Source organism: Vicia villosa, linkage group LG2 (genome assembly GCF_029867415.1).
Source record: "Vicia villosa cultivar HV-30 ecotype Madison, WI linkage group LG2, Vvil1.0, whole genome shotgun sequence".
NCBI lineage: Eukaryota > Viridiplantae > Streptophyta > Magnoliopsida > Fabales > Fabaceae > Vicia > Vicia villosa.
Genome location: NC_081181.1, coordinates 45,203,990 through 45,276,078, shown reverse-complemented (window position 1 = coordinate 45,276,078; position 72,089 = coordinate 45,203,990). Strand labels below are relative to the sequence as shown.

The 72,089-nt window shown below is 34.9% G+C and overlaps 6 protein-coding genes across 8 annotated transcripts; 2 read left to right on the top strand and 4 right to left on the bottom strand.

The window, feature by feature from the left end:
* Positions 1-8,274: 8,274 nt before the first annotated feature.
* LOC131648971 (uncharacterized) lies at positions 8,275-9,099 on the top strand. The gene has a single exon (XM_058918710.1). It carries the CDS (start codon positions 8,275-8,277, stop codon positions 9,097-9,099), a length of 825 nt encoding a protein of 274 aa, XP_058774693.1.
* An 11,959-nt stretch (positions 9,100-21,058) lies between these two features.
* Positions 21,059-28,443, top strand: LOC131650349 (ubiquitin carboxyl-terminal hydrolase 17). The gene is made up of 12 exons (XM_058920065.1): positions 21,059-21,697; positions 22,243-22,382; positions 22,470-23,164; positions 23,263-23,351; positions 23,939-24,024; positions 24,114-24,276; positions 24,390-24,504; positions 24,611-24,768; positions 26,935-27,019; positions 27,136-27,348; positions 27,556-27,617; positions 27,698-28,443. Exons 1-12 carry the CDS (start codon positions 21,372-21,374, stop codon positions 28,341-28,343), a joined length of 2,778 nt encoding a protein of 925 aa, XP_058776048.1. The 5' UTR covers positions 21,059-21,371; the 3' UTR covers positions 28,344-28,443.
* A 223-nt stretch (positions 28,444-28,666) lies between these two features.
* Positions 28,667-29,674, bottom strand: LOC131650350 (transcription factor bHLH131). The gene is made up of 2 exons (XM_058920066.1): positions 29,431-29,674; positions 28,667-29,291 (listed from the first exon to the last, which is right to left on the bottom strand). The coding sequence occupies exons 1-2, from the start codon at positions 29,645-29,647 to the stop codon at positions 28,897-28,899; spliced, it is 612 nt and encodes a 203-aa protein (XP_058776049.1). The 5' UTR covers positions 29,648-29,674; the 3' UTR covers positions 28,667-28,896.
* Positions 29,675-31,406: 1,732 nt separating this feature from the next.
* On the bottom strand, positions 31,407-32,339 carry LOC131648966 (uncharacterized). Its single transcript, XM_058918706.1, has one exon. It carries the CDS (start codon positions 32,337-32,339, stop codon positions 31,407-31,409), a length of 933 nt encoding a protein of 310 aa, XP_058774689.1.
* Positions 32,340-41,588: 9,249 nt separating this feature from the next.
* LOC131650348 (GPI ethanolamine phosphate transferase 2) lies at positions 41,589-51,783 on the bottom strand. 2 transcript variants are annotated; one of them, XM_058920062.1, is made up of 17 exons: positions 51,532-51,783; positions 51,336-51,435; positions 49,751-49,795; positions 49,463-49,630; positions 49,270-49,354; positions 48,995-49,101; positions 48,438-48,518; positions 47,430-47,482; positions 47,247-47,349; positions 46,579-46,722; positions 45,924-46,020; positions 45,016-45,241; positions 44,835-44,928; positions 43,743-44,747; positions 42,650-42,742; positions 42,239-42,522; positions 41,589-42,120 (listed from the first exon to the last, which is right to left on the bottom strand). In XM_058920062.1, the coding sequence occupies exons 1-17, from the start codon at positions 51,654-51,656 to the stop codon at positions 41,982-41,984; spliced, it is 2,949 nt and encodes a 982-aa protein (XP_058776045.1). In that variant the 5' UTR covers positions 51,657-51,783; the 3' UTR covers positions 41,589-41,981. The 2 variants fall into 2 exon arrangements, with proteins under 2 accessions (XP_058776045.1, XP_058776046.1); XM_058920063.1 differs by lacking the exons at positions 49,751-49,795; positions 51,336-51,435; positions 51,532-51,783 and having other exon boundaries at positions 48,995-49,096; positions 49,463-49,601.
* A 4,201-nt stretch (positions 51,784-55,984) lies between these two features.
* LOC131646130 (uncharacterized) lies at positions 55,985-64,061 on the bottom strand. 2 transcript variants are annotated; one of them, XR_009297303.1, is made up of 2 exons: positions 59,127-59,270; positions 55,985-57,187 (listed from the first exon to the last, which is right to left on the bottom strand). XR_009297303.1 is itself a non-coding variant. In XM_058916269.1 (2 exons), the coding sequence occupies exons 1-2, from the start codon at positions 64,054-64,056 to the stop codon at positions 57,171-57,173; spliced, it is 975 nt and encodes a 324-aa protein (XP_058772252.1). In that variant the 5' UTR covers positions 64,057-64,061; the 3' UTR covers positions 55,985-57,170. The 2 variants fall into 2 exon arrangements, 1 of the variants encoding a protein (XP_058772252.1); XM_058916269.1 differs by lacking the exon at positions 59,127-59,270 and adding an exon at positions 63,099-64,061.
* Between the last annotated feature and the right edge of the window lie 8,028 nt (positions 64,062-72,089).

The window sequence follows — 72,089 nt, the reverse complement described above, 5'->3', positions numbered from 1 at the left end:
TATAAAAATAAAAGTCAGTTCACCGAGTTACAGTATTCAAGAAAGCTCAATTATGAAAATATTGTCTATAGGTGTGGGGAGTATCATAATGTTCCTCTAATTGAGACAAATGGTTGTATTGATTATAACCATATGCTAGCTCTACGACAATTGGGGCACCCCATGAATGATAAGCCCTCTGACGAACAAATCATAGAATTAATTTTGCATGATATGGGGAAAGGAGAGCCAAGAGAGTTGAAAAAGGTAATCCATGCTTGGAATCATGTGCTAAGAAAGGACTTTGGGCCAAAGAATATCAATGCAAGAGAGCCTTATGTTAGGTGGGTTCTAGAAAGAGTTGAGAAAAATCCTCTCCCGTTTGTGGTAGATCCTACTTACAAGCCTGATATTCCTGATCAAGGTCTCCAATTCGTAAAAGAGATAGAGGGACTTAAGGTGGCTCTAGAGGCCTCCCAAAGAGAGAATGAGAGGTTAGAGCTTCAAGTACACCAACTAACTAATGAAAGGAGTCAACTACGCCTCGACCTCAAAGATAAGAACAAAGAGCTACGAATCACTAAGGAAGAAGGGGAACAAGAGAGAAACAAGAGACAACATACGATGGGTGGCATGCTAAGCGCCAATTTCAATTTGGTTTCAAAGAATGAAGACTTGGAAGAAGACAATAAGGAAATTGCAAGGTTGAGGGGGTGTTATGTTCAGGTTGTTAAGGATAAGAGGGAATCTGAGGAGTTCTTAGAATCTGTGGCCCTAGAACTTGAGGACAAAACTCGAGAACAAGAGGGTGAGATAAGGAGTCTTACTTATGACCTTCTAGAAAGTCGCAATTTAGAACAAGAGGAACGTCAAAGAAGATTAGACACTGAAAAGCTACTCTTAAGTCGTACCACTAAATGCGAAAGGGCTCACCAAGCAATAAGTTCCCTTAGGGAAACTTTCATGCGCCAAAGGGATCTCTTCGAGGATGTATGGGTTGAAAGGGAGCATTGGAAAAAGCAATACACAATCATCTCCACTGCACATGAACATGTGAGCATGGTTCCTGAACTCCTTAAGGACTATTTAAAGTATCAAGAAAAGTATGACCAATTGGTGTTCCTATGCAACAACCTTATCCAAGACATTCCCAAGAGCTTAGAGTATGCTGAGTCTTCACCCATCCTTCTTCCTGAGGCCGTGGAGAGCTTCTTCAAGCTTTGTAGGAAGATGGTAGACAACTTTAGGGCGGATATCCATAAGCGTCGCTAGGATCTTTCTAGTTTTAATTCAGATTTTGTTGTTTTGATTTTGTTATTTGGTTATTTCAAGTTTCTTTCCATTCCGACTATGAACAATTGCAATTGTATTTCCCTTTGAGTGTTTCCTTTTATTAATAAAGAGTGTTTGTTTCCGTAATGCTTGTCTTTTATGATACTTGCCAATTATTATGTGCAAACATTTGTTAAAATAATAAATTTTCCGTGGATAAGACATAAATACAAACATGACATACATTCATCACATACATACAATAAGCATATCATTAAAAATCCTTTTTGCAAAATTTATCCAGTAATACCATTAGGAATAATAAGCTGACATCCCGACCACCTTACCAAACGAGATCGCAACGAAGAAAGACAACGGAACAACTTGAACAGAATCAAGCTTCTCTCCGTGAGGAAGTAAACTAAATAAAGGGTAACGTAGAAGAAATCAAAGAAGGGATGACTCAAATGCTAAGCTTCATGAAAGACCTCATGGAGAAGCAAGAGAAAGCTAAGGAGACTTCAAATAGAGAAACCTATGAGCAAGATGATGACTTGCTAGATTATGGCAACCCACTGTTAGGTTATATCCCAGGATTTGGTCCCTCTAAGAATGGACATTCCCAGCTAGGAACATATGCGCGTTCTTATAAGAAAGTCATCCAATCCCATGAGGAAGTAGAGAATTCTCATGAAGGCTTCGTCCCCCCTCCAAAGAAGGAAGGGACATCACGTACAATACGCATTCCTGCTAACAATCCTCCTAAGGAGGATGACTATCTGGATCTACAATACGGATACCAAGAGGAAGACAATACAATCCGAGTACCTCAACCTAAGCAGTCATCCCATAACGTTATGGATGATTCAAAGGATAGTAACCAAATTAAGGCATTAGAAGAAAGGTTAAAGGCTGTAGAAGGTAATGTTGCTTTTGATGTGGACACCTTCGAGATGAGCTTAGTCCCAGACTTGGTTATACCTCATAAATTTAAGGTGCCCAATTTTGAGAAATACAAGGGACTCACTTGTCCAAAAAACCATCTACGCATGTACGTCAGAAAGATGGCAGCCTATGCTCATGACCAAAAGCTCATGATGCACTTCTTTTAAGATAGTTTGAGTGGGGCATCCGTTGATTGGTATATGCAGTTGGAGAAGACTAACATCAGAAGTTGGAATGACCTTGCCAACACTTTCCTCAAACAATGCAAGTACAATTTAGATATGGCTCCTAACCGTCTGCAATTGCAAAATCTGTCCCAAAAGAAGGACGAAGCCTTTAAAGAATACGCTCAAAGATGGAGGGAAATAGCTGCGCGTGTCCAACCTCCACTGTTGGAAAAAGAACTAGTGGATATGTTCATGAGCACCTTACAAGGACCATATTACGAGAGAATGGTAGGTAGCGTATCCTCAGGATTCTCCGACTTGGTGGTTATAGGGGAAAGGATAGAAAATGGCATAAAAAATGGGAAGATTCAAGGAACCTCGTCTAGTCCCTATTCAAAGAAACCATCTTCAAGTATCTATAAAAATAAGGAGGGAGAAACAAATGCTATGATACATTGAGATGTTAGAACACCCATGACAATTCCCCAACAACAAAACAGGTTCCTAGGGCCTCAAAGAAGGTTTGATCCTCTCCCTACCTCAAGGAGTGAAATACTGCGATATCTAGTGAATGAATCGCTGGTTGAACTCAAACTCTTGGCTCCTCCTCCTCCCGGAAAGCTACCACTTCGATACAATGCAAACGAGAGGTGTGAATATCACGCCAATTCACCTGGACATACACTAGATAAATGTTGGGCCTTCAAACACAAGGTACAAGATTTATTGGAATCTGAAGCTATTGCTTTTGACAAATCAAACGTCAAGACAAATCCTATGCCTCCCCACGACGGAGTAGTTAATGCAATAGAAATCGTCACTGAGCAAGAGATAGTTCAACAACGAAGAACTCCTATAGATGCACTTAAGATGCATCTACTTGAATTAGGGTTCCTCTTAGAACATAACGAAGCTTTTGAGGATACTTTGCAACTACTCATGGATCAAGGATTAATTCAGATCAAAGAATATCCCAAGGAGGAATACATAGAAATGGCGGAGAGGAAAGAGCCTTCAATGACACCTCACCAAGAAACTAGGAAACCTTGAATCATCCCCAATCCAAAGCAACCATTAATAATTCCTCGACAAGATTCATATACGGCGTCTCCAACATCTCAAACCAACACAGGCAAGACGTCATATCCTTATGAGAATATGAAAGCAATGCCCTGGGAATATGGTCCCACAACTGATCAAAAGAAAAGTAATCAACCCATATTTAGAGGAGAATCTTCTGTGGCTAATATAGTAGGGCCTAAAGGTATGACACATAAACCAACAAGAACCTGATAAAGATTTGGCACATTCCAAAGGCAAGGGGATATTTGAATTAGATCTTGAGTCAACTTTATCAGACAAGGATACTATCAATAAGGATGCTGAAGAGTTCTTGGCATTAATAAAGAAAAGTGACTATAGGGTAGTGGATCAGTTACATCAAACACCGTCCAAGATATCACTTATGTCACTACTGGTAAATTCAAAAAAGCATCGAGATGCCCTAATGACAATCCTAAATGCTGCTCATGTAACAAAGGACATTACGGTAAACCAATTCGATGGGATGGTTGTTAGACGCTGGCCTTAGGATCTAGAGGGGGGTGAATAGATCGTACACAGTTTTACGGATTTAAACGACTTTTCAGCGGAAGTGATTCTGAATCGACTCGCGTCTATTCCGAACCACTATCGAAACGATTATATATGTGTTTAAAAACCAGTCAAAGACTTGAGGTAAATGATAAGAGTATATGTTGCAGAATCAAAGCGTTTCTCTTATTGAAAAACAGATTAACTTTTTGTATGATGGACAATGTTTGCAATGCAGTAAGAGTGATAGAAACAAATATACAAACACTTGGTGATAATGATCAAATTGAAGGTAATTCAATGTGTGGTGGATTGTGATGTTTATGTAAGTTCTTAATTCACAATCTTAACACTTGAATCGTTGATCAATTTGCTATTATAACCAAATATGAACAGAATGTAAATGAAAAAGTAAAAGCGACAAGAACACGATATTTGTTTAGGCAGTTCGTCGATCGTCCTCGCTACGACTACGTCTGCCCCCAATTCCAAATTGAAATTGGGTAATCTTTCATTAATGTTGAAAGTAGTATATACAAAGAAGATAACAAAGCGATAAACGATAAACCAATTATGTCGATCCTTTGAATCTTCTTCCCCCTTAATCTTAAGCAAGATCAAGGTTATCCAAGAGCTTCACTTTGATTCCCTTATGCAGTGTCTTGATTCCTTGAACTCCCCGTTCCTCAATCGTTACACTCAGCCGAATCCTCAATGAACGCCTCTTGATAAAAACCCCCAAGAACCACCCGTCGTGGAGGACAAAACCCGCAGATTTTATTCACCAACAAACCCCACAAACCTTCACCCACTAGGAATCTTCAATTCCGTTCCATGGACGTTATCGAACTCATCACTAACCCGCAACGCAAGAATGATTATGTGTAATTGTGTTGGAGATGATGAAGAACGAAGATGAGAAGCGTTTGTGTATCTTTCAGTCGTTGGTGTTGCCTTGAATAATGAACCTTTGATAATATATAAGATAACTTAGCAGTTGGAGATGAGAGAAACAGAATTTTTGGCATTCTTGATCAGTTAGGTCGACCTCTTGTAGAGCTTAGGTCGACCTAGCAGTGCTTGCAGAATTTTGCAGAATTTTGCTCCCAGTTAGGTCGACCTGTTTAAGGAGTAGGTCGACCAGAATCCTCTTCAAATGCATTCTGGGGACATTTTCTCAGATTAGGTCGACCTAGTTGTTGTGTAGGTCGACCTAGCAGACTGGTATGTAAATTTCATCAATTTAGGTCGACCTAGATGATGTGTGAGTCGACCTAGCAGAGGTATATGGATTTTTCTCCATTTTAGGTCGACCTAGGTTGACAGTAGGTCGACCTAACTGCTGCTTTTCTGCATTCTTCTTGTTTTGCTTGTGTTGAGTCAACCTATAAGCATAATAGGACGACCTGTTCTGACATGAGTGATCAATGCTTGCTTTTCTTTGAGTTTTCTGCTTTCACCTTGTTGCTTGTGTGCTTATTGAGTTTGCCATTAATCAAAAACATCTTTGTGATTGTAATCTTGTATTCACAATGGTGGCCAACCTTACTGCTGGGGCATGCCTAGGTTTCAGTGATCATGAACTCCCACCACAAAGAAAGTCACACAACAAGGCCCTACACATATCTATACAGTGTGGAAAAGCTCACTTATCTAGGGTTCTCATAGACACGGGTTCTTCACTAAATATGATGCCAAAGGCTACACTCATGAAGATTGCTATGGAAGGTCTCGTTGTAAGACCTAGCCACTTGGTAGTCAAAGCCTTTGATGGATCACAAAGCCCTGTCTTTGGAGAAGTGGACCTCCCTGTTGTTATTGGACCACATACCTTATGCATAAATTTCCAAGTTATGGAAATAGAACCATCCTATACTTTCTTGCATGGACGTCCTTGGATTCATGCGGCAGGAGCAGTTACGTCAATCCTTCATCAAAAGATGAAATTTGTGGGCGGAAACTCCATCGTGACTGTCAATGGGGAAGAAGATATATCTGTCAGTAATTTGGAATTATTACAAATATATTGGTGCTGAAGAAGGAGTAATGGAAACCGCATTCCAAGCCTTGGAGATTGCCATTGCTATTACGCTACCCGTGGAAAAGATAAAGAAGTCAATAACGTCTTGGAGAGACTTGCAGGATGTTAATCCAGAAGACTGGGGCAAGGTGATTGAAGTCCCCGAAAAGAAGGATCGCTTGGGTTTGGGATACCAACCGTCTATGACCTATAGGCCTGTAAAGGAGGAACGACAGATTCCTCCACTGAGACAGACCTTCGTGGCTGGCGGATACGAACACGACCAACATATAGCTATGATATCCAACCAGAATGCTAAAGGGAGCATATCCAACTTCATCTGTGAATGCGTTCCCGGAGAACAACTTCATAATTGGACGGCTATGGAGATACCGGAGATTGTTTTCTTTTCAAAGTAATCTTTTTGTTTCTTTATTTTTAAAATAAACACTCATGCTCAGCCCGAAGCATAGAGTTAGTTTGTAAGGGCCCCATTGTGTTTTCAAAACTAGTTTATTAAATGAATAAAACTATCTTTCGTATTTGGTTTAAATTTCGTGTCTTGCTGTTTTCTTCTTTTGCTTTTAAAAATGATAAATATTTCCTTCATAAACACGTACATATTTGCATACTAAAATAAAAATAAACCATGCAGATCACCACCTATATCCACCCATAATGATACTGCTGAATCTCAATATAAACTTGAGGCTCGCATTAACCAAGATGAAGAAAAAGATGAGGAAGATGATGAACTTCCTGAAGAGTTAACAAGGTTGATAGAACGAGAGTAAAAAAGTATGCTTCCTCCTCAGGAGGAAATTGACATTATAAACCTGGGAACAGACAAAGAACCGAGGGAAATCAAGATTGGGGCGACTTTAAACGAAGATGTAAAAACGGCGTTAATTAAACTCCTTCATGAATATGCAGAAGTGTTTGCTTGGTCCTATCGTGACATGCCAGGGTTAGATACAGATATCACCGTGCATAAATTACCGCTTAAAGAGGGAAGTACACCTGCCAGAAAAAAGCGTAGAAGGGTTCGTCCTGACAGGGATAATAAAATCCGAGAAGAAGTACTCAAACAATTTGATGCAGGATTTCTTGCTGTAGTTGACTATCCACCTTGGATTGCCAACATAGTACCCGTTCATAAGAAAGACGGGAAAGTACGCATGTGTGTGGATTATAGGGACCTAAATAAAGCAAGTCCTAAAGATGACTCCCCCTACCAGATATCGATGTCTTAGTAGACAATACAGCACAAGCTTCAGTTTTTCCTTCATGGATGGGTTCTCTAGGTACAATCAGATTAAAATGGCTCCCGAAGACATGGAGGAAACAACCTTTATGACATCCCGAGGTACCTTTTGCTATAAGGTAATGCCTTTTGGTTTGAGAAACACTGGGGCAACTTATCAGCGAGCCATGGTCACATTGTTCCATGACATGATCCACAAAGAGGTTGAAGTATACGTGGATGATATGATTGCCAAGTCCTATACAGAGGAAGAACATATCACACATCTGCAAAAATTATTTGAACCTTTGTAGAAGTTCAAGCTAAGGTTAAATCCAAACAAATGCACATTTGGCATACAATCGGGAAAGTTGTTAGGGTTCATTATGAGCCAACGTGACATAGAAGTAGATCCTGAGAAAGTGAAAGCCATACAAGAAATGCCCACTCTGAAGTCAGAATAAGAGGTTTGTGGTTTCTTGGGGCGATTAAACTATATCTCGAGGTTCATATCACATCTAACTGCCACATGTGAACTTATATTCAAGTTACTCAGGAAAGATCAACCTGTCAAATGGAACAAAGATTGTCAAACAACTTTTGAAACTATAAAGCACTACTTGCAAGAGCCACCTATCCTAGTACCTCCTGTTCCTAGGAGACCATTGATCATGTATCTCACTATTCTTGAGAGATCTATGGGATGTGTATTAGGCCAACAAGATGAAACTGGCAGAAAGGAGCATGCAATCTATTATCTAATTAAAAAATTCATTGATTGCGAGTCTCGGTATTCACCATTAGAGAAGACATGTTGCGCCCTAGCATGGGCCACAAAACGTCTACGACAATATATGTTGACTCATACTACATGGTTAATATCGAGAATGGATCCTTTGAAGTATGTGTTTGAAAAGTAGGCCCTCACAGGCAGAATTGCTAGATGGCAAATGCTATTATCTGAATATGACATCCAATACGTCACACAAAAGGCAATCAAAGGGAGTGTGTTGGCAGAACATCTCGCTCATTAACCCCTCGAGGAATATCAGTCAATGAAGTTTGACTTCCCTGATGAAGATGTCATGTGGGTAAGAGATTATGAAATACCAGGACCCGACGAAGGACCTGAATCTGGGGCAATATGGACACTTACGTTCGATGGTGCATCAAATGTACTGGGGCATGGAATAGGGGCAGTTTTGACATCTCTGGATAATTATCATATACATTTCACAGTAAGATTATGTTTTGACTGCACTAATAACATCGCTGAATACGAGGCTAGTAAACTAGGTCTAAAGGCTGCAATTGATATAAGAATCAAGATCCTTGAAGTTTATGGTGACTCAGCACTAATAATTCATCAGGTTAATAAGGAGTGGGATACACGAGATTTTAAGCTAATCCCGTATAGGGATCACATACTGAAGTTAGCAACTGAGTTTGAAAGAATCACTTTCAATCACATTCCTAGAGAAGAGAATCAAATGGCCGATGCATTAGCAACACTTTCATCTATGTTTAAAGTAACTTGGCCGAATCATGAACCACGAATAACAGTTAGGCACTTTGAAGAGCCTGCCTATTGTCTTACTATCGAAGAACGGCCTGACGACAAACCGTGGTTTCATAATATCAAAAGGTACTTGGAAAGACAAGAATACCCAGAAAATGCATCCACGATTGACAAAAAGACATTGAGAAGGCTGGCAGCAAAATTCTTCCTGAGTGGAGATATACTATACAAAAGAAACTATGACTCAGTGCTACTAAGGTGTGTGGATGAAAGGGAAGCAAAGGAAATCATCAAAGAGGTTCATGATGGAACATTTGGAACTCATGCAAATGGTCACGCTATGGCAAGGAAAATACTATGAGCAGGTTATTACTGGATAACCATGGAAGCTGATTGCTTTCAATATACAAGGACATGCCACAAAGGCCATATCTATGCTGACAAAATACATGTGCCACCAAATCCTCTAAATGTTTTGAGCTCACCTTGTCCATTTGCAATGTGGGGTATTGATATTATAGGAATGATCGAACCCAAGGCCTCTAACGGGCACATGTTCATATTGGTTGCTATAGACTACTTTACTAAATGGGTTGAAGCTGCTTCCTACACGAATGTAACGAGACAAGTAGTCACTCGCTTTATCAAGCATAATATCATATACCGCTATGGGGTTCCCAACAGAATTATCACTGACAATGGATCCAATTTAAATAATAACATGATGAAGAAGTTATGCAAAGCGTTCAAAATCGAACATCACAATTCTTCTCCATATCGACCCAAGATAAATGGGGCGGTTGAAGCTGCCAATAAAAATATTAAAAAGATAGTGCAAAAGATGGTGAAGACGTATAAAGATTGGCACGAAATGTTACCCTTCGCCCTACATGGTTATAGAACATCTGTGCAAACTTCCACAGGAGCAACGCCGTTCTCCCTGGTCTATGATATGGAAGCAGTTCTCCTAATCGTAGTGGAAATTCCCTTACTACGAGTCCTTGCAGACATAAAACTCGAAGAGTCGGAATGGGTAAAAACCCGTTTTGATCAGCTTAATCTCCTTGAAGAGAAGCGTCTGACAGCTCTGTGTCACAGACAATTGTATCAAAAGCGAATGAAGAAAGCATTCGATAAAAAAGTTCATCCTAGAACTTTTCAGGAAGGAGATATAGTTCTCAAGAAGATCTTGTTACCCCGCCTCGACTCATGAGGGAAATGGACTCCTAATTATGAAGATCCATACATAGTAAAGACGATCTTCTCAGGTGGAGCACTCGTCCTCACAACAATGGATGGAGATGAGTTACCGCATCCTATCAATGCTGATGCGGTCAAGAAATACTATGCTTAACCAAAAGCATAAATCATGAGGCAAGTAATATACTTTGATAACTACAAATGATAGGAATTCATGCAATCATCTATCTTCGGAGGCAAGGTTACCAGAACGTTCAAGGAAAAGAGCAACAGCAGTATCAGTATCATTTCTATTCCGTCATTTCCTTTCAAATTTCATGCAGTTTCTTTCTTTATAAGAAATTGCATTTTGTACATTCGCCGATTTAAGACATTCATTATTAATAATATACAAAGTTACTCTTTATCATACCGACTTTATAAATACCCACCTCTTTCTTTCGACACCATTTGCGAAAATAAAACGTTTATTCTTTCATAAACTTAATACTGAAATTATTTTGGGGCGCCAATAAAAATAAGTTTTTTCAAAAGAAAGCTTTAAAAAATAAACAATCAAAGGTAATTCTAAGAAATACTTTGACACAGCAACACATCGTAGCAGTCAAACAAGGGCACTGGATATCAAAAAGTTGGGTCAGTTCAGAACCTAATGGCAAACAGTTTGAGATTTTTGCTCATAAACGTTTTTACGCATATAAGCATCATCTATGCACGTCAAGCATTAGCAATATACACGAACACTATCAATATATACGAGCATTTACCAACTAACATGAGCATAATCATTACACGCTGTCATACCCCAAAATTTACCTGATCACTTTCACGTCTATTAATTTATTAAGGGTATAAAAAAGAGCTGTGGGGTTTAACATATCTATTGTCAAACCAAATCTCTTATAAAAACCTTTTATTTAAATAATGAGTGTGGGATTAGTAGGTATTTGGGCCCAATTATTTGGCCCATCTACTTTATTTTTAACACTTCCAATTCTATGTATTTTGCAATTTAATTTATTTTCCATTAATTATTTGTGTTTTTATTTTCATCTATTGCAATTTTATTAACTAATATTTTGTTAATTAATATTATGGTTAACTATTATTAGGATTAATAATATTATTAGCTATTATTATTAATTATTATAATTAGGATTATTAGTAACTTTAATAATAGTGTTATCAGGATTATTATTATTAATTTCATTATTATTATTATTTTAGTTATTATTATTAGGTTATTGGGATTAAAGAAAGTGGGCCGGTTATGAGGTATTGGGTCAATGGGGATGGGTAATATGGGCCATCAAGGTACGGACCGGGTCAAACCCAACCCAAATCCTGTTCATCATCTTGTCCAACCAAACCATAGCAGCGGAGGCCATCCTCTTCACCAACCACCAACCCTAGTCCAAGCAGGCCCAAATCCATGAAATTAAACAAGAATCAAATCTCAGGAAAAATGAAATCAAAGAAAATGAAATAAAATATTTCATTAATCAGATCGGATTACAACAATGAATCAAATATTACAATTAATCAAAATTTGGAACGAATCAAATCAAAACCTAACTAATCTAATATTTCATAAATCAATCTAATCCTAAGTCACTATAAATCAAAAGCTAAAACCTAACAGAAAGGGGACGAAATTTTGAGGGCTTGGACTTCTGGAAATTAGGAGAAGACGAACACAAACCCTAAGAGCTTCGAGTCTTCTTCTTCAAGCTTCGATTAAACCTGCAAAAAAAAAGAAGGCAGAGAGATTAGCGAGGAAATCAGAGCTTACACGTTCCAGAATACAAGAACAAAAGATAAAACACTAATATGACTTAGCTTAGGGTTATACTGATGCTTGCATGTGTGTTGGATAATCGATTTTTGGACAAATTAAAGGGTTAGGGTTCTTGGATTGATAAACCTAGGGTTAAGGTTCTAAGGGTTTGTATTAAGATAGGGTTAAGGTTTGTGTTGAGAGGTTAGGGTTCATGGTTCTTCTAGGTTTTGATGAAGGATGGGGTCGGGAAGATGAAGATCACATGGATCTTCATCGGCTTCTGGGTTTGTATGGTGGTTTTTATGGTGGGCTAGGACGGTTCACGGTGATGGAATTTGGTTTCTGGGTTGGTGTTTGGGTGGTTGTTGTTGCGTTGCGGGGTTTGGTTGGGAGGAGAGAGTTAGAGAAGAGAGAGCGCTGAAGAGAGAGACTGAAGAGAGAGAGAGAGAAAGGAGAAGAAAAAATGAGAGGGAGAGTAGAGAAGGTGAGAGGATAACTTTCCGTGGACCGCCGGATTTCCGCCATGTGGCTTCACGGTAGCCACATGGTCTGCACGTGGACTTTGATCCGGTGCATATCCTTAACCATGTTCCCTCGTACATAAACACATGCAGACCATTAGATCACCCATCGTCTTGATCTGAAGCCATCAGATCTGGATCAGGTGATCACGCTCATGGAACGTCCACCAAATCACGCGCCCTCATCACACTGAATCATAACGAACTGAAAACCTTAATGGGCCTATCTCATTACTATTCACACACCCTAGTTTTACCAGCCTTCAACATTTTACACCCCCTGGAAAATTCATTAAGATTATTTAATTTTAGTGACATAATTGTTATTTGTTTTGATTATACCCAATAAGCATGACGATTAACAAATTTTTTTTTTTTGGTTTAAGAAATATTAACATTAATGTTTACTAAACTGGTAATTATTAATTGATTTGATTATATCAAATAATCACGTTAATTAGTAATAACTTTGTTTGGGTTAATAATATGGAAGCTAATATTTTAATATGACATAATTTTCTATGTATTAACCATTGGTCTAATTTATTATTCGTTTCGATCGAATTAATCGATTGCGATGATTAATAGCACAATTAATTTATTAATTTACAATTAAGTAACCTATACAAATCAAAATTTAATTTGCTAAGGGTTGTAATCGAATCAATCGATTATGATAATTAGTGATAAAAATCGATACCAGTTAGTTTGTCAATTATGTTGATCAAAGCTATTGATCAACGTGACTGACAATACTAAGGTTTAAAATACTAATCAGGGTTGTACGCCACGTCAAAATACATCTCTTTCACAAACTGCGAATTTCAAAACTGCGACAATTACCAAACTACGTACGGTAATTCAAAATACCTTCAACACATTCATACTAAATCTAAGGCGTACAACCCTGCCCCGAACTACGTAGACTCTGATCCTCCATAAGGAGGTACGTAGGCACTTGGTAACAAGGCGAGTCCCCTTCCGCAAAAATCCAATTAGGTCCGAATCTTACCTTTCACCCTTGAAAGCATAAACCTTGCCTTAATATTTTAAGCCACAAACATTACCTTAGACAAAACCTTAGGAAAGGGTTAGGGGGGCCTAACACCTTCCCTTGACCCGATTATAATAACTTATCCAGATCTCTAAACTTCGTAGGGTTTCCTATTCGCCCTGGTAGAATAAGTGGCGACTCTAAAATCTAAATTTTTAGGGCAGGTTGCTACACACGCCTATTCACAGGCTAAGCTCCTATCCACATGCCAAAGATACCTATTCACAGGTAAAAGCACCTATTCATAGGTCAAGAACGCCTATTCATAGGCTAAGCGCCTATCCACAGGCCGAAGATACCTATTCACAGGTAAAAGCACCTATTCACAGGCTAAGCGCCTATCCACAGGCCAAAGATACCTATCCACAGGTAAAAGCACCTATTCACAGGTCAAGGACGCCTATTCATAGGCTAAGCGCCTATCCACAGGTAAAAGCCCCTATTCACAGGTCAAGAACGCCTATTCATAGGCTAAGCGCCTATCCACATGCCGAAGATACCTATTCACAGGTAAAAGCACCTATTCACCGGTTAAGAACGCCTATTCACAGGCTAAGCGCCTATCCACAGGCTGAAGATACCTATTCACAGGTAAAAGCACCTATTCACAGGTTAAGAACGCCTATTCACAGGCTAAGCGCCTATCCACAGGCCAAAGGTACCTATTCACAGGTCAAGAACGCCTATTCACAAGCTAAGCGCCTATTCACAGGCCGAAGATACCTATTCACAAGTAAAAACACCTATTCACAGGTCAAGAACGCCTATTCACAGGCTAAGCGCCTATCCACAGGCCGAAAACACCTATTCATAGGTCAAAACAAAACATACACAGGCATACATACGCATCATTGACAAATTTAGGGGTCTTCTATTATTTAATAACCCTCCGATCCGAAACACGTGAGGCGTGCGTATCCTCACGCTATTCGATCCGAGGATAATTAAATAGGGGCAGCTGTCATACCCCAAAATTTACCCTATATTTTGTTAACATTTTGTTCTTTTATCTAGTATTATTATCATTTACTTTTCTTTTCTAATTTAAGAGAGGTATAAAAATAGGGGTGTTATTGGGCTTAACATTTAGATTGTTAAGCCCATTCCCTTTATAAGCCTTAGAAAAGGGAAGGGGTGTGATTAGAAATCTATTAGAAGCCCCATGTGAAATAGTGGCCCATTAGTAGTTTTATGTATTTGTCTAAAAAATATATATAATGAAGAAAACTTTTATATATATATTTCGAAATTTATTAAGAGATAAGTTTTATTATTTACTTTTTTTATTTTAGTAAACTAGTTAAGTTATTAGTTATGTATTAGTTTCTGTTAATTAACATAAATTAATTTGAATTATTTATAACTATTATGGTTAACTGATATTATTTAATTTGAATAATTTTTAATATTATTATTGTTTTAATTTATTAAGAATAGTTGACTTGGTCAACTAGGGTTAAAGAACCCTGTTCACTATCTTCCTCAAGCTAGCGGCGCCGCAGCCTCCATCCAAACAACAAACCCTAAATCAGCCCAAAACCCATGAATCAAACAAATATGCAGAAAAATGGAAAAGGAAAGGATTAATTTCATCAAACAAGAATATTATACACCATCAAGTCCGAAATAATTACAACAAATCTGATCGAATCAAGACAGTAAAACAAATCAAATCCTAAAATTAGACCCTAATCAAACCGGATCAAAAGATTACAACAATAACAAAGACCTAAGATCTAATTCTTCCTAAATCAGAAACCAAAACCTAACTATAAGAAGGAGATGATAACAAGAGAAAATGGAGATTGGAAAACCCTAGCCGCGAATCCCCGACCTTCACTCAGAGCTCTCATTCATAAAAGACTCAAGGTTTATCATTAGAACCCTAAAATCTTTTGAGCTTGGCCACCAGATTGTACCTGCGAAGAAAGAAAGGGAAGGAGGAATCAGAAAACGAGATCGAGAAATCAAAGGAGATTAAACGCAAAAGAGGTACGATTTGAGGCACTTAGCTTAAGTTTTGTTCCAATTTTGCTTGCATAAGATGTTTAAATGTTAATTTCTGGAAACTTTCTAGGTTAGGGTTCTTGAAATTGTTAGGGTTGGGTTAGGGTTCATACGAATTAGGGTTAGGGTTCTTGAGTTTCAGGGTTGGCCGGAGGTTGAAGATGAAGATTCATCTTCATTAGGGTTTTCTGGGTCGGGAAGGGGTTGAAGGTTTGAGTTGCACGGTTGAAACTCAACCGGAAACTGGAAATGACGGCGGGGTTAGGGCGGTTCGCGGTGGTGGAGTTGGTTTTTTGGGTTTTTGCGTTGTTGTTTGTTTGTTTGTAGAGAGAGATAGGGAGCGAAGAGAGAGAAAGAGATGAGAAGAATGAAATGAATTTAATCAAAGATTAGAAATAAGAGCAATTCTTGCATGGACACGAACCTAAATCCATATATTTAGGCACAACCAATAAGAAGTGAGAGAATTTAAATTTATTTAAAATTTAATTTTGTTTTTAATTGCCAACATGGAGGGTGGTTGTGATAATGGAGGACAGAGATAATTTTAGTTTTATTATTTAATTAATAAAAAAATGTGATTGGTTGTGTGTAAATCCAGGTGGTATAGCTGTGTCCATCTAAGTATTTTTCTAGAAATAATTCCCCCCACCGCCCGTTGGATGAATGCCATGTGGCCTCATGATGGCCACATGGTCTGCATATTGGATCCGATCCCATGCAATGTTCTTACAATATTCCCTCGTACAACTCACATGCAAGCCGTCCGATCATCCAATTCTATATCTAAGTCTCAGATTGTAATTCTGAAGGCCATTGGATCTGGATCAACGATCTGAACCTCGTGTTCCCACCGTAGCATGCCACGCGCACCCACACGATGCCCAGTGGATCTAGAATCCTGATTGGGCCAAGCCCATCGCTATTCACATACCCCAAATTAATAATCAACGCAAAATACACCCCGTGGCCCATGTTCTTTTATTTTATTTTATTTAAATTGTTTTAATACTAAAATTATTTTAGAATTATTAATAAGAAACTTATTATTAATTTTAATAATTGATTAAATAATCTTATAAATAATTTAAATAATTTATTTAATAAATTTTAAATTATTTTTCGTTCTAGGTTTTGTTTAGCTAATAATATTATCTTATTTGTTTAAATTAATTAGATGTATAAGTTAAATAATAATAATTTTCTTGCTAAATATATATAATTCCAATCATAATTTTATACAAATTAAAATACTCTTTGAAGTATTTTAGTATACAAAATTCTTTTCACTAGTCATAATTCTTTTAGTTTAACCTTTCAGAGATTTAAGATAAAACATATAAGTATATATTCTCTAAAATATAATAATTATAAATCTTTTAAAATACTTGTCTTACTTTTTTTAATTAATTACAAAAAATACAAAAATAGGAATTGTACACAATATTGTTTTTACCTATAACTACGAACTACGTTAACTGCGAAACTACGTCTAAAACACATTCAACATACAAATAATGGTGTACAATCCCATAAAAAACACCAACAAATAACTACGAACTACGTTGACTCTGATCCTCCAATAAGGAGGTACGTAGGCATCTGGGCAACCAGAACGAGTCCCCTTTCCCCAAAACCAAATTAGGTTTACACATTTTTTATTCGCTATAACTGTATTATATAAATCATAAACCTTGCCAAAATACTCTAATCCTAGGGACACTATAAACCTTAAGGAAGAGTTAAGGGTGCCTATCACCTTCCCTTGACCCTAATTTCTCGACTTACCTAGAAACTCTTATTTAGGTTTTTATCCCATGTTTACCCTTATCTTAGGATAGAATAAAAACATAGATGGCGACTCTGTATATTTTAGGTTAATAACTTAAAATAAAAAAGCCGGTCGTAACACATCAATAATCCAGAGTATAGGAACAATGAAATAAAAATGAAATGCATAGATAAATAAAGCATCAAAGCAATAAAGTAATAATAAATAAACACCCAAATAAAAGAAGAAAAACATAAGCTAGGGTTGACTCGCTAAGTGTTCCCAACAAAGTCGTCAGTTGTCGCATCTTGAATTTTCATTTGAAGGCACAAAAGGGTAGGCAAAAAGAAGAGTCACCATTATGTTATTTATCTCTAGAGGGGGAAAGGGAACATTGAGTAAACCTAAGAGAGGGAAATAATATGGTCATTGCAACCAAGAGAGAGGATAAGGAAGTCAATTATGCTAGGGGAATGTATTAGCACCCTTCACGTCGGTGGTACTCAACATGATCCACTTAAATTTGTTCTAATCTAAGGGTGTAAAACTAAAATTCTAAGGCCTAGTGCTAAAAGGGAATGCATGCAAAATAAAAATAAAAGGTTTTTTTATTGTGCCCACCGCAGTTGTGAACCTTTGTGCCTACGAACCCCCTTCGTGCAATGGGAGATCAGGGCACTTGTAGTTCACCTAACTAGGTGTCTTTTTGTTGGTTTGGATATTTTAGCGGACAACCGTCCTTAAAAGCATATGGTATCAACAAGGGAACCCAAGCTTGAATTGGTTGGTGTTTTGGTTAGGAGAGTACATCAGATGGTCCCTCATAAGGTTGGTGTTTTGGTTTGAATACAAGCATAAGATCTTTATTTTCGCTTTAAGACTTCTGCACATTATGAAAAACCTCTAAGATTTTATTTTTGGAAAATCAATCAAATTTTTAATTAGGGTCCATTCACTCCTTCTAGATCCCTTCTCTACTCTATATTCTCACCCAAAAACTCCATCTTTGCACTTTCAGTACCTAGATACATAATTTTTTTCATCTAGAAGTTTCAACAGTTGCATTTCAATTCTACCCTGTTCAATGCCTTCATATTAATGAACCGAATATTATAGACTTTCCTGGTATTTGAGATATTTATGGGTCTTTTAGTTTTTAAAGTTGCAAGTATAATTTTTGACTGTACCATTGATCCGCTGTCGCGCGCGGATCAAAACGAGTTATTTTTCAAAAACCGTAGTACAGCGACAGGTTAACTCGAATATCGTCTCTCACGGATTCTTAGTTATTGCTAACTGAAATCGAATTAGGGGGGGTTTAAGTTTCGATTAAACAAAATAAGTGATTATGAAAAAGTGATTAATAAATAAGCTAAAACGAGCCAACCTACTATATCGACTTCCGACTTATCATCGACCCCTACAAAATTTCACTCCCAAAACGGTTTGTTCCTATTCAACTATAATAACCACTAACAAGCGTAATAGCTATTATATGATGTATGCTCTTGAATTCCGGATTAAGCCAACGGATTAATACTATTACGAATAAAGCAAACGCAATTTTGATCGAACGCGATAATGCAAAAGCTACGTTACCGCGATTATGATTCAAGACCATACAAACAATCGAATTTAAGAAATCTATCCTATAGCAACAATCAAATTAAGCAATCAATCGAAATTATAGGAAGAATTCAAAGGGAAATAAATTAAAATGAAATTTATAAAGAGAACTCAAAGCCGAATTCGAATACAGTAGATTGGTTCTTGGAAAATTAGTTCCTCATGATCTCCAAAGCCAAACGTGTTTTTTTTTTCTAATTGTGAATAGTGTTTTTCGTGAATAGTGTTTCGGCGGCCTAACCTAGGTGCCAAACTCGTTTCACAACTTAACCAGGTCAAATGTGCGATCCAGGCCCAATACAACTAACCCAAACAAAATACAAAAATAATGCAGCAGCTTCAACGAGTTTTCTGGCCTTGTTAGAGTCCGAATTTGCTTCTGACTTCTTAACAAAAGTCGTAGATCTTTTTCTTAACTTTCCAACGACTGGTAGCACGCTTCAATCCGATACTCCAAGCTCCAGTTATGAATTTATTCGTGCAGGCTATTAATGCTGAAAATAGAGTACGAAAATCAAATAACGATAAAAATAAACTGAATTACAAAAACATTATAAAATAGAAAAATAAGACAAGCAAACTATGGAAATGTATAAGTACAAACATAGAGGAATGTGCATCAAAATGCATTGATCAACCATATTCAAAGTCATATTTGAAACGATTTCCTTCTCTTCCAGCATGAGCCAACATGCAATTGGACACCTAGCTAACTTTTCACACATTTCATGGTTATGTAAATAACATATCACATTAAATCTCCATTTGTTATTTGACATAAGATAACCACATGATTTAAATGGACACTCGCATTTTCTTTAATCGGTGTCATCTCATTTGAATTTTCGAAGAAGACTTCTATACTTCCCACTTCTCTCGCACGTCATTGTCATAAATGCAACTCTTCTATCAGAACCATTATCCGACATTCCAATTACAACACTAAACCCCAATTTGGATGCCTCCATACAAATCTATTGAAGAATGTGATCATAAAATTCAAATTCTTGTCCATTTCTAAATTAGTTGTCAACATCTACCTCTTTCATATCAACACGTTTGACATCCGGTGATACAATAGGCCTGGGGAAACATTGGGGTGCGCTATATGTAACTATAAAGTAAAATATTCAAAAACATATTAAAATGAAAATAAAAATGAAAAGAGACAGATTTCGAAAATGCATTTATGGAGGAATTCATGAAGAATTTGGAAATGCATTTTCGGATGCAACATAATTTTTCAGCTACAAAACAAGATAATGCGAGCAATATGGAATGAAATAAACGATCTTTACTTTGAATTCGAGTTTCCTTTACTCCTTTTGATGTGATGAAGCACAAAAATAAAGTTTTAGAATGAAAATCCTGATTGAGAATGTAAGTGTTTTTTTGAAAGGGTTTTAGATTACAATGGGTATGAAGTATGATCATGCATAATGCTGTTTTATTAAAAATGACATTTGACAATTCCAAAAATGCATCTCCGAAAATGATTGATATGCAAAGGTGGAAATTCTCACTTCAAAATTTCAAAAATGCACTTCCGGACAAGCCACTAGGTTGGTAAATAATCAAATAATTTATAAAAATTGTCTAGAGATGCATCATCAAACTGTATTTTGAAAAAAAAGGTAAGACTCATTTGAAACATATTTCAGTGAAGTAAAAGATGAGTTCGAAAATGCATTTCTAAAATCAAAGAGAGATTTTCAAATTTTCACATAATTCTTTTCATCTAGTAATTTCCTAAATTTTTTCATTGATCTAAATCTAAGTCCAACTATTCTAGAACCCATCCATTGAAACATTTTACTTAATTGTTATAGGATGTGATACACAGTGTTTACTTATTGAAATGACTTGGAAGAGTAACACTTGCCTTATTGCATGTAATTTCTTTAACTTTCCTTCTTCTATAAATAGGACTTTATAATCTAATTTCATCAATCAAGTACTAATCAAAGTGACTTTTCTTACCTAATATCTCTAAACTCATCTCTAATCTACTTATTACAATTAAATAAAAAACACATTTTTTTTTTTTGTGTGGTAAAAAGCAAACGACATTATTATAGTAAGATGATAAAACACATGATTGTCATTATCCATCTTTCTTATTGAAGCAAACTCACCTGCCACAGTAGTAAAGTTACTTCTAATTCCATTCCAATGATCAAGTGTGTTAATCTTAGATATATAGAAAGACCAAAGCCATTAATATAAGGCTATAAGCTTCAACAACAACACTCTAGTAGTTGCAGAAAAAACCAAGACCCAAAAGGTAGGTAAAGTATTTAAATCCCTTCAAATAATAAATAAAATAAAAACATTATTAAAATTTAATTTAAAATCAGTTACAACGTTAGTGTAGGAATGATGTAAGAAGAGAAAAAAACACAAACAAACAATACAAACGACAAAGAGATCGCTGTGTCGCACCATTTTCTCAACTCGTCAACAAAAAAAATCAAAAAAAAAAAAACCATAAATCAAATCCAAGGTGGTGGTAGTAGTAGCAGATAGATAGATACTGAAGCTTCTACTTCTTCTAGTGACGGTTCAGCTCCCAGTCTCACCGACGCAAATTTCCAATTTTGCCCCTTTCTCTATGCTAAGCAAAGTGAGTATTTTGTGGATCCTGTGTTGGGGACCAGGATAAGGTTTCAACAGAATGGGGGTGTTTGAGATTTTAGGGTTTCAGGGTTTGGTTTATGTGGTGTTGGTTTTGGGTTTTGTGGTGATTCGTCAGGTTTGGAGGAATGCTGAAGCCAAGAAAGAAGAGATTATGAGGTTGGTGCAAGATACTGCCATGGCTGAAATGGAAGCTTCTACTACTGCTGCTGCTTTTGCTTCAGCTTCAGAAGCTTCAATTAGTTCAGTTTCAGCTTCTTTTGATTTGGATTCACTTCCTGTTTCAGCCTCTCAAGGGTATCAATGTGCTGTTTGTTATTCTCCTACCACTATGAGATGTTCTCGCTGCAAAGCTGTTAGATACTGGTTTGTTTTTTTTCCATTATCTTCTTGTTTCTTCAATGCATGTGTTTGTTTGAATAGGTACGGTGCCATTAAGTTAGGAACATGGAAATTTCGAAACTTTTTGAGGGGAAAAATTTAGGGTATGTTTAAATTGAGGGTTTTGGAGGGCAAGTTTATATTTTGATGTATTTTTGAGAAGTTTATATAACATTGTTAATCACACTTTTGAGGCCCTTAAGCAATGGAGGTTTCATTCCATCAATGGCTCTTGTGTATGGAAAAAAAAGGTTGCTTGGTATTTGTCACTGCTTAATGGCAATGCAAACTTGTAGCTTTCTTAATTTAGAAAAAAAAATCTTTGACTTCCCTTTCAAAATCTTCCATCCAAACATACCCGTGTTTTTGCATGTTTGTGTGTGTTTGTTATTGTTTTACGGATGATTTGACATTGCTGCATACCTGAACATATCTAGTTTTTTTTGTGTGCCTATGTCTCTTCTCGCTCAGTTACATGTCTCCAGACTTCTCTAGTTGTTATTCATTTACACAAGCATGCTTTCTTGTAGTTCGGGTAAGTGTCAAATTAGTCACTGGAGGCAGGGTCACAAGGACGAATGTTGTCCTTCGACTACCACCACCAGGGAGGCCGACGGCGAAAATATTACTTGCAGAGCATCGGTAGCAGAAACTCAGTCAGGTCTTCATGGTAATGGCTTCGATTAGAAATCTAATTATCTTGTTTCAAGATTCATATCATCATGTATGGTATATAATTTGGTTAGGTTTTGTGCAGAAATCAAAGGAAAACATGTTGAATCTTACAATGCTGCCAGAAAATCGTTTGGTGATAACTGTCATGCCACCTTTACGAAACCTGTCCATAATAATACTGCTGATGATACTTGCATAGCTTCAACTGACAGTGATGAAAATGAAACCGTGTTGAAGTCGAAAAGTCCTGTCAATATTGAAGTTAGGAATTCTAGTTCAAGTAAAAGAAGCAAGAAAAAGTCTAGTAACACTTCCGATGAGGTTGGATTTAAATCAAAAGTTCCAAAAGCTAAATCTGACACATCTCATGATTTGACATCAGATTTGAGTGGCCATGAACACAGAAGAAAAGTTGCATCAGTTGAAAAATCAATAGCTGATACCTCTAAGTCCAAGACTGTGCCTTCCTCGAGTAATTCAAATATAGATATTCTAGCGGATGATGTGGAAGAATCTCATTTGTTGAGGTACAAAGAAGCACGGAGATCATCATCTAGCTCTCGTGATAAACTATTCTCAACTATGAAAGGGGATTCGGTTTCACATTCCATGTCTACCAAAACTGACAATTATCATACACTGCCTTCAAAAGTTAGTGTTGCTCCTAATCTTCCACAAAATGTTCGTAATGGTTTGAAATCATCAATGCAGAAAGTTGTCCAGCAGTTTAGAATCTCAAAAGAGTCAAGATCCAATTTAATATCGGTCGAAAATGAGGTTGCGAATATATTAGACTTATTTATTTAGAAATTGACTATTATTGTTATCATTATTATTTTTGTCGCCGCTGATTTAAAATTTGTATGTTTTGGCAGTTGGGCTTTCCATATGAACTTTTCGTGGAACTTTATTGTTACGACAAGGTGAAACTATTTCCCTTTGGCCTTACAAACTGTGGGAACAGGTACTTTAGAGTTCTTTTTTGCATTATATTGATTGGTTTGACTTGTTTTATGTGATGTAACTCTAGTGAGAGGGAATAGAGATTAGGAAGGAGACAATAAGGAGTCAGATACTTTATTTGAAGCTTTATGTTTCTTTATTTTTTCCTGAGTGCTCTACTGTGTTGCGTAGCCCTATATTATCAAATTAGAATCTAATACTCGTGACGAACGAAATATTTGTGAATCAAATAGGCCTTCAGAAAACTTTTGCGGGAACATTCTACTACCTTCGTCCCTAAATATAGGACTCTAAATCAAGAGAATTAAGAAAGCCGATAGTAGTATTACATTTGTTGACTATTAGTATTATTTTACAAGTTTACCATTTAGGAAAGAGTGTTGTTTTCCCTGTTGACTATATTTAGGGATGGCGGTAGTGTTGCTGGCTGGCGGAACTGTCTTACTGGTAGTATTTCAATGCTGGTCTCAATTTCATGTTTTGTGTAGTCACAGGGAAACACGTCAAATGCTTGTCTGCGTTGTAATTATTGTTTTTCCTTGATTCACAACTACATATGCTTTTGCTAATGAAATGCCTCTACCGCAGCTGTTACGCAAATGCAGTTCTCCAGTGCTTGGCTTATACTCGGCCTCTAACATCATATCTTTTGCAAGGGTTCCATTCGAAACGATGCAAGTTCCTCTTAACAATATGTTTGGGATTTAACTTGTTGAACTATTAGGACCTTTAATTAATTGAATCTTCACAATGTTGTCAATAGGTCAGAAGAAGGGATGGTGTTTTATCTGTGAGTTTGAATATCTAATTCAGAAGGCAAAAGAAGGGAATTCTCCACTTTCTCCAATTGGGATATTATCTAAGATACACAAGATTGGAAGTCATCTTGGACATGGGAGAGAGGAAGACGCACATGAATTTTTGAGGTGAGCCAAATAATTGCTGATGTTGATGCTTTGTCGATGCTATTTTCTTCCGAAGCTTCCACCTCAAAAAAACTTATATATTTTGGCTATATGACGTATTGATCTACCGACAGGGGTGCAGTTGATACAATGCAATCTATTTGCCTCAAGGAAGCCGGTGTTTCCAGTCCTTTGACAGAAGAAACAACTCTGATTGGGTACACTTTTGGAGGTTATCTACGGTCTAAGGTAGTTTTCAATCTAACAATCTATTTTATGGTGGTGTGTTCAACTCTTATTGAGCTGGAAAAAAGAACAGCTTTCATACATTGAATCTTTTTACTGCAAAATGCAGATAAAGTGCTTAAGGTGCCTGGGAAAGTCTGAGATGTATGAGAGAATGATGGACCTTACTGTTGAGATTGGCGGGAATATTGAAACTTTGGAGGAGGCTCTTGGACAGTTTACAGCGCCTGAAATCTTGGATAAGGATAATAAGTATAATTGTGGCAGGTTTACTACTTTTCCTTCCATGTCACATTTATTCAAGTCCTATTATGTTTGAATTACCAATTGTTTGTAGTATTGTATAGTTGACTAATAAACCTAAATATCATTCGTTCATAATACATTGCTTTTATAGTAGCGACATTATGCAGTAATTAAATTTATTTCCATTTTCAAGTGGTATATGGAAATTATGAACAAGGTAGGGTTTAAAGTATATTTATTAGAGAGAAATATGGGGTCTAGGTAATCAAGTGTGCTGGTGCCGAACAGTGGTTGGCCGCAACGATAAGGCCAGGTGCGTCACACATTAAGAGTGCCCCCGCTACCTGGCATCACGGTGGGAATAGTGCAGTGTAGTACGCATCCGTCGCGGTGAGAATAATCCAGCGTAGTTCACGTCCGTCATGGCCCTGATGACCTGCACCGAAGGAGGGAATGAAAATTCGAGGCAGGAAAGGATTTCTTAGTTTACCAGATCTAAATTTTATGTCGACAAATATCTTTTTTCGGCCAGATCTGCTTGTTCTGTTGTGTTGTGTGCAGCAGCAGCAACTTGTTGTCTGTGGCTACTGCTGCTTATCATGTTTTCAAGCTAGGTTTAGGGAGTAAAAGACAACTTTTGGGCCCTTGAGACTCACTGTAGAAAAATATTACTTAGGAAGGTACAAAGGCACTATCAAACAAGTTAGGCTTTATACCACGTAGTCTTTTAGAATCAAATAGTGTAGTAATAAACCGATAGTAAAATATAAAGAATTTAATGGAAATACACCGACGGTGTAAATTAGTTTTACACCGTCAGATTTTAAGTTTTGTTTGACTTTTATTTTAATTATATATAAAATAATAATTATGAATGGTTGAGATGGACTGACCGTGTAAAACTTTTTAAACTGACAGTGCATAACATTTATCCCAAATATAAAATAACAACATAAATATTTATTTTTACAAAAGTATATTAGTGATACTAAATGAATAGACAAATAAAATAAATAATATAATCAAATCTCATTAAATTTATACTTGTATGGAAAATACTTGTTGAAACACCGGTGAGTAGACTGGAAAAACTAGAAATATTTACTTGAAGGATAATTTAATAGTTGTAGAAGCACTGGTGGGTAGACTAAGAAAACTAGGAATATTTACTTAAGGATGATGTAATAGTTATATGAAGAGGAGATCAAGGAAAACTATAGACTAACAAAACCATTTATAAGAAATATAGATGTAAATATTGTCTTTACGTGACATTGGTCATTTATTTTGGCTTTGATTGATTTGATCCACAGAGCCGACTCCACCTAATAGGAAAATGCCTGGTTGCTGTTGTGTATTTAATTTCTGTTTTGCTGTTAAAAAACTTGAGCTTGACAAATCACCAAACACAGAGTTTTCAATTAACCAGTTAAATTCTTAACCAAATTGATTCAAATGTTTTCTGGATTCTCTTTGAAGTAAGGCTACCGCTATTAGACAAATGACAAATTTGCATAAAATACTGTGGAGTTGGGGAAAGAATTCCGCGGGACCTTGTGATTAGGCTGAACTGTTTTGTTTGATGAATTAATTACTTCCGATTAAGAACATCTTTTACTCCTTCATATTTGATTGCTTTTGGTTCATCTAATGCAATTACGTTAAGCTAGATGTAATCACGATCATTTTTCTGTCCTTCAATACTGTACTAGAAATTTGGAGCTTTAGGTACTAAGCACATTGCCAATTCCGCCCAGCAGCTTTAACGAGACCTCACCTGACTTCATTTATTCTAATTTATTGACACTGAGGTGTAGTGCTATAAATGTTGAGAGACACAGATAGTTCTATATATTTGAAGCAAAAAACTAAATCACAAGGACCTAGGAAGCACATTCATAGTAGTTAATGCTGATTTCCCCTCCACCCCACCCACCGCCCAATATAAAACTCAATAAAATAAGGGTATAAAATGAATGTCAATAATTAATACACTTGTGAAGTGTACTGTTGTGTACTGTGTTTGTATGTAAGACCAAAAAAACCTAATTATCTCTTATAATTTATAATTAGTATTAGAGAGGGAGTATTTATGAACTTATGAATTAGATTCCTAGATTTTTATGTTTTAACTTTCTTTCCTAGACGAGTTGTAATAATTTTATTTACTTTTTTCTTGCTATCTAGATGTAAATCATATGAGAAAGCGAAGAAGAAGCTAACAGTATTGGAGGCGCCAAATATTCTTACAATTGTATTAAAACGATTTCAGGTGAATGTTCAAAGTTAATTTTGATGTTTTTCTTGTCTATGTACTCTGTTCCTTGATTTGTAATTTTGCTTTCATCTTAAGTTTTCTCATGCATGTTCTGTTGTTGATTTTGGCAGTCCGGTAACTTTGAGAAGTTGAATAAGTCGGTTCAATTTCCTGAAGTCCTGAATATGGCTCCATATATCAGTGGATTAAAAGACAAATCTCCATTATACAGTCTTTATGCAGTGGTTGTCCATTTGGATAGCATGAATACTGCATATTCAGGCCATTATGTTTGTTATGTGAAGAACATTCAAGGAGAATGGTTCAGGACTGATGACAGCAGGGTGAGAAAATTTTCCAATAAATCTCGTTTTTTGTCTGAATGTCTCTTAAAAATTGCAATGCATAGCGTAAGTTCACTTCTTGCAACTGTCATTAATTTATGACACTTTTCAAAAAGCAGTGACTAATGACAATATTGAAAATACATATTTCAACTATGAGATGAGTTCTGTATGTAAATTGAGGATGGAGTTTGTGCTTCTCTTCAGGTAGAACCTGTTGAATTGTCAAGAGTCTTGTCAGAAAGAGCATACATGCTTCTTTATGCAAGGTAATAGCACTGCCGACGTTGATGTTTATGGTGTCTCAGCAGCAATAATAACGTTTTATGTTTATTTAAATAATCTCCAGGCACTCTCCAAAGCCCCTGGGTTCAGTAAGTAGCAACGCAATCTTTTCCTCCGGAAAGTTTAAGAGGAGAAACTTGGAAGCCATTCCGGCCATTTCTAAGACACGATCAAATTCCACGGCTTCAAGTGCTGATTCTCCCTCCCTCCAGCAGAAGCATGGCAAGCATTCTCATGGGAACACTGTCGATGATTCCTTTAGCAAGGAACCTGTATATTCAGAAGAATGGAAATTCAACTACCGGGGAAGAAATACTATGGTGGATTCTTCCAGTGAAAGCTCACTATTCAGCTCTTCTGATGCAAGTTCTTGCAGTACCACAAGTACCAAGGACTCGGCTAGTACTGTTGACTTTTCAGATTACATATTTGGCGAAACGGGATCCAATTGGCATGGCCACTATGGAATTTCATCTAACTCAGCGGCATCTTCTTCGTATGAAAACTTGCATACAGATTTTTCAGCAGATAGGAGGCTCCAGCAAGACCCGGAAGATAAAGCGATTTTGCATGCTAACAAAAACAAAAGTCATAGTGGTAGATGGGGGTTTGACTTAAAAAGATTTGTTACTGCTAAGCATAATGACAAAAATTCTGTTGTACATGTGAGAAGAACAAGTAGAGATGCATCAGCTCAAACATTTTATTGAGTTTGAGTTGAGATAGAATCAATCATCTGGAATATTTTTGGTACAGTGAATCAATATTTCGCTAATTCAAGTAGAAGGAGGATTCTTGTTTTGATGTTAAGTCTTAGCTCAAGAATTCTCGTGTACAAGTAAGAATAACAAATTGAAATGCAGTAGCTCAAACGTTTTGTTGAGTTTGAGTTTAGACATCAATCATCAATAATCTTTGGTACAATCAATCATCAATAATTTTTGGTACAATGAACATCATAAGTGCTTTCACTACCTGATTGATATTCATCCTCTATTGAAGACTAAACTTATTAATTTGTTAATCTGTTACAAGATTTCACACTTCATATGAAAAGTTGAATATGACATTCATATGCAAAGTAAAAGCTAAATGATTCTTGCATAAAGTAAACAAGTCTTAAACTAGAGGCTCATTCTACAAAGCCCCCAACTAAAGTCATTATTATGTATTCCTCAAACCTAGAAAAAAAAACATGTAATTAGCTTTCCACGTTATGGTTTTCCTAAGAAGTCAGAATTAAGGGAATCCTACAATAATCACTTATTGAGTAAACCTCATCTTAAAGCTTGGCTTATGCATGACAACTTTCAAAGTACTTTTAAGCATTCTCAAACCTTCATTTTCAACCCCTTGAACCCACAAAACACTTTTGGTTCTTCCACCAACTGTCACCATCTCAACCTTTACAACTTTGGCTTTCATTGACCCTAGTGCTCTTGCTATAGATGACATCAACCCTGGCCTATCCTCACAACTCAATGTAGCTTTCACTAAACCCTCCTCATCATTACACTTTTCCAAATTCAATCTGTCTGCCCCACTTGGAAACTTGACCTCCTTTGAAGTACCATTGCTATCTTCTAGTTTTGATGCTTTTTTCTTCAACTCAGTCACTTGCTTGATAGTCTCCACTAGTATTGATGCCTTGTCCTTCTGTTAACAAATAACGAATTCTAAATTTAGCGAAATTGTTTAGGAAAATCACGCGGGCCAAAGTTAAAAAAAAAAACATAATTTAGACCACATTGTGAAGGCAATTGCGGCCGCATCAATCATATCATATTTAATCGTTATTTTTTTTATCAATAATGATGATACTAACTTTGATCAAGTTGGGGAGGATGGTGCGAAGGGTATCATATTGACCATTGATTCGCATTCTGCGTCTCCTTTCTGCTTCGCTATGTTTCTTAGCTGCCAGTAATTTGTTCTCTGCCTTTGATCTTTGCTTTGAGATACTGCTTTTGTATGTCTGAGAGAGGAATGATGGTGGAAAGTTGCTTCTTACCATTTGAGCTTCTGAGTTATAGAAATTTCGAACATGCTGCATGCCCTGCAGTAACTATTTTAGTAAAACACAAGAAGGAAACAAGTTTGCATTTAATCTTAAACAAATCTAACTTATAAAAATCTTACCTGTCGGAGTAGAACCATTTTGCTTCCTATAAAAAAGTTTGTGCTAAAAGAGGCAAGTGAAATGCAATTACAGCAGAAGCAATGAAGATTGAAGATGTTTGTGGCAACTATTTAGTCACTTTATAAAAAGGAATCAGCAAATCAAGGAATTTATGATAGGATTTTGAAATTAATTTTGAGATCATGCCTATGTTAAATATTCATAATGATATTATTATCTTCTGATATACTATTTTTATAAGATAAAATTTTGTAATCTTATTGATCTGCAAAAATATATTTTGGATTTGCAATAACATCATTTATCTTCATTAAATCGTTAAGGAATATATGAATATCTTTTACCTTCTTACAAACTAGCCAACTAGTAGCACTAAAGACAAATATCTCTTATCTTCTTTGGTTTTGCACTAAATACTAGTATTGTTTTTATTTTATTTTTATAGATTTTAGAACATAACAGGAATTGATTAAATTCTAAGGGTCAGATTAGTTCCTGAAATTTATGAACGGGCAAAAAAGATGCCAATAGATTTGATCCTTCCGTTTAAACATTTACAGAAACTAAACGAACGCACACCACTATAACAATGCGCGCCATTATAATGGCAATTTAACATTAGCGCCACTATAACAATATGCGCCACTACAGCGTCAATTTAACAAAAATGCACCACTATAACAATGCGCGTCATTATAACGACAATTTAACAATGCGCGCCACTATAAGAATGTGCGCCATTATAACGGTTATTTAACAACATTTTGAATTAAACACACTATAACAACACGCGCCACTATAACAACACACAGTTTTGAATTAAACACAGTATAACAACGCGTCTTTTTGAATTACACATTATAATAATGCGCCCCACTATAACAACGCGCGTCATTATAATAACTACTTAACAAAATTTTGAATTATACGCACTATAACAATGCACGGCATTATAACGGCCATTCAACAACATTTTGAATTAAACACAATATTGCAAAGCACACCATTATAAGAGTTACTTAACAACACGCACCATTATAAGAGTTACTTAGCAACCCGCACCACTATAACAATGAGTACCATTATTACAGCTATTTAACAGCATTTTTAATTAAACCCACTATAACAACACGCGCCCACAATAACAGTTATTTAACAATGCGTGCCACTGTAACAAAACACGTGTCACTTCGACCGCCACTATAAGAATGCGCGCCATTATAACGACCATTTTGAATCACTGCGAATCACGGAATAATAACCATATGCCCAAATTCCTTCCATTATGCGGTAGCAGTGTAGCACCACCATAGCAGCTACTTAACAACAACATACATGAAGATGTAAAAACTAAAACAACAGAATCAAACAATCTAAAAGGAAACCAAAAAATTTCTTTTGAATTTCATAAAGGACAAGGAAAAGGGGCATTGCATAAAATTATGGACAATGCAATGCTTCCCCAGTAAAACAAGAATACAGACAATCAATTCAACAAATTCTCAGTCATTTCTCTTTTCCCAAAACCATGTTATTTTCTCAGAACACTACAAATTTTCTGTGTATAACATGCTGCTAGACCTAGCCAAATCAAAAGTAAAAACAACAAGAAAAATCCCCCCCAACAATTCTATCATCCATTATACCGAACCCCGACAAAAACATCATCATCACCTTCAGTGAACTCCAATTCACAATCCTTCGCATCAACAGGATCAGGATCAGCACATCTTATCCTTCGGTTTGCAACACTCTTCTTCGCCACAGTCTTGATCCTCATCTTGCGTTTCTCATTCCCTTGCATCTGAATATCTTGAACCACCTTCTCCAAATCATCATTCCTCACACCACCATCCACATTCCCCCATTCTTTCTCCCAATCACCATCATCATCAGAAACATACACATATTCAGCAGAATTATTACCCACGGTCTCGTAACCGGGTTCTTTCACCTCGTAAAACTTCAACGGCACTCTAGCCCTACACTTGTAATACTGCCGCTGCTCCTCCCCTTCCACCGTCACCCCACCCACTTTCACCGGCGGCTTCACCGCCACGCCATGAAAAGCCTTAACACAACCCTGACACATCAGCGAGCAACCTTCATACCTCTTCTCGAACAGATACAGGTTCCAGCAGTAAGGACAAGCAGTCCAAAACGTCGCCGTTGTATCAGCAATACCGCGAGTTACCATATCGTGATCGTAAACAGCGCGTTTCCCCGGGTCGGAGAGCACGTGCCAGGCCTCACGGACACGTGCTAGGGCTTCATCTTGAAAGGGGAATTTGTCAGTGGCAGTAGGGTCCAACAGGATCGCGAACTTCGCGTAATGCTGACGAGCTAGGTCACGGTTGACGGTTTCGGAGCGGGGGAGACGGAGGACGGAGTAGTGATCGGCGGCGGAGAGAACGTCGGCGATTGTGAGGATTCGGCCGACGGAATCGGAGAGAGGTAAGCGGCGGGCGAAGTCGCTGCAGGCGGAGAAGTTGCGGAGGGAGAGCATGGAGAAGCATGTGGCGATTGGGTTTTCGGGTTCGGGTTCGGATCCTCTGAAAGGATCCATTGGAATTCTGGTTTGGTGTGTGAAGAAGTTGAACAGAATTGATACGTGAAAAGACAAGAAGGGTGGTTTGGTCTTTATAGTAGCGACTTTTCTTGTTTTCTTAATTGATTATGTTAATTAGATAATCATCAATGATTATCATTAATAACTGATTATCTTTGATAACTATCATGGGATGGTATAGTACAAGCCATAGCCTAGTCAACACAAATATAAAAAAGCAATTCTTCAAAAAAAAAAAAAAAACTTAATTGAAAAATTCTTATTTATTTATTTTTATGGGGAGTATCCGGCATGGTCAAATTAATTTTTGACCATGTTAGGAGATGAAAGAAACTCGTATTTGACTAATTTAGTGAGCTTTGTTCATTGAGTTTTGATTGATAAAAAGAGATTTTGTGAAAATAAAAAAGAAAAAAAATATTTTATTACCATTCTTTTCAGGTGTAAAGATAAATAAAATTTAATTTTGATTCACAACTTTTATACTTTCAAATTTAATAGTGATGCGTGTTGTTAGAGTGACGTGCATTGCAAAAGAACCACGCTTTGTTAGAGTGGCGCGCATTGTTAAGAACAGGGCCGGCCCAAAGGGCAAGCTGCTAAAGCTAGGGCTTTAGGCCTCAAAAGTTTGAACTTAAGAAAGGCTTCAAATTTTTTTTATTTAGATATAAAAATATATAATGACATTTGAATTACGTATACTATTGTATTTGAATTGTTAATATATAGGCCTATTTTTCTATTAGTATTTAGTTCAACTCTTAACAACCACAAAACTAATATTTTGAAATACATTTTTAAAGACCTCACTTTAAAATTTACTTTAGGCCTCTAAACGGGTTGGGCCGGCCCTGGTTAAGAACCGTTATGATGAGTTTAATTTAAAACGTTGTTCAATAGCTCTTATAAAGACATGCTTTGATTTAGTATAGCACGCGCTGATAAATAACAATTATAGTGGTGCGCGTTGTAATATTGTGTTTAATTCTAAATGTTGTTAAATACTTCATCCATTTTTTATTATAAGTCGTTTTAGACTTTTCACACAGATTAAGAAAAATAATAATTGTTGTATGAAAATGAGAAATTACGAAGGTTTTTACAAAATTATACTTCATTAATGACATGTGGAAGATAAATTTATATAATTGAAAGGAAAGTGAATAATAAATATTTAAGGATATAATAGGAAAAATAACATTAATTATTTATTGGAATTATAAAGCGACTTATATTTAAATACAATTTTTTTTCCAAAATGACTTATAATAAAAGACGGAGAGAGTAATTGTTATAATGAATAATGACACGTGTTATTATATAGTGGTGCGAATTGTTTAATAAGCGGGCGTTGTTAGAGTGACACACATTATTAAATAACCGTTATAGTGAATTTAATTTATAAAAGTGCATTTCATTACCATTTCTTCTCACGAGTAAAGATAAATAAAATTTAATTTCGATTCACAATTTTTATATTTTTAACTTTTACAAAATAAAAAATATCATTAATAATTCATTTGTATTTATATCGTAAAACAATATATATTTTTCACTTAAATTTTTTTAGATTTAATTACAATTTTGGTCCTCCTATTATCAATTTTTTTTTGAATTTTGGTCCCTATATTTTAAAATCCGGAATTTTAGTCTATTTATTTTAGTTTTTTAAGGATTTTGGTCCCCTGCAAATCTGAAGGCAATTTTTAATGAAATGGAACTCACATTGATGACATATTCAACATAAATCTTAAATAAAAATAGTTTTTTTAAACAATTCACTACTGAACTAGCACTGACACATCATAAATGTGAGCATCATTTCATTTAAAATTGTCTTCGAATTTGCCGGGGGACCAAAATCCTCAAAAACTAAAATATATGGACTAAAATTCCGGATTTTAAAATAGGAGACAAAAAAAAAGAATAATAAGAGGACCACAATTGCAATTAAGCATTTTTTTTTTTATAATAAATTATAATACAAAACAAAAGGAGTGTTACACTTATCTATTTATTTTTCTATCAAACGACAAAGATATTTTATTTTTCTTTTTATTTATTTATTTATTTATTTTCTATTTCCATAAAAAAGGTAGGATATGCACTGCAGTGAAATAATTTTCTAGTTGTAAAAGCATAAAAAACAAATACATTTAATTTTATTTTGTTCGTATTCGTACATCTGACGTCCTTACACAACTACCAACTGAATTGGTTTAACGAGAGAAGTACATTAAATTTTAATATTTATATTAATTTTTTTTTAAAATAACCGCTCAAACGAACTTAATTTTATATAATAAATGTGACAAAATCACATTTTTCTCTTGTAAAAAAACTTATTTTTTTAGTGAAATCAAAAGATTAATACACATAACAAATAGTAAATAATTCAAATTTATTGGAAATTTATTATTGGAATTCTCACAATCTCAAAATAAATCAAATCTACACACACATGATCATAATAAAATCAAAGCAAAAGGGAAAAGAAATAGAATAAGAAAATTGGATTTTATTAAAATTAAAAATAACTAGTCAAATTACAAGAGCAAATAAGGGAAATTAAATTTTTTAGGCAAGAGAATTGTGTACAATCTGATTTTTTTTCCCTTTTATGGGTGCGTTTGATTTGTAAAATAAAAAGTACTGGATAGAACAATTTTAGGCAGTACAAACAGGACAATACAAGACAACTTTTTATATTGTACTGTGTTTGATAATTAATGCACTGGACAATTTTATTTTCAATTTTGCTTGATATGTTTATGCATAAGACAAAATAATATAATTTTTACTATAATATAATTGATTATTATATAAAATATTAATATTTATGAATAAAATATCAAATAATAAAAAGGAGGAAAAAAGATGAAGAGATAAATTTTTTTTACTCTATTTTGTTTAATATGTTTATGCAGTAGATAGAATAATATAATTTATACTATAATATTTTTTATTGTTATGTAAAATATTGATATTTATGAACCAAAATATTAAATAATGAGAAGAAAAGAAAAATAACAAATAGACATTTTTTCTCTACTTTGTTTGATATGTCGATGAATCGAATAAAAAAAGTAATTTTATTGTAATATTTTTTATTGATTTATAAAATATTAGTATTATATTTATGAATTAAAATATTAAATAATGAAAAAGAGAGTTAAAAAAAATGATATTTTGATATTTTTTTGATAATTTGTGTTTGGAATAAAAAGTTGTCCTATGATTTAGTGGAGGACAAGACTTTATGGTTTTGTCTTGTCCCTTGTTATTTATTTTGTAAAATACCATAATTAGTTTCTGCATCAAACAAGATATAAAAAAATTTGTCTTTTGTCCAGTACCTCAATTTTTAACAAATCAAATGCAACCTATATTTCTAATTGCCTTTATAAGATTTCATTACAAAAATTCATACAAATTTCTTAAATAAAAATTAATCGTTATGGAATATGCTGAAATTACGAGCGTAATGAACATTTTTGATTAACCGTATTCCTTGTTGTTTGACAAATATATTTTTTAGCACAAACAAATTACAAATTATGACCATCACAAGTAGGCAATAATCTTTGTTGAAACTCTAACTTCTTGATCAATATAAATTTTGATTGCAACATTTGACCATGTGGTATTTATCTTTGCTACTTTGCATAGAAATCTTCTAATCTTCTTTCATTTTTGCATTTCTTCTATAAACAATATAAAGCAAAATGTAGTGAAATAGAGCTAAAGCCAAACTAAAAACACTAATGTTGCCTATCAAACAAAATCATAACTACAAAGAAATCCTAACTAATCAAATTCCCCTATGCTTGTGTCATTGAATATCCTCAAACAATTACTTTAGACAAAAAAAAATTATGAGCAACCAGACTATGTGAAGTATGAGCATTAGGCAAATTTTAGGAATATCGATAACCAATTTTAATTCCAACTTAGAGGCTTAGATTTTTTTAAAATATAATTTTTTACCAAAAAGACACTTATCTTTCAAATTCTCTTTGTATTTTAAGGTAATGAACACGAACTCAAAATTTCATAAAAAATGCTCTACCATAGACTTACTATTGTGCAATTTCTTCAATACATCTCATATAAAAACTTATATAAATCAAAATTATTTTTCAAGATTGTCATAGGGTCAAAAGGTTAAAGTGAAATGTGGGATATAGAAAAAAATATATGCTCAATGAATTTATAAAATTCATCAATCAATTTAGATAATTTTTTAAAATTCAAACAAATCATTTAAGTATTCAACTATGAGATACAATCAACCTTGCTCTTTATTTATTTTCATTTTTTGTTTCACTCTTTTCATCATAATTTTTATTACTTTGTCTCATTTGTATTCATGAGAAACTTTAAGGAGATTTATTTTTTCAAACTCAATGTAAAAATTCAATAAACAATGAACCTCAAAATATTTTTTCTTTTCATTTTCTCATCATGTATTCAATTGCTCCATTTGAATTCTAAAACTCAATATATAATAATTTTATCAATAAAGTTGGGGCGATGTAAGATAATTCTTACCATGCTAAAAACTGGACAACTAGTGGTAAATATGAAACAAGTCCTAAGCCTGAAAATAATCAGTCCTAGAGTGATTTTTTTTTCAAACATGCTCATGGGAGAACTTAACCTTAAATATCTTTCAAGTCAAGATCTACAGAATAAAATCAATGATAAAAATAATTTAAAACACGAAAAAATGAGTAAAATACTTGATGTAACACAATATCCTATATAAGTCTGTAACTCATTTTTAGAAGATAAAACAATATGAGAACACTCAATTAGAGATTACGCTAATTTATAAAACCCAAAAAAAATTATCTTAAGCGGAGTAAATGGTCTATTTTTCAACAAAATGAATGACAAATGTGATTCCTAATCAAAGATATCTCATAATTAACAAAAAAAACTCAATCAAAGATACATCAATTATGAAATAGATATTCAAGAAAAGGTAAAAATCTCACAAAATTATGAAATTGGTGGAAAAAAAACATTAGGAGAGATGGTAGTCAAAAATTTGGGTTAATAGTAATTCAACCCCCTGTAATGTTAGCGAATTTTGCTTTTCCCTCCTCCCTACCTTTTGGCAACGGTTTTTTCAAAAAAAACGTTGCCAAAACCTGCCTTTAACAACGGTAGGGGTAAACCGAAACACGTTCATATTACAGGGGGTAAACAACTATTAACACGCGTGATCATAGTAGAATCAAAACTATAAAATAAAAACATTAAATTAAAAAAGGGAAAGGAAATAGAATAAAAAATCGGATTTTATTAAAACTAAAAATAATTATAGCAATATCAAAATAGCAATCAAGAGAAACTAAATTTTTATAGGCAAGAGAAGCATATACAATATGGTGATTTTCTTTCCTTTTTATAGCCCTAATTTCCTTCATAGGATTTCAATACAAAATCCATACAAATTTTCCAAATAAAAACTAATCAATTATCGAATATGGAGAGATTTTGATTGTAATGAACATTATTAGTTAACCCTATTCCTTGTTGTTTGACAAATATATTTTTAACGCAAACATTTTACGAACATTACAAGTCGGTAATAATTTTTGTTGGAATTCTAAATTCTTTCATCTTCTTGATCAACATGGATTGTGATTGTAACATTTGACCATGTGCTATTTAATCTTAGTTGTTTTGCATAAAAATCTTCTTTCATTTTTACATTTCTTGTAATAAACAATATAAAACATAATGTAGTGAAATAGACAACTAAAATATTAAACAATGGGACCGTTTGTCTTGGCTTTTTTTTAAAAATGATTTTTATAGTGTTACATAATTTTGTAGAAAAAAAATTTAAAAAATTTTGTTTATAAAAGCTTTCAAATGAAAATTTTGTTTAAATAGTTATTCTTAAAATGTGATTTTAGGTATTTCATCTATTTATGTAAAAAAATTGGATATCAAAAATTTTCAAAAAATCACTTAATTTTAAAGCTATTTTAAATAGATTTTCATAAAAATCATTTTTAAAATACAACTTTTTGAAAAAATAGCTATTTTGACTAAGTTTTGGTTTTCAATAATGTATGTTTATGTTATAGGATGTTAAAATTAATGTTTTATTTTAGAAAAAAATGAATATAATTTTTTTTTAATATTTTGAAAAACGATTTTGGAAAATCTATTTTAAAAAATACAAAAGAAAAAATCCATTTTTTTTAAAAGCTGAAATAAACAGACCCGTTAATATCGTAAGGACACAATTTTTTAACTAATCAAATTACTCCGTGCATGAGTCATTACATGTCTTTAAACAATTGCTTTAGATAAAAAAAGATCATGAGAAATCAGACTTTGTGAAGTATGAGCATTAGACAAATTTTAGAAGTAACAGATAACCAAATTTAATTCCGACTTAAAAACTTAGATTCTTTTGATAAATAATTTTCACCAATAAAACACTCAGCTTTCAAAATCTCTATGTATTTCAACGTGGTTAACATGAACTCAAAATTTCATAAAAAATGTTCTACCAAAGACTTGCTGTTATTCAATTTCTTCAGTGCATCCTATATGAAAATATACATGAATCAAAATCACTATTCAAGATTGTAATAGGGTCAAATGGTTAAAGTAAAAGTTGGGATAAAGAAAAAAAAGCTCTATGGATCTATAAATTTCATCGATCAAGCTGAATAAATTTTTAAAATTCAAACAAATTATTTGAACATTCTATTGTAAGAAACGATGAATCTTACTCTTTATTTATTTTTCCTTTCTTATTTCACTCTTTTCATTATCATTTTTTTCTTTTTGGTTTTGCATTTGTTTCATGTGTATTCACGAGAAGTTTTAAGGAGATTTAATTTTTCAGACTTAAAATAAAAATTCAATCAACAATGAATCTCAAAAGATTGTTCTTTTCATTATGTACTTACTTGCCCCATTTAACACACTTGTTCGGGTAAAGTCAGAACAGAAGGGCCAGCAACGACGACGAGATCTTCTGTGATGGTTGAGAAAAAAAGGGGTTGTACCTGCAAGCCAAAGTAAAAGAGAGAACAAAGATACAACAGAAAGTATGAGATTTTGGGTAAAGTTTGAATACCTTGCCCTCTAGGTGGAGAGGGATATTTATAGTGTTCTCTTTAGCGTGTGACTAAGTTAAGATATATTTTGGACTGTGCGCTATTCCAGGGTCCAAAATATAGGAGATGTTTGAATAAGTCTTCGTTCATCCAGGCAAACTGAACTAGCCGTATGCAGGGACGGGGGAGTAGCATGCTCGGATGGTCCACTGTTGTGGGAAGAGCACCGTTCAGGCGTGTTTGGTAGATGGGCAAAAGAGGAAAATGTGGCCTCTGTTTGCTCGGGCAATTGGTCCAATGCTTATTGGGTCTTTTTTATACTTCTGGGTGTATTGGGCCAATTCTGATAATTGGAACAGTCCAGAACAGGAGCCCCCAAGTCGTTGCTTCCGGGCGTGGGAGTAATGACTTAAAGTCAACTCATGAAAATGACGGGGAGACTTAACGAGGAGGACGTGTTTCTACGGGCAAGATGAAACGGTGTAGCATTGTGATCGGTGAACGGGAAGATGAGCAGCTGACTGAATGTTAGAAGCTGGCGTGTATGCTCGCCTCGAGCCTTGTGCTGCATTTAATGCGTAATGATGACTAGTTTAGCCTCTAGAGTTTTTAGGGTTTGAAGATGGTCTTCCCTCTTCCCGAGCTGAGCGTGCAAGTCATGTGAGAGCTTCAAGTGTTTATAAATACTTAGAGCGTTCCCTCATTTGAACTTTTAAGTTCTCTCTCCTCACCTTTCAGCTTTCACTTATCGCTTGCCCTTGCCGTCGTCATCGCCGCCGTAAACCCTTCCTTTCTCTCCAGTTTTCCAATTTCTCTTCACCACTCCAAGTAAGTTTGACTTCTGATTTTTTTCATTTTCATTGCATTTCCTTTGTTTTGCTTAGAACTGAATGTGGTTAGGATAGCTTAGGGATATATATATATATATATATATATATATATATATATATATATATATATATATATATATATATATATATATATATATATATATGAAAAATGTATTTTATGTATTTTGCTGCGGGTTTGAGTTTGGGTGAAAAAACCCGAACCTAACGGGTGTGGTCGTGGTGTTATTTTGCCACCTGAATAACTTTTGGGTTCGGGTTCGGGTAGTGATTTCGGGTGCGGATTTGGATAGTGTGAAACTCGCACCCGACCCGACCCGTTGCCATCCTTAGATGAGGGTTTAGTTGGATTTCGTCGTTATCTCCATCGTGGGTAGCGTTCTGAGCCTGAGGCTTTCTGGATTCCAATGGAAGCTCTCTCTTTTCTGAAAAAACTGTGTGAGTTTTCTGATGAAGCTCGATGAGTTTTCTGGTGGAGTTTCAACCGGAATCTGGGTTTGCCAGGTCCTTCGTTTGCTAATCACGCTGGGGATGCCGAGCATCACACTTTGAGTTGTGACCGTCAGTACCCTCGCCGAGGGAGTTAGTCGTTTGCTCTTCGAATAGGGGTATGGACCGAGGACCTTATTCTCAGACCAATTTACACCCTTTCACTTGATTAGCGGTGGAAGGATGGATTTGATTTATCGTCGAATCGACTAATGTTACACTATATTACTTGTCACATAATTGACTAATGCTTGATAAATTATGCTTTAAACCTTAAATTAAAAGAATCTTCTTAATTGTTGAACTGAGAAACATACCAACGATACCATTTACAACAAATTTTCCATCTAAAACTTTATATTATATTGTGTTTTCTAATTAATATATTTTTCAAATTTGCTATTTTTCGTATAAAAATACTTTTTTTCCCCGTATGTCACAAGGGTATAAAATTCTACTAACCACAAGATTAATAATTAATAATATTAATAATCAATAAAAGATAAGAAAAAGGGTGATGCACTGATAGTGTAAAAAAGTTTTACACTGTCAACCAATCACAACCTTGTTAAGCGCCAAATCTAACTGTAAATTTTAAATTACTGATATAATATGGCAGAATAAAATGTTTCTATTGAATGACAGTGTAAAGATTTTTTACACCGTCAATGCACTACCTTTTAACTCAAAAGATTGTCCAAAATGATAATTTGTTGCACAATTTTTTATTAAAAACCTACTCTAAATTGTCCAACAAATTAATTAGAGTTGCCAATCATAGGGTTGAAGACGCACTTGATTTGTCATTGAAAACAGTATACAAAACAAGAACAACCATAACTTGTTTTCCAATTTCTGCTTTTAAAGCTAAAAACAGTAGTTGTTCTTTAGCAGTTTACACAACATTGCCTTCAAACAAGTTTTTCTGTCTGTTTAAAACAAAAAAATTAAAAACAGAGATACCCTAAAATGTACTTAGTCTAAAGGTTAGTTCATGAACTGTGTATAAAATCCCAGCTCAATTCACAAATCGGCATAGATAGGTTTAGCTGTTTTTAATTTTCTCTAAAAGCATCTCCATATTTTTCACTTTGTCATGCTCCGGGAAATCAAAAGAAACAAAAACAACATTCACTTACTCGCCAAGCACTTTATCGAGTCCAAATTGCTTTTTGACAGTGTAAGTAATAATTTTTTGTTAACATTGATGATCATGTATCATTTTCCTTGCTAGTTATGGACAAGCTCTTTCTCAACCAGAAAAGTACTATATATGTATAAATCACGGTTGCAACAACAATGAAGACCCCGATATAGACACATGCAGTTGCTGCACAGACATAAAGATACCTGCAGAACAAATTGGCGGTGTGCGTTTTAAAAGGTTAAATGATATCCATAAATAAAAATGTCAAAAAATCATGATTTGTCCTTATTACTTCAATAAATCAGAGAAAGGAAGACTCACTTGGGGGAAAAGACACTCCAAATAAATAAATGGTTCCTCATCAACACTAAGACGATTGTGTTTGCCGACAAGAGAGTGGAGTTTATGCTCAGTGGTACTAGGCAAGGAAATCCAAGAAGAGACTTGAGAATTTCTCCAGAATTTCCATCGCCGGTAACTAATGGACAGATTCTGACCTTGATAGAGATGTACATGACCAAAGAAAAAAAGAATAACATTGGGGACGCATATGTAATGATGAACATTAGAACACCTGAAAGGAAGGTTGAGTGACTTGAAATTCCCTGCCAACAAAAGGTAATACCTTGCTGAGAAAAATAGATATTTATGGAGAATTTAAATCTGAAATGCAATGCAGAAAATATCATGATCTTTTGAAAATAATTGCAAAAGAAAAGTAGGAGATGTTACAATAAAAGCTCCAGCCACATCAATGGTAGCTAGCGTGTTACTGTTCCCAAGAGCAAAATGGCCTGCCATTCCCAGATTGTACAATGCAGTAATCTAACAAATGCACAGTATCAGTACATGAAATGCATTTTTAGCGCATTTAAATATTCATTATGTATCCAAAGAAATTACATGATGCATAGAAACAAGTACACGTAATTAACAGTCATGGTGTGGTTTGCTAGTTATCAGCTCAACAATCCAGTGTTACAAGGTTACAGTAATTTAATTTTTGTAGAATGTATAGTTAAATATCATAGCATCAATACTTCACTGCTATAGAGATACTCAGCTACAATTTTCATCCAAACCTGTATTTCATAGTGTGAAAGCCTAGTGCTTTGTTAATCAACCCCTGCTCCTATTATTCTAGCAACAGATAGGTAGTTGGGTCAGTGGGGGACAGTTGACCGAAGCATGTATGAATGCGAGAGTTATTTATTAGAAACTAGCATCAAGTAAGATATGAGACTTAAACAACATGTGCTTGCTATGTGAGAGTATTTTACTTAAGAAACCTATGGCATCCCATTTTAGCGGGACAAATGATATATGTGATTTGTAGCAAAAAGAGGCTTATGATTAGTTAAAAAAAACATGTAAATGATAGTAGCAAACAGGAAGCCGTGTGTTCCAAAGAAGCATAGGACAATACTACAATTAAAAATAAACGAGTGCATAATACACATAGTTACAAACACTATAGAGAACACATAATACACACATAAACTAATCCAAGAAATTTGAGAGTCTTGGTCTCTCCCTCCAAGAAATTTGAGGATGCCACCAATAAACTAATACTCAATATATGATTGAAATTTCATGAAAATCTGATGCAAAAAGAAATAATGCTTGAAAAAAGCAATTTTAACTCTGAACTCTAAACCCTTAAAGTTTAAAAAATACACACAAATCAAAACACAATAAAAAGAATTTAAAAACCCTAATCCAGTTAGAATCCGGTGAAATCACTTCCAGAGTGTTACTCGAGAGCCTAAAGCTAATCTGCTACAAAATATAAAATAAAAGTTTATTCACAAATCTTACAACTTACCTCAACCCATTGCTTATGATGTGACCCACAAGAAGAAAAGGCTTGGATGTAAGCCAAGATTTGAACATTGAGCAACACCAAAGGCATTGCATTAATTGGTCGTTGAAGCAACAATTGCAGAAGACACCATGATGTTATGTACACACACCCCATAACATGCAAAGAATCTTTTAAAACAAATATCGGTGTCATATTATGAACTTCTCCAGGAACAGAAGCTGACATGTAGAGGTTCCATTTTGAGCGCATTTCACGAATTTTTATAGGCATAATCCACGGTAAAACCAATACAACTGTAACAGTAGTAATTCCCATAATGGCATAGAAAACTTGAACTGATAAGGTGGCATCCTTATTGTATGAGGCAGACATGTCCTGATGTTTCATAAAATGTTGCAATACCAACAAACCAGACATTAAAAGGCTGAGCCCAATGACTGTTACAACTTTTGTTTTGGACTGCAAGAGAAATAATAAAAATATGCCCAACGTGATGATCATGATACATGATGCTATCTTAATCAGGTTTATATATTGACTTCCAGCCTGCTCAAGCCAGGTAGAAATGTCAGGAAGGTTAGTCCAATTCACACCACCTTGATGCCAGCCTTTCAAAATTCTTCCAGAAAACAGAGTAAGGAATAACAAACAAATTTGGCCTGATGTGTATTTTTCTTTCCCTAGTGAAATGTGATCATCAACTGCTTTGCTAAGGTCAAACGATTGTATTGCTTTCCGAAAAAATAACAAGTTTATTGTCGATGTTAGAAAATGCCAAATGTAATGCTCTTCCTCGACCATGGAACTCGATCCCATACTAATGACAAGGATGAGGATGCCAAGGAAAATGAACACTTCATCCAACTTCCATGGCTTTGAATAATTCTCAACATCTTGAATCTCCAAAGTAAGAACTTCTTTATTGATAACAAATAGAAGTTTCAGAAGTATCAAGCATGATGTGATCAAAGCAGCAACTCCAAAAGCAAGTAAACTAACTGGTCTCTGAACAAATACAACTGTCATGAATCAATAGAACAGAAAGAGAGATAAATATCAATAGAAACTCTAAACATTGAAGACTATGCATACATCAGTTGCTTTGTGTGATAGCCACTCGCTTGCTCTGCTCAGAAACTCATGATATGCTGCAACAGTGGTGTTGTAGCCTTCTGTAGTAATAGACCTAAAAAATAAATGGCAAATAAAAAAATGATTGCAAACATTTCTTGTAGAATTCATTAAAAACATGAAACACAGAATTGTTACATACTTGATGACTACTTCAGCCCTCCAGGTATCATGAAGAGTGGCAGCGTTTAAATACAAGCAACAAAACAACTTCTCCTTGCTACCTTTGCATTCACTCATTGTGGCTCCACTATTAGTAATAAAAGCATCACATGGAAATTTTCTACAAGACAAATCAGGCAATTGTGTTTGAAGTAATCTGAATAACTGCCATGAGTTCAACTGCAGTGCCCTCAAACTTTGCTCATCTAATGCACCAAAGAATGAAAAAAAAAAATACAATTACATAATTATGCTGTTGCAACATATAACATTGCTTAAAGAAACATTAGCCATGAAACATCAACATTTGTGGGTTTAGGTGTGTCAGCATGTCTGACACGCTCAAACACCTCAGACAAATGGCCCCTATAATATTTTTTGTTCTTCCTTTGGACACTCAGCTATAGTCAGAATGATCGCATCTATGTTTATTGTAAAAAGATTAGAAACAAAAAGATTTTGAAAGTAATAATATAAAAGATTTTTTAAGTAGACATTTGAAATGTTCCCACTTCTTTCTGCATACACAGCTTTCCACATTTTTCAATCTTCATTTTGCTTTCCCAACTTCTCGTTTTGGGTTTCCCTTTTCAGGCCTCTTATTTGATCCGTCAGGGTCATCATCTTCATTCTGTCTTAGTGGCCATTTGGGGGGCATCTCTCTCAAATATCTTCTATAAATGATGTGAATATTTAATTTTGTAAATATGTGTGTGTCTCGGTGTCATATTTTCGACATAAGCAGTGTCCACATATCTGAGTATGTGTTGTGTCAGGACCCATCATGCATGTATAAGCTTCATAGAACATTGGAAACAGATGGGGGGAACGCAATATCACCTTTGGATTAGTTTATTTGATAAATAGACAGAGAGAAAGAGAACTAACATGTCATAGAGTCGACCATTTGAGAGATCAAAACACCAATATTGTTTTTGGGAATTGGCACGCCAAAAAGTAAAGCTAATGTTGGCGCAATGTCAACCTGTTGTACAATACGATGTAAGTTGCATGAATAGTTAACCTCCTACAGCCCAAGATACTTTATATGTGGGTTGTTAACGTTAAGTTTGAGATTGGCAAACATGAAAACAGGGACGGTTATAACGCACAATGAGATAGGAGATTAGTTACAAGTTAGTTATTTCAATAACTAACTTGATATGCAAACTTTCCCTTTATAGAAAGTTAGTATCTTGTAAGGTAACTTTCCATAAATAGCAATTGTTAGTATGTACTCACTCCTAGAATGTAGAGTATGCATTCTTCTTCAAATATAAGTATCAATTGTACTTGATCATTCCAAATTAATGAAGTTAGATGCTTTGTTCATATTAGGTAACAAAATCATTTAAAACCAAAAAAGTTCTTCGCATTAGGAAGCATAGAGACATAAATTGGCTAATACAATTGATGCTAGAAAATGCTCTGAAGGTTTGCTAACTGATTTGGCAACACATTCAGATTCAAGAGAAGATATAAAAATTATCAAAATTGGTTAGTCTTTGTGATACAACTACAAGCATGAAGTATAGGTCCATACCTGAAAAATTGTGTCATGATAAGATAATGTGTGGTCAGAAGCATGATTTTTTGGTCCAATGAATAGAGCTAGGGAGTCTGTTTCCTCGTACGACGAACCTCCATGATTACCACTTTCTGTCATTCCATGGTCACTGACTACAACCTGTATGGCAATTTACAGCAGATATTATTTAAATCTTCAAACTTTTGAATGGACTCTGTCTTTACAGTAACTAATTGAAAATACCCCTAAAGAAAATTAGATGACCTAAGTTACTCTTCAAAGTACATAACATCAAAGATGTATAATCACAAATGCAAATTCTTATTGCTGCAGGTATGATCAAAACTAAAAGTTGTGATTTGAATAGTCATGAAAATGTAACATGGATGCATGACAAAGCCAAGGGCCATTAATCATCAATTTAAAAATTAAAAGCAAGCATTAATGTAGAACACCAACATATGTTTTCTGTTTTCTTATACAACCATGCGTGCAGGCTCAGGCTCATGCATGCAAATACTAAATGAAATTTCTACAAGTCCTATACGTTGCAAGATAAATAGATAAATTCAATGGGGGGACTCTCCGGTCCTTATTAATGTCACTTCACACACCACAATAAATAAGTCATGTGAATTCTGTAGTGCACAATTCAAAAGAGCAACAAAGAGATAGTCACAAACCAGAAGTGTTTGCCCTTGATCATTTGCTTGATTTTGCAATATATTAGTATGAATCATTTTCACTACTTCATCCATTTCAGAAAGTTTTGAAGCCATTAATCCACTGAAACATGAAAGGTCCCAGAGAAGCTTAGAGAACAGAATGGAACTAAAGTGTATAGTGCAGAGAGTTAGTGATGATACCTGCTGCGTCCACCAATATGACCAACATGATCCAATCCTAGATAATGAAGTATCTAAAATAAACTCAGTAAATGTGCATAGAATACAATGAATTCTCTATTGAAAAACATCATGATATTCTGAAATAATCGAAAAACCCAACAATTGACATGTATGGTTAAACTATGTAAAACCAAAAATTGAGTGCAAAAGTAGATTGAAATCTTCACAAAAGTCACGAGTAGAAAGAACTCTGTTGATATGAGATACAAAAAATAGTGTATTATCTAGCAATAAGCAAATCGATTAGAGTTTGGAGTAAATATTAAAAGGTAAAACCAAATAAAGTTATTTTTTCCTATTTGGTGTAATCATGTATGTAGAACCAAATGAACTATTATAGCAGATAAAAACAAATTCTGTTGGTTTGGTATGATAGAACCAAACCATCATCCTAATGTGCGTCCATAGAAAAGGTCAACTTGATATATAGTTAGATTTCAAGGAAATGAAGGGAAAATGTTTTCATGCAGTCAAATTGCACAAGTTCCAAACAGCAGCATAACACTCTGACTGTCTAATTTAATTGTCAAAAATTACCAACATATTTAAACTAATTCATATTGAAATCTCATTCAAGAAATCTGTATGTAAGGAAATAGTTGTCTTAAGGAAAAAATCATGGAATATAAATAAATTTTAAAATGCATACACCCTAAAAACTTATTTTTACTATCCATAACTCAAAAATACTCCACATAATAACTGGCAATAATCTTCATTGGTGATATGACACCCACACTATAACAACTTCCACTTTTTTGCCGGAAAAATAACATGAATAAAAGAGAGAGGAAAAAATGTAAAACCAACAGGTTCTATAGACAAAATAAATAAAACAAAGGCATAAGAGCATATCTTAAACCAGAAAGACAACAGTATAAAAATCAATAGTCAAAAATCATTACAAAATAGGAATTCAAGTAGCATTAGGTAGGAACAAAATTATGAAGTGGCTGTGCTACTTACGAGAAAATTCCAGTCATCCCTGCTAAGTTCATCACCAAGATGTCTAGACACATTGCGATCTACTTGTACAGTATCTTTAACCTATAGTGGCAAGTAGTTTCAATATAACAATGTTAAGAATAGAGCAACCAAAATATATACTCTCCGTCCGACAATATTCGTCGCACTGGACCATTTCTCACATATTAAGATAATATAATAAATGAAAGAAAGAGAATGATGATGTTACCCAATTACCCATACTACTAGTTCATTATTATAAAAGCAAAGTGAGGAATAATAACTTGAGAGTGATGCACATAACATTAGTTAAGAAGGTACATTAGAAAAATAAGCCACTAAAGCTTGGGATAATTTATTTATGCAAATTTGACAGATATTGTGGGACGGAATGAGTATACGATAAAGGGATTTGAGAGGTCATACAACTCTTTTTTTAATAAAAAATATGCCCAACAAATTGTGAATTTGTTATTACTGATAACTAAATGAGTGCTCTAGCCTATATGGAAGCACAAGACCATGTCTCTATGCTGATATGTACATTGAAGACTTACAAAAAAACTGCTAACTCCATCATGCCGTGCAAAGAATCCAGGAAATAACTTCAGCCATGTATCATCACCATGCATAACCATTTTCCATCCAATCTTAAAGAACTGTGCTGCAACAAGTAATGAGGGAATCATCACTGGTCTAAAAAATTCAAATGATAAGTTCAATTTTTCCATCCAATCTTAAAGAATTGTGCTGCAACAAGTAATGAGGGAATCATTACTGGTCTAAGAAAATTCAAATGATAAGTTCAATTTTTTCAACACGCTCAACTAACCAAGAAGATTGTCATCTGAATAAGCTTGAGAGTTAAAGTTGGAAGCCACGTCCAAAAAACCTCCTATTGCTCCAGAAACCATGGCCTGGAACAACAAACACAAGATAAAATATGAAGTTGGAAAAAGAAAAAGGAAACTCAGATCATGTGCTCTCTACAAACTTCCACATTTGAAACTGGAACCGACACTAACTTTCAAGCGAGGCATGGTAACTGTTGGCGCTGCAGCTACTGCATGATATCCAACACCCATACCATTTGCCAGCAATGACTGGGTGTATGGCATAGCTTCCACAAAAGCCTTGCTTGGTGGCTGACCTTTCTTGCCAAGCACAAATTCTGCTGGAAGACCATCAATGACCTGTATAAATTGCTCGTGTGAGACAAATTAATATCTTCAATAATGCCTCAGACCATGAACAGCCGTAAACAAATAAATGACCAAATTATAGATCCCAGAATATATGAAAGTTGTGTATACCATTAAGATGAGGCGATCATACGTAGGAGGCATCTCAGATACTTCCTACACAGAGCATTTTCCCAAACATTTCAGTAACAACAAAACAAGAAACAGAAATGAGAATTAAATTAAATCAACTAATCACCATTTATTATGTGCAAATCAAAGTCTGTAAGAATTCTTTCGATATCGAAAAAATTACTGCATAACATATGATCCTACCAACATTCATGAATGTACTCAAAATATATGTGTTATGTATCAAAGATTGTCATGGGAATAAGCCTGGGAGTTAAAGTTGAAAGCCACATCCAAGAATGTACGGTAACCAAGACGTGTATGGTATCCAACATTCTTCTGTGTAAGTTACCGACAAATGTGGTTACACTCAATTAGTTCTATCTTTTCAAATTATCACCGGTGCAGGTTTATTAGTGCCGTCTTGTGTAGATAATTCATAGCTTATCGTAGGGTGCGCATTTGCTTAACATTTTCAAATAAAGTCCAAGTTCCAACTACAACTACAACAAACAATCCCATTGTCCAGTCTAGTCTATCTTCAACCATTAATAAGCAATGAATAAACCATCAATTTGGTTCCAAAACTATATAAATGTACTAAATAGTTCCTAAAGTATATGAAATCTTTTAATTTAGTCGTTAACATTTTAATAGACAAAATTGACCGATTATATATTTTATATACTTTAAGGCCTAAAAATTATATTTATATAGTTCAGAGACTAAGGCAATGTTTGGATATTATAAAACAAACATAAAATTAATTGAGCAAAGTGGAATAGAGCGGAACGGGGTGGAATGGAACAAAGATGACATTTCATTGTTTGGGTATTTCATGACGGAATAGAGTAATTTTGTCATTCCGTCCAAATCTGAGGATACCAAAAATGATGGAAAGTAATGGAATGGGATGGAATGCATTCCATCGAGTTCCACTCCATTCCATCCTATTTTAATTAATCCAAACAATGAAACATAAATTTATATCATTCCATCAATCCAAACATTGCCGATTGATGGAATTGAATGGGGTGGAATGGTATAAACTTATGTTCCATTGTTTGGATTAATTAAAAATGATGGAATGGAGTGGAACCAAATGGAATGCATTACATCATATTCCATCACTTTCCATCATTTTTTGCACCGTCTTACTTGGGTTGATAGACAAAATTGCTTTATTCTATCATAAAATACTCAAACAATTGAATGACATTTTTATTCCGAGTTCCACTCCATTTCACTTTCCATTCCACGTTGCTCAATTAGTTTTAGAGAGATATTTATATAGTTTAAACACTAAATTGATGGTTTATTCTTTTATAGGAGAGGTGCAAGTCAGTTAGCATAGTTTTGGTACTAAAAATTCAATATTACAGCATTAAATATAAAATATCACAACGTAACAAATCCTACGAATCTCCAATTCGTAACAAATAGAAATGGAATAAATCTACCGTATACTGTGATCTATTATCAAACTAATTTTTATGAATATTATTGATTGTATGCTTAAAAAATCAGAAAAAATATATCAACGATCCGAAAATAACCAACGGAGTTTGCAATTCAGAAGCAGAACCTGATACAAAGCCCGAATTTGATCTGGAGGCAGAGACGCTTCGTTCGGACTTGAATTGACAGCGCCATCGCAGGCTGGGTGTCGGAAACTCTCAGAGTCACTAAAATTGAAACAAAAATCAAATAACGAGCGTGATAGAGATTTGATGTGATAAATTTTAAGTGTATACAGATATGTTGGAAGTTGAAGGTGTTACCTGTAGCCGGAGAGAAGAGGTTTGACGGGGAAGAAACTGAAGACGAAAAGATAGAGACCGATGAACTGGAGTGTGAGTGCAGCGATGGTGAATAGTGTTAGCTTTGTGCATGAAATTGATGACATTTGAAAATCGGATGGATCCAAATGCGGAGTACGGACTAGAGAAGGTCCGAGCAGCACGCGAGAGAGATGACCGATGTGGCGGAAGACGAAATTACTTCACTGCCACTGTCAGTTCAGTCATTTCATATTTCTCATGATTATGGATAAAAATGTGTGAATTTTTATTTTTTGTTTTTATTTTTTTTAAAGTGTTTAATTGATGAGTTTAATGGTTATGCACGGATCCAATTAGAATATAACGTTTTATTATGTCATTTAATTTTTTTAAAATTTTCAGTGTGACTTGTCCTGATTCATGATCGTCATTGGTTGACAGTGTAAAACTATTTTACAATGTCAATGCATATCTTTTTTTCTTTAATTGATATGTATTATCAGTGTAAAAAGTCGTATATCATCGATAAATTACGATAATTCATATGTGATACTTTAAATGTGATTAAAAAAAATTAAAAATATATAAAATTATAATGATCATGATTAACAGATTGTAAAATATTTTTACACTGTCAATTAATTTTATTTAAAATATGTGACTATTTATTGTTTAATAATTATTTAATTAATTTTAAAAAATTATATAATTTCATAAATTAAAATATTTCAATAATTATAAACAAATAAAAAATTATAAAGATTATTTTTTAATTATAAAATATTAAAATTATTATTATTTCGTTTAATATTATTTTAATCGTCAGCTCATCAAATCAATTAACTATTTAAAAATATTAAATATAAATAAAGTTATTAATATATCATTTACTTAAAAAATATTATTTTAATCGTCACTTTTCTTCTTCTTCTGTATCCCCTAAAGAGGGGTGATTTAGGATCAATTTTGATCCAAAATCACCCCTCCAAATTGTTCTTGTTTCTCTATTAGTTTATTAAGTGATTTTCACTTATACTTAGTGTTTTTTTTGTGATTTCGTCATTTTAGTGCGTCGTTGTTTGTTTTGATTTCCCGTCTTTGTGCGGTATATTTTATTTTTCTGTCTTTGTGCGCAGTGTTCATTTGTTTCAAGTTAAAATATGAGTTTCGATCTAGTGCAGATCCTATCTATGACTTTGGTGCTATTAACGCTACAGATCTGGAGGCATGAATATTTCAGACATTTCAATATAGTCATAGTTATATTCGTAGGCATATGCAATTTGCCGTTTTATGCTATTAACATGGATGTTGTGAGTTTGTTTGCAGATTGATCCTTTTTGTTTTTGGCGATTTTTAATTTGTATTGCAACAATGTACTCTATCGATTGGAATGAATGAATATTTTATTTAGTCAAAAAAAGAAAATTTACTATGAAATAGTTTATCAAAAAAAAATTTTACTATGAAATAATAAAAAATTAAACATTTTTATTGTCCATCTTTATGATTCATGTTTTTTTTTTATCAAAACATGCCTTGAATTTAGCAAGTCTCGCAGGAGAAGATCTAGCATACCACACAGCATGACAAATTCTACCAACAGAATCATCAATGTCTTTCAAATTTTCTTTCACAATTAAATTCAATATATATGTGCGCAACACTGCATATGAAAATGGTTTCCACTCATAATTAAATTATTCTTAGACAAAAGTCTTTTTTTGAGACGCTCAACCCCAGCATCATTAAATGAGGCATTATTAACCGTCAAACTAAGCACGCGATTTAACCCCCAACTATTCAAGCACAAGGTCAGCCCAATCAATCTGGAGACCTCATTTTAATTTAAAAAATGGACTCAAATTTTTTAAAAAAATGAAATTATGATAATTAAAAATGACACATCAAAAATATTATTATATATTAATAAAAAATAAAATTAATTATAATTATTTTAAATTTTGATCATTCTCAATTTTTTATGTATTGGATTTTTATCATAACACTTTTTTATTTAATGTATTTTTATTATACCATTTATTATGTCGCTTAATATTAATGAAAAATTCCTAAAATTTAGGGCCCTGTGCTGTAGAGTTTGTTGCTCTTGCACAGGGTTGGACCTATTCAAGCACATCTTCATTATTATATAAATAACATCCCCTAAATAGAGCTCAAAAGTGAGTTTGGCAGGGGTGATTTGGCTCTCAAAAGCTTGCAAAATGAAGAGGAGAAGATCCCTGTTTATAGGAGGAATGAAATGGAATATTGATGTGAAATGCTCCTCCTCCTCTTCATTGGGTGAAATGCAACACAGATGGAGCTTTCCTTCCTAATTCCACGACTGCGGGCTGTGGTGGCCTCTTTCGGGATCACTTAGGCAATTTCCTTTTAGCGTTCGCTAATTTTGTCCCTTGACCTTCGTCTACTATAGCGGAGTTCCAGGATGCTTTGTGTGCTATAAAGCTGGCTATGGAGAAAGGTTGGAATAACCTTTAGATAGAGTCGGACTCCAAACTTGTGGTGCAATCTTTCTCTAATCCTTCTTTGGTTCCTTGGCAAATCAAAAGGAGATGGAACGTTTGTATCTTGTACCATTACAACAGGCATCTTTTTTTCTCCCACATCTACCGGGAAGGCAACACTTATGCAGATTTCTTAGCTAATGTAGGCTTACACTTAACATCTCTAACCATTTTTTAGTCCATTCCTTTAGGTTTAAGGAAGGATTTTGTAAGTAATGGATTAGTTTTGCCTTATTTTAGATTCTCATCCTGTTGAATATTCCTTATATTAACGGTTATTTTGATAAGACAGTTATTTTTCCTGAGATTGGTGTTAAGGAAGAGTTGTTTGTCTGCTAAGCAAGTTGATGAGTCGGTGCAAGATGGGGCTGAATTGTTTATGTTGTTGACAACTTTGGATATTCGTGAGAAGAGAACAATTGAAGAATTTCCAATAGTTTGTGAGTTTACGGAGGTATTCCCTGAAGATATAAGTGATTTACCTCCGAAACGTGAAGTGGAGTTTTCGATTGATTTAGTTCCTGGAACTAGTCCTGTATCGATGGCTCCCTATAGGATGTCTGCTTTTGAGTTGAAAGAGTTGAAGAGTCAACTGGAAGATTTGCTTGAGAAGAGGTTTATTCGTCCTAGTGTATCACCGTGGGGTGCACCTATTCTATTAGTCAAGAAGAAATAAGGTTCGATGAGATTATGTGTTTATTATAGACAATTAAACAAAGTGACGATTAAGAACCGATATCCACTTCCGAGAATTGATAATTTGATGGATCAGTTGGTTGGGGATAAGGTTGTTGTTGTGTTCATCGATGACATCTTGATTTATTCTAAGAGTGAAGAGGAACATGCTGAGTGTCATACCCTAATTTTGACCCCCCTGAGATGTCATACCTCCAAACATCTCATCAAACTCAAGACAGATACTCAGAGCAGTCACTTGTTTGTCTGATACCCAATCGAGGGTGCTCAAGGACAAAGGAGTTCAGGCAAAGGATCAATCAATATAAGAATAACCTCTAATACAATCATGGGACTCAAATGATTCATTTATCCACCTATGTTGATTAGACATCAGTCATCAGGGCTCAGGTTTGCTCAGATCACCAGACTAGGGTTTTGGGAGGTGTTCTAATGCAAAAAGGACAAGTTGTAGCTTATGCTTCAAGGCAACTCAAAGTTCATGAGTTGGCAGCTATTGTGTTTGTGTTAAAACTTTGGAAGCATTATTTGTTCGGATTTGGAGTTGGCAGCTATTATATTTGTGTTAAAACTTTGGAGGTATTATTTGTTCGGATCGAGGTTTGATGTGTTTAGTGATCACAAGATTTTGAAGTACTTGTTCGATCAGAAAGAGTTGAATATGAGGCAAAGGAGATGGTTGGAGTTCTTGAAAGACTATGATTTTGGTTTGAATTACTATCCTGGAAAGGCGAATGTTGTAGTCGATGCATTGAGTAGGAAGTCATTGCATATGTCTATGTTGATGGTTCGAGAGTTTGACTTGTTGGAACAATTTAGAGACTTGAGTTTGGTTTATGAAACGACATCTTCTTGTATTAAGCTTGGTATGTTGAAGCTTACGTGTGGCATTCTTGATGAAATTAGAGAAGGTCAAAAATCAGATTTGAAGTTAGTCGATGTTATGACATTGATTAATCAAGGCAACGGTGGTGACTTTCGGATTGATGAGAATGGTATCATGAGGTGTCATGATCGAGTTTGTGTTCCGGATGTTGCGGATTTGAGGAAGAGAATTCTTGAGGAAGGGCATAGAAGTGGTTTGAGTATTCATCCTGGTGCTACTAAAATGTATCAAGATTTGAGGAAAATGTTTTGGTGGCAAGGTATGAAGAAGGACATAGCAGAATTTGTGTATTCTTGTTTGATTTGTCAAAAGTCAAATAAAAAACCGTCTGGTTTGATGCAACAGTTATCTATTCCTGAGTGGAAATGGAATAGTATTTCTATGGATTTCGTTTTGGGTTTACCGAGAACATCGGGTAATTGTGAAGTGATTTGGGTCGTTGTGGATAGGTTGATGAAATATGCTCATTTTATTCCGATGAGAATGGATTATTCGATGGAGAGGCTTGCTAAGTTTTACATCGAGAGGATTGTGTGTTTGCATGATATTCGGTCGAGTATTGTTTCGGATAGAGATCCGAGGTTCACTTTGAGATTTTGGAAAGGTTTGCAAAGTGCCTTGGGTACGAAGTTGCGTTTGAGTTCGGCGTATCATTCGCAAACCGATGGTCAAATGGAGAGGACTATTCAATCGCTTGAAGATCTTTTGAGTTCTTGTGTTTTGGAACAAGGAGGGAATTGGGATAATTTCTTTCCTTTGATCAAATTTACATACAATAACAGTTTCCATTCTAGTATTGGAATGGCACCTTTTGAGGCTCTTTATGGTAGAAGGTGTAGAAATCCTTTGTGTTGGTACGAATCGGGAGAGAGTGTTGTGGTTGGACTCGAATTGATTCAAGAGACAACGTATAAGATTAAGATGATTCAAGAGAAGATGAAGGCTTCTCAGAGTCGTCAAAAGAGTTATCATGATAAGAGGAGGAAGGCTCTCGAGTTTGAGAAGGATGATCATGTGTTTCTTCGAGTTACGCCAGTGACGGGTTGCATAGTTTAACGTCGCGTTTCATTGGTCCTTATCAGATTTCGGAAAGGATAGGTGAAGTGGCATACTGTAACACCCTAAATCTACCCCAAGCATTTATGCGGAAAATATCAGAGTATAAAAATTCTCAAACAGAATCAGGATGTCACACATTCAACATAAACATAAACCTGTCATGCTTTTTAAACTAATACATAACACTATCAGGATTGGAGTGAACAAAACTTATAACATATATCTCAACTTTTGAATAACATAGTATTCATAGCATAACCCAACTTAGGTTCAACATGCAACAGATTCACAATGATCCAACAATTAAGACATAACATCTTTTGAATCATAAAAAGAAACAATACAAACAAATCCTCAAATACATCATAAGGTTCAATAAGCAAATAACAACATCAAGCAAGTGTTTATTTCCCCCCAAGTGCTACGTATCAGAGCAATGACACCCAAAACTCGACTATAAGCGGAAACAGCTACTCATCTGGATTACCTGCACGTTACCCACGTGGAGGCAACATTCAAACAGAAAGGGTGAGATATCAAACTATATAAATAAGATTATGATAAATCATATATTAGGTGATGAATATAAATGAACCACCGTTTCACACAACATCAACATAAACAACACTAAGAACATCATCAAAGAATAGTCTTGATATCAACACATCGGCATCTTCATTAAATCAACACATAAGCATCACAGTGCATGGACAACAACTTCAACCAACAAGAACTAACAAAGACTCGAATGCGACTCAACTATGCATATGCATGTGGTACCATTGGAGTAAAACTCCCAACTTAGAACATTGCCAGTAATTCCGAGGCATAAGGCAAAGCCTTCAACACGGTCACATATCAACATCACACCGTTCAACTTTATGTTATGCTATGCTATGCGCAAACATACAACGACCACGATTCGACAACGAAACAACGATATAACAACAACACAACAACGGTCACATATCAACAATCACACCGTTTAACTTTATCCCAAAGACTCACGACACAATCTTAACAACGGGATTATCAACTTCATAACAATATATATAAAATATCAAAATTCACTAGGATTCACACCTTAAGGCTACACACAGGACAATGTACAATAATAATCATATCGGCAATCACAACATTATTTGCAACAAATGCATCCAAACCCAAACCATAGTTTTCGGTCAATTCGCAAAATAATCGCAATATGCCAATATATCAAATAAGTCAAAACAACTTCCAAATTAACATCTAACTCAATTAGAGATAATGTTAATTATCAAAACAACATAATTGGCATAGCAATATATTATTCTCAACCTAAATATTCAACCAAAACGCAATTACGGTCAATTTCTCAAGATCCCGTAATTTACCGATAAACCGAATAATTTATCCAAGTCTAAGTATTTTTCAATTAAATAGACTCGTTGCAATTAATTCAACTATTAAATTTAACCAACTAATTAATATCACACCATATTTATTTTAATTTACTATTTCATTTTTTTATTCAAAAACCAACATTTAATATAAAGGATATTCAAATCCATACAATTTCAGTAGGTTCGTAAAATAGCACAATTTCAACAAAATATCACCACCACATTAACCTACTAATTAAACTTAGTTATCACGTAAATTTTCATCAAATTCCGGACAACTAATTATACCGCTTAATTCGATCAAATGGGACAGTTTTTAACTTTGTTAAACTTCTACTATTTTTAATTTATTTATATTCATTGTAAATGTTCAAGCTTCACACAAGAAGCATCTCAGTATATCAATTGCACTACATTGTGCTCTTTGGTTTCTATTGAATAGTAAGTCACTTCATAATTTGCACACAGGACAACAACAAATACAGACTAGTGAACAAAGTTTTAAAAATATATATATATATATATATATATATATATATATATATATATATATATATATATATATATATATATATATATATATATATATATATATATATATATATATATTCACTATTATATACATAACCATTGTATTATAATTCTATTATATACATAATATATATTAAGTAACCATTGATAAAGTAGGAAAACAGAGAAAAGCAATTTGTAGAGTATACCAATGGACTACACATGATGAGAAAATGGAACTTCTTACTAGAATGCCTAAAACGAAAATAACCTGTAAGCACACATTGCCAACTGATCTTGGCTTCTGGACGTCACACAACAAAGGGTTGACCGTCTCAAAGGTGCTAATTATTCTAAGCACTGTGCATTTATATATTCCAACTCAAAACAGTATTAATGAACAACAACATTACCGAAAATCATTTGCAATCTCAAACAGAAAATAAATTTAACACCACACAATGATTAATCCATACCCTAAACCCACATACAATCTATCATATTCTCATTTAGGTAGTAAGAATCCCCCCTTACCTTGGATTGAGTGCAGCTCTAAGAAGTTTCAATGGAAAATTGAAGAAAAATTGCACTTTAGAGCAACACTTTTGGATCCCCTTTCTCCTCTTCACAAACCCTAGTCTCCTTTCTTTACTTTTCTTTTTCACTTTTTTCGGTTCTCTCTTTCTCTCTATCTATGTTTCTATTTTATTTTATTTATTTTAAATGGCAAAAGAGACCACCACCACCTAATGGGCCTATCAAAAGACACCCCTTAACACTTAGAAATATCATTAATTAAACTAAAAATTTATTCTACTCTTAATAAAAAAAATACTTCAACTTAAATATCATTAAAATAAAATATTATTATTTAATATACCGACTGAATACTCTGTGTCTCACATTTCCGGTCTAAACTTAATTACTCAGAAAATTCCCAAAACGCTAAATATTAACTCATTAATATTTCTAATACTAAAAATGTTAAAATCTCCGATTAAATATCGATCCGCTATCCCGAGCTAATACCGACTAAAACGCCCCAAAACGCAAAAATTTCAGAAAACATCACAAATGTCTAAATTAAGAAAATAATTATTTTTCTGGGCGTTACAACTCTCCCCCACTAGAATATTTTCGTCCTCGAAAATAGAAATTTACCTGATTCAAATAACTCGGGATAGGAGTCTCGCATCTTGCTCTCCAATTCCCATGTCAAGCTTTCACCAGCAGCTCCTAACCAGACAACTTTCACCAATGCAATCTCCTTGCCTCTTAGAACCTTCATCTCGCGATCCACAATTCGCACAGGCATCGTCTCCACTGTGAGATTATCACGCACTTGCACATCGTCCATCTGAATCACATGAGACGGATCGGAAACATACTTTCGGAGTTGTGACACATGAAACACATCGTGCAAATTAGCAAGATTTGGCGGTAACGCCACACGGTAAGCAACTCTCCCAACTCGATCCGATATCTGATACGGACCAATAAAACGAGGAGTGCGCTTTTTAGACTTTAGAGCTCGCCCAACACCAGTCACGGGTGTGACTCTCAAAAATACATGATCACCAGCTTGGAATTCCAAATATTTCCTCCTCTTGTCATGGTAACTTTTCTGCCTACTTTGAGAAGCTTTCATCTTATCTCGAATAAGCTTCACCTTCTCAGTAGTCTCTCTAACAATCTCGGGTCCAAGCACCACACTCTCACCCGATTCGTGCCAACACAACGGAGTCCTACACCTCCGACCATACAACGCCTCAAAAGGTGCCATCCCAATACTAGAATGGTAACTGTTATTGTAAGTGAACTCAATCAACGGAAGATAAGTATCCCACGAACCTCCCTGCTCAAGAACACATGCTCTCAACAAATCCTCCAATAACTGAATAGTTCTCTCGGTCTGACCATCTGTCTGTGGATGATACGTCGTACTCAACCTCAATTTAGAACCCAACGCCTCTTGCAAACTCTTCCAGAAGTCGGAAGTAAACCTCGGATCTCTATCCGACACAATACACAAAGAAACACCATGCAACTTCACAATCACCCTGACATATATCTCTGCTAACTTTGCAATCGGGAATGTGATGTTAATAGGTATAAAGTGTGCCGACTTCGTAAGCCTATCAATAATCACCCAAATCGAATCAAATCCTCTCGAGGTATTAGGTAATCCCGTCACAAAGTCCATTGAAATGCTATCCCATTTCCATTCTGGAACTTCTAACGATTGCATCAACCCTGCAGGCTTCTGATGCTCGATCTTTGACTTCTGACAAGTCAAACAAGCATACACAAACTGTGCCACATCACGTTTCATACCAGGCCATAAAAACAAACTCTTCAAGTCTTGATACATCTTTGTAGCTCCTGGATGAATACTCAAACTGCTTCTATGACTCTCTTCAAGAATCACTTTCTTAATCTCTTCATCATCAGGAATACAAATACGATCTCGGAATCTCAACACACCATGCGCATCTAACTTGAAATCATCCTTCTCAAGTCGATCGGTTCCTACCATCAAATCCACCAACTTCACATCTAGCTTCTGAGCCTCTTTGATATTGTTGAGAAAGTCATTGTTAATCTTTAATATTCCTAACATAACACTATGCGGTGTCACTTCACAAACTAAGCTCAAATCTCGGAACTGCTCAATCAACTCCAACTCCTTAGCCATCATAGCCGACATATGCAAGGTCTTTCGGCTTAAAGCATCGGCCACAACATTAGCTTTTCCGGGATGATAATTCAAACCGAAATCATAATCCTTCAATAATTCTAACCACCTTCGCTGCCTCATATTCAACTCTTTCTGATCAAAAAGGTACTTCAAACTCTTATGGTCACTAAACACTTCAAATCTCGAACCATAAAGATAATGTCTCCAAATTTTCAACACAAAGACCACTGCAGCCAACTCTAGATCATGCGTAGGATAATTCTTTTCATGAGTCCTCAACTGCCTAGACGCATAAGCAACCACTTTACCATTCTGCATAAGCACACCACCTAACCCCATCAGACAAGCATCACAGTACACAACAAAAGGCTCTCCCGGATTAGGCAAAGTCAAAACTGGAGCCGACGTCAACCTCTTCTTCAACTCATTGAAACTTTCTTCGCATCGAATATCCCACACAAAAGCTTTTCTCTTGCAAGTAAATCTTGTCAACGGAAGTGCCAATTTAGAAAATCCTTCGATAAACCGTCTATAGTATCCGGCTAAACCCAAAAAGCTTCTAATCTCTGTAGCTGATTTCAGAGCTTCCCATTGTAACACAGCATCAACTTTAGAAGGATCCACGACAATGCCATGACCAGAAATGACATGACCAAGGAAACTAACTTCATGCAACCAGAATTCACACTTAGACAACTTGGCATACAACTGCTTCTCTTTCAGAACTTGTAACACAATTCTCAGATGCTCTTCATGCTCTTCTTCAGATTTAGAGTAAATCAGAATGTCATCAATGAATACCACTACAAACCGATCCAAGTAAGTATGAAAAATACGGTTCATGTACTCCATGAATACTCCCGGCGCATTAGTAACACCGAAGGGCATCACTGAATACTCGTAGTGTCCATACCGAGTCCTGAACGCGGTCTTCTGAATATCATCTTCTTTTACTCTAATCTGGTGATATCCGGACCTCAAATCAATTTTAGAAAACACGCTAGCACCCACCAATTGATCCATCAAGTCATCAATTCTTGGAAGCGGATACTTGTTCTTGATCGTCACTTTATTCAATTGCCGATAATCAACACAAAGTCTCATACTTCCATCTTTCTTCTTTACTAATAACACGGGCGCTCCCCACGGTGATACACTTGGTCTTACAAACTTTTTCTCAAGCAACTCTTCTAATTGCTTATTCAATTCAGACAACTCAGATGCAGACATCCGGTACGGTGCCATAGAAACAGGTCTGGTACCAGGTACAAGATCAATCGCAAACTCAACTTCTCTTTCTGGAGGTACATCAGGAATTTCATCAGGAAATACCTCAGGAAATTCTCGCACCACCTTTAACTCGTCAATTCTAACTTGATTCTCAAAAGACAATGACGCCATCAACGAGAACATTTGTGCCTCGTCTTGCATCAATTCCCTCAACTGCTTACCAGTCAACAAACCAACTCCTTCTTCCTCGGGAGAAGAAAACCTCAAGGACTTGTTAAAACAATTGATATGAACATAGTTATACTCTAACCAATTCATACCTAAGATCACATCTAATCCACTTAACGGCAAACAAATCAAGTCAACAACAAAGTCTTTGTCGAAGATCGACAAAGGACACTTTAAACACATCAGAGAAGTAGTCACCGATCCCTTAGCTGGAAGATCGACAACCATCTCTCCATTCATGGAAGACAACATTAGACCCAATCTTTCAACACAATCAGAAGCAATAAAACAATGAGTAGCACCAGTATCAATAATAGTGATTAAAGGAGTACTATTAATGAAACATATACCTCTGATGAGTCGGTCTCCACTAGCTGTAGGAGTCCCAGCTAAAGCAACCACCTTTCCACCAGATTGTGCCTTCTTCTTTGGACACTGGCTACCAATGTGTCCCTCTTCGCCACACGTGAAACATACCATGTCCTTATGCTTACAATCAGACATTGCATGTCCCATCTTACCACATCTGAAACACTTCCTCGCATCAGCAGTACAAGCATTGCTCTTATGACCAGGTTGACCACACTTGAAGCATACAATCCTAGCAGGAGCATCTCCCCCACTAGACCTCTGACCATGAGTAACTCTTTGTTTCCCTTTACCAGCATCATACAGTTTCCCACGGCTTTGTTGATTCTTACCCCTTCTATCACTAACCATCTTGTGATGAGCATTACTATCTTCCTCAAAGATCCTACAACTGTCAACCAAATCAGAAAACAAACGGATCTTTTGGTACCCAACAGCCTTCTTGATTTCCGAGCGTAACCCATTCTGAAACTTGATGCACTTAGAAAATTCAGCACCTTCGCCATCAAAGTGAGGATAGAACTTAATCAACTCAGTGAACTTGGCAGCATACTCGGTCACAGACTTGTTCCCTTGCGTCAACTCTAGGAATTCTATCTCTTTCTTACCCCGAACATCTTCAGGATAGTACTTCCTCAGAAATTCCCTGCGGAACACATTCCAAGTGACTTCCTCACCTGAAAACTCCAACCTAGCAAGTGTCTCCAACCACCAATCATCAGCTTCCTTAGCCAGCATATGAATGCCATATCTGACCTTCTGAGCAGGAGTACAATCCATAACACGGAAGATTCGCTCGAGCTCCTTCAACCAATCAAGAGCACCATCAGGGTCATGCGTACCCTTGAACACCGGCGGATTCTCCCTTTGGAAAGTCGCCAAACTACGAGATCCAGCATTCTCGTCAGCATTCGGTTGGTTCTGCATAGCCTGAGCCATCGCTTCCAAAGCAGCGGCTATCGCAGCATCATTCCTCCCAGCCATAGCGTCACTACAACACAAAAACAATTAGCACAAACAACAATACATGATTGTTATACTACATTACGACTCGACACTTGGCCGGACAAGACCGACCTGCTCTGATACCACTAATGTAACACCCTAAATCTACCCCAAGCATTTATGCGGAAAATATCAGAGTATAAAAATTCTCAAACAGAATCAGGATGTCACACATTCAACATAAACATAAACCTGTCATGCTTTTTAAACTAATACATAACACTATCAGGATTGGAGTGAACAAAACTTATAACATATATCTCAACTTTTGAATAACATAGTATTCATAGCATAACCCAACTTAGGTTCAACATGCAACAGATTCACAATGATCCAACAATTAAGACATAACATCTTTTGAATCATAAAAAGAAACAATACAAACAAATCCTCAAATACATCATAAGGTTCAATAAGCAAATAACAACATCAAGCAAGTGTCCATTTCCCCCCAAGTGCTACGTATCAGAGCAATGACACCCAAAACTCGACTATAAGCGGAAACAGCTACTCATCTGGATTACCTGCACGTTACCCACGTGGAGGCAACATTCAAACAGAAAGGGTGAGATATCGAACTATATAAATAAGATTATGATAAATCATATATTAGGTGATGAATATAAATGAACCACCGTTTCACACAACATCAACATAAACAACACTAAGAACATCATCAAAGAATAGTCTTGATATCAACACATCGACATCTTCAACAAATCAACACATAAGCATCACAGTGCATGGACAACAACTTCAACCAACAAGAACTAACAAAGACTCGAATGCGACTCAACTATGCATATGCATGTGGTACCATTGGAGTAAAACTCCCAACTTAGAACATTGCCAGTAATTCCGAGGCATAAGGCAAAGCCTTCAACACGGTCACATATCAACATCACACCGTTCAACTTTATGTTATGCTATGCTATGCGCAAACATACAACGGCCACGATTCGACAACGAAACAACGATATAACAACAACACAACAACGGTCACATATCAACAATCACACCGTTCAACTTTAGCCCAAAGACTCACGACACAATCTTAACAACAGGATTATCAACTTCATAACAATATATATAAAATATCAAAATTCACTAGGATTCACACCTTAAGGCTACACACAGGACAATGTACAATAATAATCATACCGGCCATCACAACATTATTTGCAACAAATGCATCCAAACCCAAACCATAGTTTTTGGTCAATTCGCAAAATAATCGCAATATGCCAATATATCAAATAAGTCAAAACAACTTCCAAATTAACATCTAACTCAATTAGCGATAACGTTAATTATCAAAACAACATAATTGGCATAGCAATATATTATTCTCAACCTAAATATTCAACCAAAACGCAATTACGGTCAATTTCTCAAGATCCCGTAATTTACCGATAAACCGAATAATTTATCCAAGTCTAAGTATTTTTCAATTAAATAGAATCGTTGCAATTAATTCAACTATTAAATTTAACCAACTAATTAATATCACACCATATTTATTTTAATTTACTATTTCATTTTTTTATTCAAAAACCAACATTTAATATAAAGGATATTCAAATCCATACAATTTCAGTAGGTTCGTAAAATAGCACAATTTCAACAAAATATCACCACCACATTAACCTACTAATTAAACTTAGTTATCACGTAAATTTTCATCAAATTCCGGACAACTAATTATACCGCTTAATTCGACCAAATGGGACAGTTTTTAACTTTGTTAAACTTCTACTATTTTTAATTTATTTATATTCATTGTAAATGTTCAAGCTTCACACAAGAAGCATCTCAGTATATCAATAGCACTACATTGTGCTCTTTGGTTTCTATTAAATAGTAAGTCACTTCATAATTTGCACACAGGACAACAACAAATACAGACTAGTGAACAAAGTTTTAAAAATTAAATTATATATATATATATATATATATATATATATATATATATATATATATATATTCACTATTATATACATAACCATTGTATTATAATTCTATTATATACATAATATATATTAAGTAACCATTGATAAAGTAGGAAAACAGAGAAAAGCAATTTGTAGAGTATACCAATGGACTACACATGATGAGAAAATGGAACTTCTTACTAGAATGCCTAAAACGAAAATAACCTGTAAGCACACTGTGGACCTCCGATTTTTTTTAATACCGGGCCATACCTCTGATCTGTAGAGATACGTGAACTGACTCTTTTTTGTCGCTTAATGCTTTCGCATTTTTTTTGAAAATATCACAGAGTCGCCACCGACCTTTTATTTTATCCAATTAAGGAAAGGTTTATAAAAGAAACAGAAAAAAGACCTTTAAGAAATTCTGGGTAAGGGGGTAGGTTATACAAAGGGAAGGTGTTAGCACCCTTTGTATCCATGGTTATCCATGGGCTCTTAAGTTTGCTTAGCTCACTTGTTTTTCGATCACTTTTCAATTGCTCTGAAATTGCTCATATGTGGTTTCAAATACCTTTGTAAATTGAATTTTGTAATGATCCGTGTGTGGATGTATACAAAATGCTTGTTTATCTTTCGAAAGATGTTTTGAAAGAACGTTAACTTTGTAATAACCCGTGTTTGGATGTATACAAAGTATTGTCTTTTTTTGAAAGTTTTGAAAAATCAACAGTGTATGAGAATTTTGTTTGTTTTGATTTGAGCAAGCAAACTAGGAGGTCTACCCTGAGTTGTAAGGTCTTTATCCTATTTCCTTTAAAAATCTATCCTTTCACCGGATATAAAAGCAAGGTTCGATTTTGTACTCAAAACAGTAGAATTTGACTTTGATTTTGAAAGATTGTAAAGGATTACCTGAAGAGGTGCAAGTGTGATTGTGATTGGATTCAGATATTTATCTTTGAAGTTAGTGATCTAACGGTTCAATTTTATCTTTGACATACACGCAGTTTATATTTGCTGGAAATTAAAATGCGGAAATGTAAAGTGCGGAAAGTAAATCTACGCTATTACATCGATTTTGCAGGAAACGTAAACTAGCCTATTTACATGAATTTGACATCCTATACATTTATCTAGGAATTTAAATTGCAAGAAAAATAAAAGGCATGTTTTTGGATTTTTTATGATTGATTTTAATTATAATTAATGCATGATTAATTAAATTAAAATGAAGAAAAAAGATGAAAATAGATTTAAACCTAGAAATTAAGTTTAAAATATGTACAAAATATTTGTTGATTAATTTTAAAACAAAACTAAATTTTTTGGAATTTTTGGAAATTGATTTGAAATTGATTTAAGTTAATTAAAACATAATTATGCAAATAATTATACAAATAATTAAAATTTAAAAAGAAAATTATTCAAAATATGTACAAAATTAGTTTATAATATATAAACAATATTTAACATAAAGAACAATTTTTTTTAGGATTTTTTGATTGGTTAGAATAATAAAAAAGTAAATATATCAATATATACTAATTAATTATGCAAAATATTAAAATTTTGAAGAAAATAAAATATTTTTATTTCAGAAAATAATATATTATTTTAGAAGTCTAAAAATATTTTTTGTGTATTTTTTGGATTTTTAAAACTATTTTTAATTAATTTAACAAAGAAATCAAAATAAAATAGAAAATAAAATAGAAATAAAAGGATACTGATCCTGTGTGGTGGTTTATGAGGGAGTATGATAAGCTGTGTAATCTGGTGCGTTAGATGAAGAATTGATGGAAATCTATGGCCCAGATGCGTGGGCACAAGGTATACATGCGTGGGAGTGATCACGTGGGATCACAAAGACTTTCAACAAGTCTGTTGGGCCCCACCATGCACATGTGGCTAGCGAGACTTGCTGACCAGCGAATGGGAAGCGCCAGAAATGCCACGCGTGCTGGTCAATGTTTCCAACTCACTATTCATCTTCTTCAACCTCTTACCTATGGAATTAGCTGCGGATTTAGCTGCAGCATTACCTGCGGATTTTGTTTCAAATTTCCATGCTTCTGAAAACCTACAAAAACAACCATGAGCAAAAACAAAAGGGACCCAGATCGACTTAAAATCACCTCCTGAACACGATGGTGGTGTTAGTTTGGCTATTTGAGCGCTGTAGCTATGGATTCGAAGAGATTAAAGTTTGAACATGCATGAACATTCATCAATGGTATCAAGCAATATTCACGTGGAAACCAACATGTTAAAGCCCAGACCTGCCTTATAGGACCTCATTAACTTATTAGAATGATTAGTTTATATTGAGGTTAATTAAATATATGAAAACGAAAGTTGATCATGTATGAACATGAACAACACTTATGCATGTGATACGACTCTCATGGGGTCACACAAAGAGTTTATTCTTACTTTATATGATCTTAGAAGATGATTGGAATGATTGGTTTGTATTGATATTGATTGGAATATTGAATTTGAAAATTACAAAGTGTATGGAAATTTTGAGAAATTTGATGAGTTTTCTTGCTATACTCTTGCTATATTTCGTGGGTGTCTTTGTTGTTGATGTATTCCACTTCTTTTATAGGCCAAGGGCTGCTTGGAAGTGAAGCTAAGAGCATTGATTGCTTGGTTGAAAGTTTGATTTTTAAATATTAAAAATCCTTGAATATTTGACCAAGTCTTCTTCTCCTTTACTTCTCTTGCCTTGCTCTTCAATTTTCTGCAGAAAAATGAAGATTCCTTGATGAGTCATGCTTAAGATTTAAGCCATCCATTATCCTTGCATTTTCCTTTTAATTTTAATCTTAAAATAAGATAAAATCATGCAAAAATGGATAAAAAAATGTATGGGCTTAGTCTTGGTCGTGGGAGGCCCATATCATCATGGAAATGATGTTTGAATGCTGAAAACTTGGCCCCATTTGGAAAAAATGCATTTTTGAACAATGTTGATTTCATGCATTTTCCCAAAATTTAGCCAACTTCAACAAGGTGTAAATCCTTCAATTTTTGTCATATGAAGGAGATCTTGCACTTTTTGGAAACCTCAAAGAGTCCTCTAACCAATGCCTTTGGTCTCATGTCAAAATGATTTTTGAAGCTCCTTGTGTGTCCTTTTGAAAAAAGTGTCTTTTTGTTGACTTTGAAAATGACCTGTAATGTCTTTGATCATATTTTTCAAATGGTGAATCCAATGACCATGGGATCAATGGCATTTGAAAGATAATTGAATTTCCTTCAAAACAAGCTTTGGTTTGAATTTTTTGGATGAAGGATGAGAGAGTTATGATCAGTCAAAGTTGAGTTGACTTTTCAGGCAAAAACCCTAATTTTGAATCTTAGGGTTTTGTTGATTTTTGATCTTTCCTTGATGAATTATGATCATCCAATGATCAAATGATGAATCCTTTGACAAAATATGGACTTTGACAAAAAATTTCATTTTTGACTGTCTGTTGACTTTTTTGGTCAAACGGGTCGTCTGTTGACTGTTTGAGCTGCTGACGGTGCGTCTGAGTGAATTGAAGTTTGAAAATTTGTATGATGGTACTTTGAGATATATGGATGTGTATGAAATCCATTTGAGCTCTCAAAAACTTGTTGCTCCTGTAAAAACAAGAAAAACCCTGATTAGGGACTGTTTGTGTAGGAGACAGTTAAGCGTACCTGATTTTTGTGCAGTGTTGAGTCTCTGCTAATCGCGTGATATTCAGAAGACTTCTAGAACAAAAATCTTGGAATTTTGAATTGTGAAAGATTGATTTGATTGATGGTACAAAACACTGAGAATTGTACTGCCAGCAGTTTGGCTGTCGACTGACTGTTCAGGTATTGATGTAGCAGTTAGAGTGAAAAATCAACAGTCAAAGTTAATTTTCTTTTTTGTTGTTTTTTGTTTTTGTTTTATGTGAAAAATGAAAGTTTATTTACATGACTTGTTAGAAAAACACAGACATAATAAATAACTAATATTTACGGTATGCGGGCAAAATTACCGATAATAACCCTGAAAATCATTTAATGCACAGAAATAGGAATATTTGACTGGCAGAAAACACACAAAATATTATCTTAGTAATTAAGCAATATTATGACAAATAGTACAACATTTAATACTGACAGTACAAATATCACATACTATATTGAACAGTACGACGAATAAACGGTACATTTAAGAAATAAGAAATACGGCAAATTTTAAGAATGACGATTAATGACCCATGCTATGAACAATAACATGTAGATGATTGGGAGCATAACCATTGCAGGTCCACACTCTTCAGGACTATGCAGGCAGAAGAAAGTCATGATCACCGTAGCAATGGTGATGACTGTAAGAAACAGTGTCTCTATCCACTTTGCCATTCTTGTCAGGGAAGAAGAGAAAATAGATATGAGATAGGAATTTGAAAGATGAGTTGGAATTTGATGTGAGATTTTATGGAAGAAAATGAGAGGTATTTATAGAATGGAAAGAAGGAAAGAGACGTTGGGGAATGATGTGATTCCGTACAAAAGGAAAATTTGAGTGGAAGTAAGATTTGAAAGAAAGTGTATGATAGTGTTGGAAAAAGGAGAGATTTGATTTTTGAAAAAGAGATTTGAAAAGATTTTTGCAAATAATGGAATATAGTACAAAAATTAGTGGGAAACAAAAGATAATAATAATCTACTTGTTACCAGTACAGTCTGAGTTTCCTGATTCTGCGCCTGCAAAAAGATTTAACTCTGTACCAATTGTGTCAGTACCATTTATCTGTAAATAAATAAATAGCATGTGTGAAGTAATAAACAGTATTTGGTGTTTGCGTAAGAATAAATTCAACTGCAAGCCAAATTACTGTATAAGAAAAATTCTAAAAACTAAGTATTTCATATGTCAGGATATTTGTTGAAATAAAAATCCATGATTATATGAGACCCTTAATTTTCAGATTGGAGTTTTCTTGAAAAATATGTGGGCAAATTTTGGGGTATAACAGTTGCCCCTATTCAATCTTCTTAAACCTGAAGAGATTGTCTGAAATCTGAAGGTAGAAGATGATTGAATATTTAGATGCCCTGAAAATTTGCACTTACCTTGATCAGAAGAGATGTTGGAAGTTGCATTTGAATGTCGTCTGCGAAATGTTGTTGGCAGATTGAAACATTACCTGAGATGGGCTTTCAGATGCCACCTGGTAAATGGGTTGAGGGTTTGTTCATCAGAATGAATCCATTGATTATATCTTGATGAAGGATTTGAAAGTCTTTGTGTTGACTGTTTCGGAACCGTCCAAGGTTACCGCTTTAAGTCTTGGAAGATAATCGTTACGGAACTTGTCCAAAGTTTTTCCGATTTAGATTTTGGAAGTTGATCATTGTGGAACCGTCTGAGGTATCGCTTTAGATCTGCAATGTTAGATCGTTCTGGAACCGTCTGAGGTATCGCTTTAGATGCAATGTTAGATCGTTTAGAATCTGAGGTATCGCTTTAGATCTGCAATGTTAGATCGTTCTGGAACCGTCTGAGGTATCGCTTTAGATCTGCAATGTTAGATCGTTCTGGAACCGTCTGAGGTATCGCTTTAGATCTGCAATGTTAGATCGTTCTGGAACCGTCTGAGGTATCGCTTTAGATCTGTATGTTAGATCGTTCTGGAACCGTCTGAGGTATCTGTGATTTAGATCTGGAACCGTCTGATGATCTTGTTTTTGAGTTGGTAAGTGATCAGAATGAATCTTCGGCTTGATTATATCTGAGAGAACCGTTCATGGAATTCAGGTGAACACGGCATGTGATTGAGAACATCTTTGTTGAAGATATCTGCCTACCTGAAAAATCAAGTTAGTGATATGCAATGTTTATGATGCATGTAAATGTGAGATATTCCCGGAGAAATATGCATGTTATGTTGTGTATGAATATGCGCATGATGCATGATGTATGATGTATGATGTATGAATATGTGAATGTATGAATGTATGAATGTATGAATGTGATGTCAAGCTTCTAATTGGAAAAAT

Coding starts and splice junctions, on each gene's coding strand:
- LOC131648971 (XM_058918710.1), top strand. CDS start 8,275: ATGAAGTTTGACTTCCCTGATGAAGATGTCATGTGGGTAAGAGATTAT.
- LOC131650349 (XM_058920065.1), top strand. CDS start 21,372: ATGGGGGTGTTTGAGATTTTAGGGTTTCAGGGTTTGGTTTATGTGGTG. Junction 24,025..24,113: donor AGGGTTCCATTCGAAACGAT/GCAAGTTCCTCT, acceptor TGTTGTCAATAG/GTCAGAAGAAGGGATGGTGT. Junction 24,505..24,610: donor GAGGTTATCTACGGTCTAAG/GTAGTTTTCAAT, acceptor TGCAAAATGCAG/ATAAAGTGCTTAAGGTGCCT.
- LOC131650350 (XM_058920066.1), bottom strand. CDS start 29,647: ATGGTAAGAAGCAACTTTCCACCATCATTCCTCTCTCAGACATACAAA. Junction 29,292..29,430: donor CATCATTATTGATAAAAAAA/ATAACGATTAAA, acceptor TTATTTGTTAAC/AGAAGGACAAGGCATCAATA.
- LOC131648966 (XM_058918706.1), bottom strand. CDS start 32,339: ATGGATCCTTTCAGAGGATCCGAACCCGAACCCGAAAACCCAATCGCC.
- LOC131650348 (XM_058920062.1), bottom strand. CDS start 51,656: ATGTCATCAATTTCATGCACAAAGCTAACACTATTCACCATCGCTGCA. Junction 49,796..51,335: donor AAATTCGGGCTTTGTATCAG/GTTCTGCTTCTG, acceptor TGCTCTGTGTAG/GAAGTATCTGAGATGCCTCC. Junction 49,631..49,750: donor ATGATCGCCTCATCTTAATG/GTATACACAACT, acceptor CAATTTATACAG/GTCATTGATGGTCTTCCAGC.
- LOC131646130 (XM_058916269.1), bottom strand. CDS start 64,056: ATGGCTCAGGCTATGCAGAACCAACCGAATGCTGACGAGAATGCTGGA.